This window comes from Sciurus carolinensis, chromosome 1, assembly GCF_902686445.1.
Source record: "Sciurus carolinensis chromosome 1, mSciCar1.2, whole genome shotgun sequence".
NCBI lineage: Eukaryota > Metazoa > Chordata > Mammalia > Rodentia > Sciuridae > Sciurus > Sciurus carolinensis.
The window spans coordinates 180,531,273-180,602,704 of NC_062213.1; the positions used below are offsets into that span (position 1 = coordinate 180,531,273).

The 71,432-nt window shown below is 41.5% G+C and overlaps 3 protein-coding genes across 4 annotated transcripts; all 3 read left to right on the forward strand.

Annotated features, from left to right (window-relative positions):
- The first annotated feature begins 415 nt into the window (after positions 1-415).
- Positions 416-2,062, forward strand: Gja9 (gap junction protein alpha 9). Its single transcript, XM_047518557.1, has one exon. The coding sequence runs from the start codon at positions 441-443 to the stop codon at positions 1,980-1,982; it is 1,542 nt and encodes a 513-aa protein (XP_047374513.1). The 5' UTR covers positions 416-440; the 3' UTR covers positions 1,983-2,062.
- Positions 2,063-3,203: 1,141 nt separating this feature from the next.
- Positions 3,204-12,713, forward strand: Mycbp (MYC binding protein). Of its 2 annotated transcripts, none has more exons than XM_047518657.1 (5): positions 3,204-3,335; positions 3,529-3,601; positions 7,214-7,262; positions 7,497-7,626; positions 10,893-12,713. In XM_047518657.1, the coding sequence occupies exons 1-5, from the start codon at positions 3,252-3,254 to the stop codon at positions 10,914-10,916; spliced, it is 360 nt and encodes a 119-aa protein (XP_047374613.1). In that variant the 5' UTR covers positions 3,204-3,251; the 3' UTR covers positions 10,917-12,713. The 2 variants fall into 2 exon arrangements, with proteins under 2 accessions (XP_047374613.1, XP_047374608.1); XM_047518652.1 differs by lacking the exon at positions 10,893-12,713 and adding an exon at positions 8,997-10,236.
- Positions 12,714-13,642: 929 nt separating this feature from the next.
- On the forward strand, positions 13,643-31,278 carry Rragc (Ras related GTP binding C). Its single transcript, XM_047518569.1, has 7 exons — positions 13,643-13,976; positions 15,521-15,724; positions 16,671-16,870; positions 19,915-20,029; positions 21,586-21,728; positions 25,380-25,528; positions 29,762-31,278. The coding sequence occupies exons 1-7, from the start codon at positions 13,740-13,742 to the stop codon at positions 29,911-29,913; spliced, it is 1,200 nt and encodes a 399-aa protein (XP_047374525.1). The 5' UTR covers positions 13,643-13,739; the 3' UTR covers positions 29,914-31,278.
- The last annotated feature ends 40,154 nt before the right edge of the window (positions 31,279-71,432 follow it).

Below are 71,432 nucleotides of genomic sequence, written 5' to 3' on the forward strand. Positions count from 1 at the left end.
TATGATAGGGAAACTCAGAATTCTTTTTATTTTTTATTTATTTTTTGGTGCTGGGGATTGAACCCAGAGGCTCATGCATGTTAGGCACACATTCTACCACTGAGCTACATTACTAGCCTAACAATTCTATTCATAATAGTGAATATATACATGTCTCCTCTAGGTATCTTTTTTTTTTTTTTTTTTTTTTTTTGCACTGTAATGTCTAAACATAAACTTAAGCTATTTTGAATTCCTCAAATCTAAAATATGGTCTTTGTGGTAGATTATTACTGCTACCTAGGGAAAAAAGTAAAACAATCAGCACATGGAAAGAGTGACGATTTGTTCATATTTTGGCCATAGGTTTGCTTTAAGAAACAGTGTTCCCTTCAGAATGGAAGAATTTATCTGCCTCCTATTTGATGGGGTTCAGAGCTCAGTTGGCTGAATAAATAAGCATGGGGGACTGGAATCTCCTTGGAGGTATTCTGGAGGAAGTCCACATTCACTCCACCATGATTGGAAAGATCTGGCTCACCATATTATTCATATTTCGAATGCTTGTTCTGGGCGTAGCAGCTGAAGATGTCTGGAATGATGAGCAGTCTGGCTTCATCTGCAATACACAACAACCGGGTTGCAGAAATGTATGCTATGACCAGGCCTTTCCTATCTCCCTCATTAGATACTGGGTTCTGCAGGTGATATTTGTGTCTTCACCATCTCTGGTCTACATGGGCCATGCTTTATATCGACTGAGAGTTCTAGAGAAAGAGAGGGAGAGGATGAAAGCTCAGTTAAGGAGAGAACTGGATGGGCTAGAGTTTGAAATACCTTCGAATCAGAGGAAATTGGAGCTAGAGCTCTGTCAGCTGGAACAAAGGAAACTAAACAAAGCTCCGCTCAGAGGAACCTTGCTTTGCACTTATGTGATACACATTTTCACTCGCTCTGTGGTTGAAGTTGGTTTCATGATTGGACAGTACCTTTTATATGGATTTCACTTAGAGCCTCTATTTAAATGCCATGGTCATCCATGTCCAAATATAATTGATTGTTTTGTCTCAAGACCAACAGAAAAGACAATATTTCTATTTTTTATGCAATCCATAGCCACTGTTTCACTTTTCTTAAACATTCTAGAAATTTTCCACCTAGGTTTTAAAAAGATTAAAAGAGGGCTCTTGGGACAATATAAACTGAGGAATGAACACAATGAATTCTGTGCAAACAAGTCAAAACAAAGTCTAGCCAAATATCAGAGCACATCAGCAAACTCACTGAAGCGACTCCCTTCTGCGCCTGATTATAATCTGTTAGTGGAAAAGCAAACGCAGAGAGTAACATACCCGAGTTTAAATTCATCTTCTGTATTTCAGGCAGATCCTGACAATCATGATATAAATGATGAGAAAAGCATTTTGGATGAACAGGAAACTAATGGGATGTACACACTTAGTACTACTTGTAGTCACCCTCAACACATCAGTTCAAATAATAACAAAGATGCTCATAAAATATTTGGAAAAGAAGTTAATGGTAACCACTTACAGGAAAAAAGAGAGGTTGACAGCAAAGATAGCAAAAAGAACCATTATTCTAGAGATCACTGTTCTATTCCAGGTATTGTTATGGATACAGACAACCACATGGGACAGTCACCCCACACAACTTTCTCCTTGGCAGCAGGCTCCTGCACTTGGAAACCTCGGTGGCTTAGTGCTACCTGGGGTCACTCTGCAGAAGATTCAAACCAAGGGTCACCTCCTATAGGTGATCAGGGCCAGTTCAGAGAGGGCACCATCCGAAACCTTCCTCTTCCACAGGTAGACTTCCAACCAGCTGACATTCCAAACACTTCTGATTCTTCGAGAGAGTGGTCCTTTGAGTCAAAGTTTATTAGAACATGCAACAATTCCACAGATTGTCCTCCACATCATTTATTGTCCTTGACAAACAACTTCATTGGTAGGCGGATTCCAACAGACCTTCAGATATGAACTGTTGTTGCTTTTAGGTATTCTGCATATTTTACCATTAAAGTAGTAACCCAGTGGTGATGGAACATGGAGAAAGTAGATAAGGGTAGTTCTAAAGACCAGCTGTTAAGATAGACAACTGCAAACTCATTTCATAAATGGAAAAAAGTTCTAATTCTGAACCGTGAAGGGGAAGTTCAAAATTCAAAGATGTAGGGTAGCCAAATTAGGATTTAATTTTTAACCTCCCTTAAAAATGTGTGAAACTGATTTGGGGAAAATCACATGCTCTGATTCCATCCTAAATGGTTTGGGACCAGGTTTTCTCACAGCCTTAGAAAATTGTTCTTGATCTGTGTAATTCCTCCTTTTAGTTACTAATCCTTTATTTTGGATACTTGGTTAATTTTGTTTGCCGAGAGACTTAATAACTTCATTTCCTTATAAACTGCAAACTGATGTCCGTTGAATATAACCATAATGTTGCTATCTAGTAAATAAAATCTTGAAAAAGATGCAAGACTTTTTCTCACCAGTTCATAGCATCGGATTCACATTCTGGATTGGAGTCTTTCTTGGCACTCCTATTCACTGGTCACGTAACCTGTCATTTTACTAACATAACTTAACCTACAGAGATGTTGTATTAAAATAATTAAAAAAAAAAACCTACGTTTAAAACGCACTGTACCTGGCACACAGTAAGCGCTCAAAAGGTTTTATTCACACGATAGTGCAGATCCTCCAGAGTTATTTCAAGTCAGCCACAAAACAAGGAGACTCCAAAATATAAAAGCTGGAGCCAAAACATACGATTTGAAATACTCATCTCAAACCATTGTTAATCCAAGAGTCGTCCTGCTTCAGTCGTGCGTTATTTTTCCAGATGACAGCCAAAAAGTTCAGCACACATGGGTCACCACCGCTTCAAGGACCTAGGTGGGAAGGGCGCGCCCACTACAAGTCGGGCCATCTATCCTGCAAGAGTCTTAAGTTCCAGGACCACGCAGACCCTGCACCCGGACGCCACGCCCACTCCAGACTCCACCTGGACACTAACACGGAGTTGCCAAACCCGTGCCTCTTCGCTAAGCAACCGAACCGCCCCGGAGACCGGAAGAGGAAGAAAAGGCGCTGCTCCGACAGCCAGAGGGGCGGGCGTACGCAGTCTCTCTCAGTTCAGTAGGCGCCTGGGGATGCTGAGCGTCCTGGTCGTCATGAAAACAGGCCACACCCCGGCGATCCCAGCCCGTGATTTGCAAGTGCGCAAGCGCGCGCGCCCCTCCGCGCATGAGCAGTGCTCCTCCGAGCCCGCCAGCCACGGTCTCCGGCGCCAGCTACGCCGCGGCCGCTGTCACTATGGCCCATTACAAAGTGAGGGGGGCGCGGCGTGGCTGGGGGAGTGCGGGAGGTAGCCAGCCGCTGGTCGGCTCCGGGTGGGAGATGGGGGCGCGCGCAGGTTTGGGGGCCTGAGGCAGCGAGGCGGAGGTGGGGTTGCCGGACTCCAAGCGCCTTCTTCCTGCTCTGGCCCCCGGGCTCCGGTCACTGACCCGCGGTGTCTCCTCAGGCCGCCGACTCGAAGCGCGAGCAGTTCCGGAGGTACTTGGAGAAGTCTGGGGTGCTGGACACGCTGACCAAAGGTAAGCATGGCTAGGAGAGGGTTCCTCGTGCCCTCGGCGCCCCTGACGGGCCATGCGGTGGGGAGGGAGGCGGAACTGGTGGGGCCTGTCCAGGGTCCAGCGAGGTGGGCTTGATAATCAGGGGAACCGGCTCACGCTGGCTTCCAGACGCTGCCCGGTGGGATAACCTAGTTCACGCTATCGCTCTCAGCGCCGGGAGTGAAACTCTTGCAGCTGTTGCAAAGTCTCTCCAACTTCCGTTGCTTTGCCTTGAGCAGCCGCAGTGAGCATGTTTATTAAAGACCTTGAGATCTCAATTCCTTCCGCTTTATGGAGTTTGCAGAGTCCTCAGAATCTTAAGAAACATTTTACCCCGTGCAAAGGGCAACAGGAAGCGTTAGCAGATTTGAAAGTGGGCTATAAAGTAGCCTTACTCCCGAAGTAAGCGACTCATAAGACAATTTGGCTGTGGCTTTTCAACCCCCTATTTCCTAGTCTATAGCAATTTCTACTTTCTGTAAATTTCATATTTAAAGTGGAAATGCAGTTTAAAGAACTTGAGGACACTTCATAAATGGTTATATTGTTTACACTTTTAAAAATGGAAGTTTACTGTTACACTGTTACATCTCTTTCTTCCTTGGGTTCAAGATCTAAGTAGACAAGGAAGGTGCTTGAAACCGCAGGATTCCAAGAGGTAGTAGAGTATTGCTTACTTCATTAGCTCAGCTGTAATTTGAATTGCCTGCTATATACACTACTCAGCTCATTGGGATTTTCAAAGATGTTGAATGGAATTGCTGGCAGGGATGCAGGCATGGATCCATGTGAAAATAAGACATGACTGGGTAATAATTTCTGCATTTTGCACAGAAATAAAGTTTAGGGGAAAATTCTGGGAGAACTCCTAGGTCTGGCAGAAAGCAGGCCTTTTCATTCCCATGCATGGATATGTTGGCAGTTTTGAATTGCTACCTGCTTTGGTTCAGATAGTGGTTTCCCTGTGTCTTTGCAAATTACTTTCAGCAAATACTAAGGAAATACTTGGAAAACATCGTGCAGTGTTGTATCACAGATGCTTGGAATTTCATTCCTCAAGAAACCCCTATACAGTCTCTTTTTTCATTTAATAGGTATCTGTTCTAGACGCTGGGGAGACAGCAGTGGGAAAAAAATAGTCCCTGCCCTCATGAGCTTGCATCCTAGTTGGGGAGACATAATCAAGAAATACATAGTGTCAGCTAGTGGTGGTATAATAACTTAAAACTGTTACCAAGGTTAGAAGATGTAAGGGTGATGTAAGGTGATGTAAGGTTAGAAGATGTTAGAAGGGTAGGATTTGTGTGCCATTTTACACAAGGTGGTGCGGGAAAGGTCTTTCTTATGAAGTAACTCTAGAGCAGAGATGTGAATGAAATAAGTGTGTTGTCAAGAGTTCCAGGAAATACAGGGAGCATCTCTAATCAGAATATCTAAAATTAAAAATGTTACAAGATTTAAACATATTTGAACACCGACTTGATACTGCAAATGGAAAATTCCACACCTGACTGCATGTGATATGTATATACATACTTTCAGGCTATGTATACAAGGTGTGCATGAAGTATAAATGAATTTTGTGTTTAATCTTGGGTCCTATCCCCCAAATAGCTTACTATATATATGAAAGTATTCCAAAATCTGAAAAAATCACGTGTTTGGTCCCAAGCATTTTGGATAAAGAATATTGAAACTGTACATGGAGGCCAGGGTGGCTAAAGAGAGTGAAAGACAGATGGTAAAAGGCAGAAAAGTGACAGTTGTAGAAGATAATCAACTATAGAGAAGATGCACAGCCTTAGACCATACAACGATTTTCCTTCATAGATAGACCCCTGGAGGCTTCTTTTCCCTTGTTCACATCCACAGAAATGTAACCCCTCAATCTCCTTAGATAGCCAGTCTTCTACATAACATCAGAAAACACAGTATCTATTGGCAAGATTTATGTAAAAATTTATTTTCAGCTTTAAACATACATGCTTTCCTCAAATTTATATTTTTTTATCCAGCTATTTCCAAGAGGTTTTGAAACTGCTTATAACATTAAAACACTATAAGAAAATCATTTAGAAGAAGAGGCATTTTAGATATTTTGAGCACTATATTCATCTCTTAAAAAAAAATCCTGGCTGCTAAGGCAAAAAGGGGATGATGATTTGGTATAGACGTGTCTGACTAGAAGGCTGTGTGTTCATCCACAGAAAATACAGGGAACTTAGCATTTACATTACATTTTGCACTTATCAACCTTGTAAATATCACTGACAGAAATTTAGAAACTGAAGGAAATGGGGTGGGAGAAGAAATGGGGAAGGGTAGGAGCACTGATATTCATGTCTTGTAAAATTAGGAATTCAACAGAGATCAGTGGAAATGAATGGAAGAAGAAACAGGTTTGAGCATGTAATTTAAAGAAAAAGGTAATAAATAGAGGAATTAAGAGTACTGTAAAAGACAATGAAAGGAGAGCGAGAAGCCAAGAGGACAGTAGTGTAAAAATACTAATTTCTCAAAAAATACAGTGTATTTCAGTGATGTTAAAAGTAGTGGCACATTGAATTTTTCATACTGTCATTTTAAATTAATAAGGCTCTAAAAATTAAAAGAGATATATAAATTGGTTTAGAACAGGACTTATGGAGTCTAGATAGGCACATTTTTTTTTTTGTATGTAGTTAGGTTTTATACTTTTATCAGATTTTTCAAAGGGTTCCATTCACAAAACAGTTAACCACTGGGTTACAGAGATTATTTTCTGAATATAGAATTCCAGGAGGTATTCATGCAATACAAGATGATCAAGGTAGTAATCATGTGAGCTATTAGGTATGAAACCACTGTAGTATATATTTTAATGCTGATTTGAGCATGTTGATTACTGGCAGTTTTTGGTTGGTGGTTATTAGCATGTTGTGTATGATACTTCATTCTTGAACATTCTGAAATGAAAGCTTCTTCCAGTAATTACTATAGCCTTACTCTCTCCTAAATTTTTCTTACATTTCTTTTTTCCCCATACTTCTATCTAGTGCAGGTCACTCTCTTTTTTAAATGAATTACCACATCAGCCTCTTAACTGTTGTTTTTCCTGTGATTATTCAGTCTTCCACTGAAGTAGATTCTGTCACTAAAGTCCAACTAAACTTACCTGATCCTCTGTAGTCTAGCCCCTGACCACCTTTCCAGCCACATTACCCGTAACTCCATCCAGCTGTACTTGAAATGTCAGTTCCTCAATATGTTGATTTCTTGTCCCTGGGTCTTCACATTTTATCTGAAACACTCATTGCTAGGTCTTAGGTCTATCCTTCCCTTAGAGAGCCTTCCTTGTCTGATGCCTGATTCTTTCAGTGTGCTAACAAACCCACTACTCAGCATTGCTGCTTGATACTCTTGTCTTAATTCCTTGCCTACCTTTTGCACTGAACAGTAAATTAGTTGGGAGCAGGGACCTTTGTCTTGTTCACCACTGTATGGACAGTCTTAGCAATGTGCTTAGCACTTAGTATTTACTGAGATCTGGAACACAATTTCTGCCATTCAAATTTAAGACTTTAATTGTTGCTTTTTCTGCTTTTTGATTTGCAGTGTTGGTAGCCTTATATGAAGAACCAGAGAAACCTAATAGTGCTTTGGAGTATCCTTTTCATCTTTGAAGTCAGAAAAAGGCCTTATTATTTTCTTACTTTTCCCATACATAATAACCTTTAAAATACTTTTGTTTATTGAAAAGGTTCCTTTCTGTTTTTTGATGATGATATCTGGGTAAATATTGGTGGGTGGTTGATTCTGGTCAGGGATATTGATTATTCTGGGCTAGTTCATTAATTCCGTTCAGCTCTAAGAAGTAAATTCTTAACATTGATATTAGTTTTTTAAAGCATCACTTAGGAGCTGCTACCCCAGAAAATCCGGAAATAGAGTTGCTCCGCTTAGAATTGGCAGAAATGAAAGAGAAATATGAAGCTACTGTAGAAGAAAATAAAAAACTGAAAGCAAAGGTAAATTTTTAAAGGAATTCATGTTAAACATACATTTTCCTCTAGTGATTATATGATCATAACCTCACTAAAATGTACAACTGGGGAAGGAGGAGGGTGAATATTAATCTGAATCAAATGCAAGGCAAACTTATGCCCATCTAGAAAAATCACAAGACAAACTGTAAATAGAAAAAGCAAAGTGTGGTCAAGAAGAGGTTCTTGGGAACCTGAATCAACAAAAAGAAACATTGGTTAATGCTGCTTTTAAGTAAAGGGATAGTTCTAAGATTCTTAGTTTAAGTCAATTTGGGCCACTGTTTGTGAATGGTACTTCCTAGAATTGTGCAGTGCATAATCTGCACTATCATGTGATGGCCCTGTGTTAACAAATTTACAGAAATAAATTGCACTTAATTTTATCTAGGCTTATATTTTTTTCTTTGTTTCAACTCCTGTAAGAACTTGCAAAAACTTCAAATCATCAACTCTAAGCTTTGAGGTTTTACTACATTCTGAATCACATAATACAATTTATGTTACTCTAGGTATTTCTCATAATGTGTTTTATCATCTCAACAACTCTGAGATAAGTAAAACAGGTACTTCAGCCATTTTATAGGCAAGGAGACTAAAGCACAGTGAAGTTAACTAGCTTTTCAACTATGACAGTGAATCAGAAGAAAAAACTTAAACAGGTTAAGGAAGCACAACTTAGTATAAAAGAAAATGCAGCATCTTAAATTACCTAATATTCTACAATATGCAAGTGCTAGTAAACTCTGGCATCTTTTAAGTCAGTTACTTTTTGACTAGCCATATTAAAACTCATTACATAACCTTTTCCCTTTTACTTTTTTTTTTTGATGTTGGGGATTGAACCTAGAGATAGATGCTTTACCACTAAGCCACATCCCCAACCCTTTTTATATTGGGACAGTGTCTTGCTGGGTTGCTGAGGCTGGTCTCGAACTTGAGATCCTCCTGTCTCAGCCTCCTGGGTCACTGGGATTACAGGCATGCATGACCACATTGGCTCCCTCTAGTTTTTAGGGGAAATTTCAGTAAACTTTTGGTGGAGAGGAAGTAAGTTCCTTATTATAAGGCATAGTAACTTAATGAAGGTTTAGATGATTGTATATCAAGTATTTGAACAGTTCAGTCATGAACTGAAATTATAGTTTCTCAGTCACATTAAATGTTTAAGTGAAAAGGGCTTTCATTAGGTTTGATTGCATTAAATCTTAAACCACTGGCTTAGAAAGCAGAGCATAGAAACTTAACTGATTCAGAAACTAAATTGAATATAATAAACTCGTTTTATTTTGTTACTAAGTTTTTACCCAATTTAGAATAAAATTCACCTAAACTCCTCTGTCTTTGCCCCATAGCTTGCTCAGTATGAACCACCTCAGGAGGAGAAGCGTGCTGAATAGGATTCTTCTCAGTTGAAAAGACACTGAAAAAATGGTTTTGTATGACTTGAATAGTTTGTATAGTATATAATCTTTTCTGAACAGATGCTATAAAACTCTTTTAATATGTTGAATTCACCTATCACACTTTAACTGTTATAAACACATATATACTTAGAATCACCAATAAAAACTCAATATAACTTGCTTTGGGTCTTAAAGCAGAAGAATCCAAAGTAAATTCTGAAAAAAATTATATAGCCATCTAATTCTTTACCTTGAAAGATATCTATTTATTAGTCTGATTAGGAATAATGGTACTAGTTGGATTTTAGCCAAGGAAGATTAGCATGCAGGTATTCCTTGGTTTAGTTCAGGATATGACCATAGATAGAATCATTCTTGACAATGAAGATGACAGTGTTTATATTCTCTTTAGGCAGCTGGAGAGATCTGTGTGACAAGATGCTTTTGCATGGGTTCCCATGAATCATCTTATTTATATAACGCAGAACAAATAACTCTTCTTTGCCACCACTTTGCCTTAGATAACAGTGTGTGTGCCAGTTTGAACTCTGACACCACATTTTCCTTCTATGCAATCATGTCCTATCTGATAATGTTGCCTTGCTTTGCTGTGTGCTTTATTGGGTCCTAGTTGCACATGTAGCCCATCTGTTTTTCAATTTGCTTAATAATGCAGTTACCCTGATTGTAATTTATATAACTTTAAATATAATCACACAATTACCCTGCCTTACTTAGTTGCTTAGTTGAGCACAGAAGTAATATAAAATTCCGGTTCATGTACAAACTGGAGTGAGAAGAGGAATGAGCCATATATCATGGGCGATGATGGGTATAATTATATAGTGCTTTTTTCCCTCAAAGTATTTTTCTAGTTCTGAATTCATTTTATCTTCATTATCCCTGTGAAGTAGGTAGGGCAAGTATGAGGAGAGGTTGGGCGCTGTATTTTTAGGCCAAAGATTGATATTACAAACTATTTGCTAACTATAGAACCTTTGGGCACATCACTTAACTGCTCCAAGATTCACTTTCCTCATCTGTTAAATGAGAAGAATGTCTGTGCTGCCTACCTCACAGGGTTGTTGTGAGGGTCAAATGAGAATGTATGTGAAAGATTTGTAAATGGTAAACTGCTATATTCTTGTTTGTCTTTCCCCTTCCCTTTCTTTTAGAAGACTTAAAATCAGATGTTTTGTTGATCGCTTATTTTCCTCACTGATAGACTGGCATTTTAAAGAAGTGTTCCTACTTCATGGATTCCATCCCTATTGTTAGAGAACCTGTCTTTATTGTTTGTTCAAAACATCCAAAGCAAGCTGGTTTAACTAGCAAAGACACTGGCAACTGCTGAAAACTGACCAGGCCAATTATACAGGCATTTTAATCAGTCGTGTTGACAGCAATGTGGCAGTGATCTGTCTCTTCTAGTCACAAGTTTGTTTTTGGAGGCATGCCAGATACTACTGGAAGAATATTTACTTGGATAGATTTCTCTTTTTCCATTTGGAGTGCCTCCTATGTGGACAGCAGTGGGCTAAGTGCTGGATGAGATAAAAATGAATGATTTGAAGTAGTTTATAAGACATGTACAGAAACAATTACAAGGTGGGTTAGGATGTGCTAAGAACTGTAAGAATAATAAAACATGGCCCCATGGGGATTTTGGAAGAGAGGGAGGACTTGGCTTCTTGAAGCAGTTGATATGGCAGTCCCTTTGTGGATATAGACAAGTATGATTTTTTTTTTTTCTTCTGGCAGCAAACCCTCTTTTTTTTTTTTTTTTAGTATTAACATTTATGTCAATAAATCAGTGACACTCTCTTGTACCATCCCTTTGGACAGAATGGCAACATAGAGGTTGGATAATCACACCTTAGGTGGAAATGACCTGCTTAAACTGCAGTACCAGCCAGTGATGTTTCAGAATCTGGGGTCAGCCTGGCTTCTGGAGAGCCTCTTCAACATTTCTATCAAGGATTTGGGTGAAGACTGTGTATAAGAAGATACTTAATGGATCAGAAAATGGATCTCTTCAGTCCTGCTATGCTTCAGCTGGCTTATCTATAAAATATAGATTTCACATCTTGCCTTCCTCAGAAGGTTGCTGTAAAGATCAAATTAAATATTGTGGATGTAAAACAAGTGCCTTGAAAACTGCAAAAGGGTTACATACAGATCAGGTGGTAGTAGTGCTAAATCTGTAAGTGCCACAAGGGCTGGTTGGGTAGACAATACTGGAACAAATCTTAAAATGATTATCAATCTGGAAGTACCCAAACTGCTGGACCTAAACCAAAAGCTGAAATATCAAGTCTTATATTTAGGTTAAAAATGCAGTTATATTAGTTTAGAAAATAAGATTGTTAACAAAGTACTAGTTCCAGTGATTGTCAGTGTGAACGACTTTATATTCCACGGATACTTTAAAAAAAATTTCCATTCTGGAAAGCATTAGGAATATTGTCCAGGTGCTAAATAGTTATCCTGAAGGTTGTATTGGTTAGTACTGCTCTGTAGGTGCCAGACATTGGAAGGATGTTGATAAGTTTGAATGCATTTAAAGGAAGAACAACCATAGGGAAAGGGGATTTGAAAATATGAGTCTGTTGTTCAATATGGTAGCTACTAGCTGCATGTGGTGATTAAAATTAAATAAAAATCAGTTCCTTTGTCACACAGGCAATGGTTCTAATGCTCAATCCACATGTGGCCAGTGGCTACCATATAGAACAAATTCAGAACATTTCTATCATTACAGAAAGTTCTATGGAACCGTTCCATAGAAGGAATAGTTGAGGGAACTTAAGATGTTTAGTATGGAATAGAAAAGACCCTCTTGGTGGGTAATGAAGACTGCAGTTTAATATCTGAAGGGCTATTAGGAAAACATGATTCTATTGTGTTCCATTATAGGCTTCAGGGTGTGATTACTGACTTGAATAAGAAAGTTTTAAGCAAAACTCTACCACAATGGAATAAGCTACCTTTTGAGAAAGTGAGCTCTCCTTCTTTGGAATATAGTCCATGGGTTCTGCATCCATGGATTCAACCAACAGTGGACTGAGAATATTTGGGAAAAAAATGGTTTCTGTACTGAATATGTACACATTTTTGTGTCTTGTCATTATTCCCAAACAATACAACTACTATTTGGGTAGTATTTGCATTGTTAGGTATTATAAGTATGTAGGGATGCTACAGAGTATATGGAAGGAGGATGTGAGAAGGTTATATACAACTAGGCCATTTTATGTAAGGGACTTGAGCATCCATGAATCCCTGTGGTGGGCAGTGTTGGAAGCAATCCTCCCTGGATACCGAAGACTAGTTAGGTGCATTCTGCATCGTTTACCAGTCAGACACACTATAGAGTTGATTCTTTTAGGTGAAAGGTTGGGTTAGAATGACCTCTAAGGATGTCCTACCTTTAACTTCTAGGTTCACACATAACCAAATCCTAGACCTGTATGAAGTGTACTTTGCCTTCATAATAAAAAAATCAGTCTCCTTGGAAGATCAGGACCACCACCCTAACCTTTTTATAAAACGTATATGGCTGTACTTTAAGAGGATTCTGTTGTCAAATTTCCTTCTAGAGACTGAAAAGCAAAAATTCTTGTATTTTTCTCAAACATATTTGGTAACCAACATTTGCTTTAGTGTGCTTCCGTTATTCTTTCCTTTGGTCTCTAATTTGAAGGGGTCAGAGAAGATGCAACATTTTACAGGGTCATGGAATTCCTGGAGAAATAAAGTTTGACCATGTGGGAAGGACAGGGAATTTGAGTCCTGCTGAGTTTGAAGTAGTAGCAGTATTCACTATCAGCTATTTGCTGAAGAATGATGGTCTACCTTGGTTGCATTTGCTTTCCTTTCACGGTCCAACTACCTGCTAAATCAAGCTATCACACCCACCCATGACTGTCTTGGTTGAGACTTTGCCTTCTAGCTGGCTCCTTTATACCTCTGCACGCCCCAACTGCATCCATCCATCTAGACCTGCTCAGACGCCAATTCTCCAGCATTTCATCTGTGCCTATGGCATTTCCGCACAATATCTCTTGCGAAGGCTACTTACGCAGAGATCCGATCTCTCTTAATCTTCAAGCAGTTTTGAGGGCAGGCAGGGTCCAAGTCGGTTCCAGTTTCAAGCCCGTTGTTAGATACTCAGGACGTCACAGGCATCAGTAAACGTAGGTTCGGCGAGCACAACTGGAGGAGGATAATCAGTTCTTCCCCCAAAGCCTAGAGAGCATCTCCCTATGCGGTGCTCTCGACAGCTCCGAAGAAGGTAGAGAAACTGTGAGGAACACTGTGCGTGCAGGGCAGCACCAAGGTGCGTGCCGGCTGGGCCCAGGGCAGAGGGACCGAGCCTGGCGAGAGGCGCGGCCGGGCCGTCCTCCTCGTGACTCCTCCTCCCCCCTCCGCTGCTGGGAGTCAGGTGATTCCGGGCACGTGACGGGCACCACCTACCTTGCTGCTCCCGAGTGGCGGCTGGGGCAGCCAATGAGGTGTTGGACCCCGGATCGGGGCCTATGAGAGCCGGGCTCTGGGGGGTGGGCCGGACAGCGGCGGCAGCCGGGGGCGGGGGCGGCGGCAGCGGCGGCGGCGGCGGCGGCGGCGGCCTGGGGAGGCGGCGGCCTGGCCTGGCCTGGCCTGTCAGGGCGCGGGCGGCGGCGGTCCAGCACCATGTCCCTGCAGTACGGGGCGGAGGAGACGCCCCTCGCCGGTAGTTACGGCGCGGCGGATTCGTTCCCAAAGGACTTCGGCTACGGCGTGGAGGAGGAGGAAGAGGAGGCGGCGGCGGCGGGCGGCGGGGTTGGGGCGGGGGCCGGCGGCGGCTGTGGCCCCGGGGGCGCTGACAGCTCCAAGCCCAGGATTCTGCTCATGGGGCTGCGGCGCAGCGGCAAGTCCTCCATCCAGAAGGTGAGTGGGACCGCGCCGGGTCCTCCCGCCCTACCTCCGCGCCCCTCCAGGGGCTCAGGTGGCCGCCGGCGTGGAGGCCCGGAGGAGGGCGGCGGCCGCGCTGGCCTAGCGCTCGGTCCCAGCGCACTTTCTCTCGCACTCCCTGCGAGCGAGCGCGGAGCCGGAGGCGCGGCGGGACCCCGACCTCTGCGTCCACGCCCAAGTCAGCTGAGGTCGAGTGGGTCGCCGAAGGCGAAACTGGAGAGAGGCAGGTGCCGGGTGGCACCGCCCTAGACCTCCGCCCCAGGGACACAGCCCCTGTGGCATTGACGAAGCCGCGGCGTACTCTCCAGCTCTCAGTTGGAGAACTTGTGGGATTCCCTCTCCTGCCGCGTCTCACTTCTGGTGACCCGAGTGTGCAGGGATTCCCAGCCGAGCCCCAGGGAGCAGCGTCAGAAAGAGTTGTGACTAAGGCATCGGGCAGTTAAATACTTTGTTACTAGTCTGCAGGAGTCTTGGCTGTAACATTTTTGGGAATTGGGTGCTACCACTGCACCTACTTTAGAACCTGTGACCTGGTGAGTGTAGTTACTGGTGGTATTCCCCCTGCAGGTGTGTAGTTAGAAAAACTTTTTGGATACTTTGAAAATGTTTTGCGGGTAGACATCAGTCCATTTGTTTTCACTTTGGGTCTGTCAAGAGTGAATGGAGGACTGATAATGTTTGATAAAGGGGGACATAGAGGCAGAGTTGACTTCTTCCATCCACGGTACACACAAAGTGAACTTCTAATTAGGCACACCTAGTCTTTCCCCATTTCCGCTCTGTTACAAAGGTCTATCCGAAACAAATGTCTGTGTGATATTTCGTAGATGTGATGTTTTTAGTAGCCTTCTGAATTTGCTTTATTATTGTGTTTTACTTACTTTGTATAAATTGTGAATATCGTGATTCTTAATTGCATTTCCATTTCTTTTCTTATGGGACCTGCCTATAACTTGTCACCTCCCACAACCCCCCCCCTCCCTTTTTTGGACATTTTCTGTATAATTACTCCCCGTTTTATTTCTTCCACAAGATTGCAAACTCTGTGAGGGTAGGATCTCCTCTGTTTCATTTTTATTATTACTCAACCTCTGGGGTAGGCATTGGAGTAATTTTTGAATGAACAAAACTTCTTAAATTTTAGCTATAAAACTTTCATAATCATAAAGTAGATTTTGGCAAGTTTAAATTCCTATAAAAACAAACAAAAGCAAAAAACAACCCCCGATAGACCCCTACAACAGTGTAGGCACAGTAGAGTGCTACTGCTAGTACTGAGTATGGTGCAGAGAAAATAGCAAAAAAAGTTTCAGCTTCAAAGTAGATGGAATGGAAATTGGTTTGGTGTTTTCTTTAGTCATAATTAAAAGGATAGTGAGTACCAATGCATTTATTAACATTTATTTTTACCTTATTTTTTTACCACAAAATCAATTTTTTAAAATGTTAATCCAGGATGGAGTTTTAAATTTAAATTCTTAAGTTGAACAGCCATAAAATTGTCTTCTTTCTCTTAACAGGTGGTATTTCATAAGATGTCGCCCAATGAGACCCTCTTTTTGGAGAGTACCAACAAGATTTATAAAGACGACATTTCCAATAGCTCCTTCGTGAATTTCCAGATTTGGGATTTTCCTGGGCAAATGGACTTTTTTGACCCAACCTTTGACTACGAGATGATCTTCAGGGGAACAGGAGCATTAATATATGTCATTGATGCACAGGTAGTTAGAAATAATGATGTTTACTTCTCTTCCCTGGTGGCAAAGATGTAGAAACAACAGAAAGTTGTTTATCTTTTTTATTTGTTTGTAGTTCATTTCTTTGCCAGTAGATTCCATAACCGTATGAGATGCAGTTGCAGAGGTGCTTTGGGACCAGGCATGTCATTGCAGTTTGAAAGAATCAGATGGTTAGGAGATATGGTTTACATCCCGAGTTCTAGTTAATGAGCAGTTAACATTGGCTTTCTAATAAATTTTGCTACACATTATTATTAGCTATTATAGTAGTGCTATAACTCATCAAAAAGATCCTATCAGTGCCCGTAATATAAGATGGACTATGAGAACTGAGTCAGTATGTATTAGATTGATTAGTTTCCTTAATTGTCCAAATCGAATTTAGTTCAACAAGCATTTATTGAGGGCCTACTGTGTGGCAGTCAGTCAGATGAATGGGACATGTCCCTATTCTTAAGAAGCTTACTTGTCATAATCTTAAATATTAGTTAGGAACAAGTTCTGTGTGATAGACCCTATAATGGGTGCTTTCACATCATGATCTAATCTAATATTCACAACATTGTGAGGTTGGTGTTGTAAATCCAGTTTTACAGATAAGTAAACTGAGATCACAGAGTTTGAGCAATTTGCTTAAAGTCACACACCTAATAAATGGCAGAGCTGGGATTACTTTAAAAAACTATTGGGAAGAATTGTCCATTTCCCTTTTCCTTTATATTTTCAGCATTAAGAATTACAGGCATTAATTTGGGAATTGATTTTTTTATCTTAAGAAATTGAAGTATATTTGAATGTTTGGATATTTATGAATAATTAGGGTTATATATTTTCTGTGTTGGGGAAAGAGGTGGTGTGAGGCTTTCTTAACTCATTACTTGCCTTTTGTAAGATTCTTTTTAAAAAAATATTTTGTTCTGACTTACAGGATGACTACATGGAGGCTTTAACAAGACTTCACATTACTGTTTCTAAAGCCTACAAAGTTAACCCAGACATGAATTTTGAGGTTTTTATTCACAAAGTTGATGGTCTGTCTGATGATCACAAAATAGAAACACAGAGGGACATTCATCAGAGGGCCAATGATGACCTTGCAGATGCTGGGCTAGAAAAACTCCATCTTAGGTAACAATATGTGTGTTTGATATGAGAGCCCTGAAAAAACAACATGTGTGTTTGATATGAGAGCCCTGTAGATGTATTCCCATCTCTGTCATTATAAGCATCATAGCTTTCTGTTACTGGTGTGCCCATTTCCAGTTCTGAAATTCTTTTGGCCTCTTCTTTGTTGAATTCCAAGCTATCCTGGGAACCTGATGTTATTGAGAAGTTACTCTTTACATTTTCCTGGTGATTGAATTCATGTGAAGTGTTTTCATTGGTTCTTTTGCAAATTCATCTCAAGAGACTCAGCTTAGGGATTTCCCCACTCCTGGTTTCTTCAATCTCCACCCCAACCTCCAGTTGCCTCAGGCAGGGAATGGAATCTCTTATCACATTTGTTGTCGAAGTCTAGCCTGAGTTTCCATAGTATATTTCGAAGTAGGAAGAGTCTTTTATAATTTTTTTTTTTCCCCCTCTTAGGCGCCGGGGATGGAAGAGTCTTTTATAAATGGGGTATGCTTTAAAGTCTGGACTGACTCTAATACATCTTAGTTTTTAAAACACTTTATACTTTTATGAAACTCTAAAGTTTGGGTTAGGTGAATTTATTCTGTAAGTTTGCATACTGTTGCTGTAAAATAGTTTGAAGGACTGCTGATTCATAATTAAGAAACTACTGTTAAAAAAAAAAAAAACTACTGTTATAGAACACCTACTATTTAGGATTGATGATTTTGTGTTTGCATTCTATAAGTATATAAGGAATATTTTTGTACATCTTATTTTTTGTGATAAGGTAGAAATGAACATTTAAAAATACCAAGAAAATGTTCTCTTAATGATAGAAACAGCTTAAAGGGGGAGCAGAGGAGAGGCACAAGTGTAGTAATTTCCCTATCCCAGGTCTGTTACGGTGATTTCCTCATAGACTCAAGCCAACCCTCCTGCTACCCATAATATTCCCTGGGCCCCAGAGTCCAAGATCTTTCAGTTACTCCCCTAGCAACCCATGTGGAAAAGTGTCATTGACCTCTAGTTTGCCTGGATTAAAATTTTAAAACATTTTATAGGCTATTCATGCTTAAAAAATATAAAATTCGGGCTAGAGTTGTGGCTCAGTGGTAGAGCATTTGCCTGGCATGTGCGAGGCACTGGGTTCGGTACTCAGCACCACATATAAATAAATAAAATTTAAAAGGTCCATTGACAACTAAAAAAAAAATTAAAAAAATATATAAAATTCAGCAGTGTTTGTAAGAGAAAGTAAAACTGTTTCCTGTAAAAAAAATCCCTCAACCTTAGTTTTTAGAAATCCACTATTAATAATTTTTACCTGAATTTTAAGCCATTCTTGTCCTATCTTCTCAGGTGCTCCTGGGGATCTTTCTGATTGTCTTTACTCCATGTCTTTGTCCCTTTTAATGGCATCCCACCCCATGATAACACTGTCCCTTTCCCTAGTATCCAGTAGGGCCCTAGGCCTTGTTAACCTAACTAGAATTTTGCATCAAGTTTTTATTATTAATTTGTTTGTTTATTTTTGTGGTGCTGGGGATTGAACCCAGGGTCTCTTGCATGTTAGGCAAATATTCTACCACTGCACTACATCCTCAGCCCACATCAAGCTATTATTTAGTACTAGCAGATCTATGGATGAGGCTCTGTTTGATTTCCAGTTTCTAGCTGTTTAGCTTAACTAAAATGTCCTACGTCTTGCAGGTTCTCCTGTTCCCATTCACCTCAAAGAGAGCCCTCTTATTTGCTAACCTTTTTTACTGAGAGGAAACCCTAAAATATTCCTTTCTTCCTCTAGTCTGTGAGATCATTTGACTTGACTTGCTCTGGTGCTCCAGTGCTCTCCTATCTAGAGTCTAGTCCCTTACATGGGCTTAGATTCTTACATCAGCTTCTTGGAAGTAGCTTTACATTATTTATAAAGTGGTAAACTATTATTAAACCTGTATAATTTTCCACATTTTATATTTCTGATTCTGTTTTTGTTAAATATATTTGTGTTTTCAGATTCTTTAAAAAAAAAAAAAAAAAGATTTGAATTAGCCAAAAAACTACTGACACACTTAACATGAGTCAAAGTAAAGGATAAGAGCATAAAATATGACTTTTGAGGTGTTATTTCCTGAATTCTTTTCTTCTTACTCTTTTTGTCTTTAAAATGACTCTGCAATATGTGGATGCAATTATATAATGAAGAGTATACTTCTGTGTGAAAAAGCAAGTAGAATCGCCCAGAGTGTTTACATTGTTAAAGGCCTTTCTCAATTAGATGTTTTGCTAAATTTGTGTAGTATGTTACTACTTTACATCCCTTTAGGCCTGCAGATCCCTGTTCTGTTGTCTACATGACCCCAGTTTCCATCCTCCTTACTGTGCTATTTACCTAAATTCCAAGCACCAATTGTATTTGCTGAATATTGTTCAGTTAGTGGGCTTGTAGCTATGAGGAAGATTGTCTTTCTTCTCATGGAGCTTACGTTCTGACAAATGACACAGCTCAAAAATGCCTATAAATAAATAATGTATAATTTTAAGTACTTACTAATGCTTGGAAGATAAATTAAGGCAAAGGGATAGAAAGCATCAGATACAGGATTATTGTTTTCGGTAGGCTGGTCAAGAAAGAAAGAACTTTTTGTTTTTGTATTAGAAACTTGATTGTTATTTAATAAATGTCACATATCTCTTCTAGTTTTCTCTTGGATTTGAATCTTGGGCTTTCAGTTATGTGCTTAGGAGGCCAAGCTTTAAGAATCAGGTTGCAAAGACTTAGGTGAACATTCAAGTTTCTGCATCTGAAAAGTCTTCCTGGTTGCTTCCTCAGTTGCCTTCTGTAAATGCAGTAAAGGGAGCAATAGCCACAGCCCAGGGGTGAGACTGCATTTGTCATCTGAAATGATGGGGATGGTAGACAGGTTTATTGGTATTTATTGGATAGTACACAACTTATTGAAATCAAATGCTTAGAAACTTAAAACTTTACTATGAAAGTTGTCACTAAATTTTAAGATATTTTTCCAAATTAATCATAATCATGTTGTTTTTTTCAGCTTTTATTTGACTAGTATCTATGACCACTCAATATTTGAAGCCTTTAGTAAGGTGGTGCAGAAACTCATTCCACAACTGCCGACCTTGGAAAACCTATTAAATATCTTTATATCAGTAAGTGAGCTATTTAATTTTCCTTAGTTTCTGATTCCATTTTTGTTAAATATATTTGTTTTCAGATTCTCTAAAAATTGAAACTAGAATTAGCTTAAAGACTACTGACACACTTAACATATAAAATAAGAGCAGAAATATGGGTTGAGGTGTATTTTCTGAATTCTTAGTTTCTTCCCCATTTTGTCTTTAATATTAACTATTGCCTTTTTTTTTTTTTTTTTGGTACTGGGGACTGATCCTAGGGACACTGTACCCTGAGCCATGTCCCCAGCTTTTTATTTTTTATTTTGAGACAGGGCCTTACTAAGTTGCTGAGGCTGGCCTTGAACTTGCAATCGTCCTGCCTCAGCCTCCATGTTGCTGGATTAGAGGCAAGTACACTGTGCCTGGCTCTTCATACATTCTTTATTTTTAATTAAAAATTTTATTTTCTTTATTTGTAGATGAACACAATACAATTTTATTTTACTCATTTTATGTGATGCTGAGAATTGAACCCAGTGCCTCACACTTGCAGGGCAAGTGATCTACCACTGAGCCATGATCCCAGCCCCTCTTCATACTTTCTGAAAAATATCTTTGTGATACTTGTTTCCTGAAGGAAGAGTGATAACTGGAAAAGACTGGATCTTGGGAATGTGACTCAGTTTAATTTTATTCTCTACCTCATTGGAGGAGGTCATATTAAGAAATTTTCTTGCCCACTGTAATCTTCTTTTTTTTTTTTTTTTTTTTTTTTTGGTACTGGGAATTGAATTGAACCCAGGGACACTTTACCACTGAGCCACATCCCCAACCCTTTTTTATATTTTATTTAGAGACAGGGTCTCACTGAGTTGCTTAGGACCTTGATAAGTTGCTGAGGTTGACTTTGAACTTGAAATGCTCCTGCCTCAGCCTCCCCAGTCACTGGGATTACAGGCATGCACTACTGTCTCTGCTTGCCAACTATAATTTTAGCTTCATTTTTTGTATTCTTATTTTGAGGATTCAGCTTTAAAAAAAGGATTGCTCCCCCTATCCTAATAAATTTAACATTTAGCTCTTATATTTTCCAAACCTTATTTTGAAAGGATTCAGTGTATGGTGGCCTCTTGGGCTTTTGGGTTATGTTAGATGTTCACATCAAACTGTAATTCTTTTGTGTTTTACTGATTGCCCGCATAAGGACTTTCTGGTGGCAAGATCATTTCAAATCAGAGGTGGATTATAATAATAAGAAAGTATTATTGAAAATGTAGCATAGCTTGACTTTTAGAGAATTTTTTTGTTAAATTTTTTGGTGATCTCTTAGAAAATAATTTATTTACATAAAGAAGAATAAGAAAAACATTCGATGCATATAATTGTGTCAGTAAATCAAAGCAGAGATATAATTCAACTTTTATTCTTTGATAATAGAAGTGTTTGTCAAAAAGTACTATTTGTGTTTTGATATTAGGTTAGAATTAGAAATGACCTTGTGTGTTATTTAATAATTTAAGGTCTTTGTTCAGTTGCAAATTGTGATTCTTGAAAGAAACTGAACACTTCCCCAATTTTGTTTTTCCAAGAATTCAGGTATTGAAAAAGCTTTTCTCTTTGATGTTGTCAGCAAAATCTACATTGCAACAGACAGTTCCCCAGTGGATATGCAGTCTTATGAACTTTGCTGTGACATGATTGATGTTGTAATTGATGTGTCTTGTATATATGGGTAAGTTATATACATAATTCTGCAAGACCTCAGACAGGTGAAAAACTAACAACTCTATTTGTTGAGGGAATTTCTGAGGCCTCTGGCAAGTACTGTATGAAATGGGTTTGTTTTAATGGTAATGCTTCACCTTGGAGCAAAACTTCTCTTAAAGCAGGCTGCTGGATCTTTCTCTTTCAGAGAGTATAGCAAAGAGCAGTTGGAAAACTTGATGAGTGCTGACTTACTTATCTCTGAAAGTTTCTTCTGCCATCATTTGAGGAATTTGCACTGTTTTATCACTACTGGAACTTTAGCTGGATCAAAAAACTTAATTTATTTAAATTTCTGAATGACAGAGTGCTGGTCCTAATTTAACCTCAGGCTTTCTGAAATGATAGATTCTTAATCTTAGCACAAGGAAATAAGGTAATCAGAATTTTGGATGTTAGAAGGCCTTATGCATATAAAAATTTAACCTACACATCTGAATTTTCAAAATAAATCTCTAGGATATGAGCTTTTCCCATATGTAAATTCACAAAACTACATATAGAAATTTATGAAAGATAGCAAACAGTGATTTTATTGAATAGGTATCAGGAAGAATGAAAATTTGGGGGAATTATTGGTGTTTCAAAAACCAGTAACATTCTATATATCCTCTGATAGCACTGATCCCTTAATTATATTAACATCTGAATTCCCAAGATGATTTCAACTGCTCTTTATCTTCTAATACCTGTGTCTCATCTGCTTCAGCTCTGATTACATCCTTCATTTTGGTCTGTCTAATTTGTCAGTGTTTTTCTCTAGCTACCTCTGGATAGGAGAATGCATTTGTCTTTTTTTTTTTTTCCAGTGCTGAGGTTAGAACTCAAGACCTTATGTGAACTACATACACCTCCAACCCTGTCTTATCCATTCTTGACCTATTACTGTTTCCATTTCTTATTCCTTTTTCACTTTTGTGAGTACATGTTCTCCTTTGTTTTATTTCTATAACAAAAATGAGCTATGTTTTCTGTTATATTTCTCAGTAAAGTTATATGTTCCCCACTCCTAATTTTAAAAATGGATGAGTAGGATGGTTGGTGTTTCTTTAAGACAAACAAATCAAAATTTCATAAACCAATTATTTTGCAATTTAAAAATCAAATTTAGTTTTAAAATTTATTTTTATAAGGTACATAATGAAGTACAGACATTATAATGTAACTGTAAATTAGAAGAAAAAAGTTCATTATCTCAGCTGTTCTCAACATGATCCGTGTATGCAAGTTGATGTGCTTTATTGTAGTTAATTTGTTTCTTACTTGACTTTTGATTTAGTTTTTGAAGGGAGACTACATATAATTCTGGCAATGCTAGCTTAAAAATCGAAGTAACTTTTAGCCCCTGTAGGTCTCATTTTGCAAGTATCAGCATGCCATAGCACATTTAATAGACCATATTTCTTTTAGTTTTTATATTTAATCACTTTTTACTAATAGCAGTTTTCATATTTTAGAACCTTCTTTATAGATGATGTCAGTACAGATTAATATGAGGGAAGATTTAAAGCCTGCTGTATTTCATGCATCCTCTGAATAGGGGAAGTTGTGAATGCATGCATGGAACACTGCTGGTCACAAAGGGAAAGTGTCTGTTGTTGACAGACATGCATTTTATTTCTTGATATCTTCTGCAAACTTCTCACTTCATGGTTGAGTACTAATCAGGTTCCTTTTCCCTCCCCTTTCATTTGTAGCCCTTTGGGTATGCTGCTTTTGTTTTGTTCCTCATGGCTATGACCTTTCAGCTTTCGCTTTGGTAAATTCTGACTAAGCTTCAGGTAATTATATTTACCTAAAGGTCTTAAAAACTATCAAAATAGAAAAACATAGAAAGTAAATACTGTGCTTTAAACACTCTTTTAAAGCAAACTTCGTCTAAGGTCATTAGCATGTTTTTATTCTTAATTTTATTAATTACCAAAGTCAAATCTGAATAATCCCCAGACTTTGAGTAGAATATGCCTCTTTTTTTTTGCCATGCTAGGAATTGAACTCGGGGCCTCCATATCATAGGCAAATGCTCCATTACTGAGCTACATCCCAAATCCAGAATGTGCCTTTCTTTTCATAGTAGTATTAAATTCAAGATTGTATACTGGCTCAACATGAGAAAATTTGTAGCTTCTTTCAGCTGCTGGCTGTGGGTACATATGGTTTAAGGAGTCATTGTCAGGGTTGTCTGTGTCAGAGCCTGTTGTCAGAGTTTGCTCCTGTTCTCATTTTCCATGCAGCACAGAGAAGGATCTACTCAGTGTCTTAACTATAAGCTGAGAACACATAGATTTTATAACTTCCTCTTTTCCATCAGAAGGAAGTAGATTTCTTTTATGTTCTTACAAAGGACACTTAACTTCCTCATTGGTCTGCCTTCCCAAAGCAACTTTCTTTATACTAGCTAGGAAAGATACTGGAAATCACATGGAATTGAGTTAAAAACTCTTTAAGTTTGAATCCTGCCATTGCCAAGAGGTCACTTTACTTTTAATGAACTTCAGTTTCTACATCTTTAAAATGGGCACAGTCTTCTTACTTATATTTGTTTAGCTTATTTTGACTTGTTCCAGAACAGACTTGATGTGATTAAATATAGATATAGTAATTCTTGTTCTCTGGGTGTTATGAAGATCAAATTAACAGATAAGAAGGTAAGTTGTAAGGTTCAGAAGAGATTAAAAAAAGAAGGCCTCATTCATGAAAAACGTGAAGATACATGTAGCCCCAGCTCCCGGAAAGCTGAGGCAGGAGGATTACTTAGAATCACAGGTTTGAAATGAACATGGGCAACATAGTGAGATCTCGTCTCCAAAACAGGAAAAAAAAAAAAATCAGTGTTCTCTCAGTGACAACTATTAACATTTTCTTTTTAGTACCTTTCCTTCAGTTTTTTTTTTTTTTTTTTTTGAGGAAAAATAGTTCTTTTTAAAAAGGCAATTTTGAAAACTCTTAATTCCTAGCAATTGCTAGACAACCTTTAGATTTCAACTAAGCAAGTACATCAAAATACTGACAGAACCCATCTCTAAAAATTGTCACTTTCAATATAATTCCTCCTGGTCTTTAGCTGGAACTGTTCTTATTTTCTTGTTTTTGTGAGAAGCAAAAAAAAAAAAAAAAAAAAAAAAAAAGGGCTTTCTGAGAAAAGATGTGATTGTCCTGGCATGTAGAATGTTTCTTGAAGAAGTTTGCTGAGGTGGTGGCAGGTCCCACAGGGGCCCTATGGCCTGAGGGAAGTCAGGAGAGGAGACCTCTTAGGTGTACCTGCAGTGTACAATCTGAGCAGGTAAGTAGCCCCTGGAGCACAGAGGTGGAGGTGTTGTCATTCCCTGGTTAAGAAGATCTACCTGTATCTTCACTTTTTCCTCAAATAAATACCTGATTATTTGTAATAGTGTGGATATATATCGAGCTTTTTGTTGCTGTTGTTGATAGGAATCCCTGAGGCTCCATGTTTGAGAACTCTATACCTAAATGACAGCTCTGTTCCAATATATTTAAACCACTCTTATTCTTTATCAAAACATTCAGGAACCCGGATGGGTAGACTTGTCATTGTACAAATTAATTGTGATAAAATAAGCTGGAAAACTGTAATGAGTAGTACTTTCTTTTAAAATAGGTTAAAAGAAGATGGAAGTGGAAGTGCTTATGACAAAGAATCTATGGCAATTATCAAGCTGAATAATACAACGGTCCTTTATTTAAAGGAGGTGACTAAATTTTTGGCACTGGTCTGCATTCTTAGGGAAGAGAGCTTTGAACGAAAAGGTAATGACATTTTAAAAAGCTGTTTTTATGTTATATGTCATAATTTTTTAGGTTCTTGAAAATAAGAGAAAATGTATTGAGTATTAGAAAACTGGTTATCTTAAACAATATGTGTGTGTGTGTGTGTGTGTGTGTGTGTGTAATCAGCTCAAACTACTCTTGTTGCTTCCCTGCTATACATAACCCATACTCGCTTTCCTTCCTCTGATCTTACAAGTCAGGTGTTTTATTCCAGCCTCTCTTACTTTGGATACTTTATCTGTTCAGCTTCCCTCAATTTACTTCCATCAGAACAGTCTACGAAACTATTCCTTGGAGATTAAACAGGTTACCTTCTTGCTGCTTTCAGTGGCATTTTCTCATTCTGTAGCCTCTTCAACCTTCTGAATGATGTGACCCTATCAGTTGCTCTTTTGGAACTTTCTTCTCCCTAATAAGCTTAATGCTTTAGGTCATTTTGTGTGAGTGTGTGTGTGTATGTATTCTCTGACTGCCTCTTCTGTTTCCTCTGCCTGCTTTTCTCAATTCTGTGTTCTTCAAAATTTTCTGCTTGCTGCTTCACTCATCTCCGGATGAGCTCATCTAGTCCATGGCATTGGTTGATCTTCTGTATGTTGCTGATTCAGTTTCACATCTCCAACTCTTCTTAGGCTCATGTTCCAATCCTGTGTTTGGAACTATTAGTAAGATATCATCACTTGAATATTTGATGGGTTTCTTGGCCATTGATGATTATTTTACCCTGTGTTTCATGATTCTTTTGGCTGCCCTCCTTCTGTCATCAGGTCATTTTTCATAAATCTAACCCTAGATATCTTGTAGTCAGGTCATCATGTGGTGTTTTGCTGAAGGGGCCCTTGCAGCTTGGTTCACAGAGAGAATTTCATGTTCTCCTTTTTTCCATTTTTCTATGTTGTTTGCACTGAATTTTCACCAATTTGTATGGTCCTCATCCCTCCAGGCCTGTGGTGCTATAGTGACCTTCTACTGGATAATAAGTATTTGACATGTATTATGAGGGTCTCATGCATGTCATGTTTTATCTAAAGGTAGACTAGTTTTTACTTTTTTTTTTTTGATACTAGGAATCAAACCCAGGACCTCATGCACTAAGTTTGCTAAGTAGGTGTTCTATCATAGAGCTGTACCACCAGCCAGAAAATGCTTTGTCATGTTAAGTACTCAAGGATCTACAGTAGCTCTGTATCATTTTCTGCAACAAAATCCCACTCTTTTGCCTGAGCTCTTAAAGAAATATTTCGGATATACATGAAATTTTTGATAAAGCAAAAATGAGTATTCACTTTTGAGCTTAAGACAAATGTGACACACAGTTGAAGTCTTGTGTATTTCTTTCAATTGAGGTTCCTTTATGCTATGTGCATGTGCATTTTATTTTTCCTATTCATGATTTAGTCTTTTACTTCATATTGATCCCAAAACAATATATTGTGTATCTTTATATAAATGATTTCTAAATATAAGTTGCTTTCTGAAACTTGCCTGTTTCTCCACATTCAAGTTTGTTTTTGAAATTTATCCAGATACTGACAACACATAGCACTAGTTCATTTTCACTGCCATCTAGCACTCTACAGGTTGAATAGACAACACATTTTCTTGTTGGACACTTGGATTATTTTAAAAATTATGAGTAGTTTTGTGACAAATGCTTATGAACAGGTTTCCCTTTTTTACATGTGGAGAATTTCTCTACAGTATGTATTTAGGAGGGTATTTGGGGAGCAAATCCATTTTCAACTTTCTAGACATTACCAAATTGCTCTCCAGATGACTTAGACATTTTCATCGCTGGCAGTACCATGTGGGAGTTCTCATCACTTCTTATCCTTGATAACGTTTGATATTGTCAGGCTGTTTTAATTATTTTCAATCTGGTAGATATGAAATGGTATCTCGTTTGGTTCTCACCATTACTTAATTACTGAAAGGGCAAGTGTCTTTTCATGGCTGTTCAGGTTTCTTTGGTAACTTTCTAGTTCATATACCTTAATTTTTAAAGTTTTATTATTTTTTGTTTTGTGGTGCCGAGTATTGAACCCAGGGCCTTGTATATGCTAGCTGGGCAAGCACTCTACCACTAACTGTATTCCCTGCCCCTCCTGCCCCTTCTTTGTTATTTTTTATACTGATTCTTAGTCTTTATTTTTACCCATTCTACTCTTAATTTTTTTTTTCTTAACTTGTGGAAATTTTCAGGTGTGCACAAAAGTACAGAAGCACAACACATCTTTCTACACTCAGCTCCCCTTTTCAGCATTCATGCAGATGTATTCAGTCCAGTTTCCTCTGTATGTTCCCCTCTCCCATTTGATTATTATTTTCACTCTTGTTGTAGAAACTATCAAACATACAGAAGTAAAGAAAATAGTATAATAAGACTTTTACAAAAACTTATCACCCACATTCATCAGTTATCAAAATCAGCTCATCTTATTTCATATGTATATCTCTTTTACCACTGGATTATTTTGAAGCAAATCCCTGATATTAAATAATTTTGTCTACATAGATTTCAGAAGGTAGTGCACTTTAAAAAACAACAGTGTTAGCATTAATAAACACAAAAAATTAAGAGTGATTTGGCTCTAATCCACTCATTCAGACCTGATTCTCAGCACTTTCTGCCAAGAGTTCCCTGATGCCCCTCTCTCCAGTCAGCCCGGTTTCTATCCTATCTTCCACTTGTATTGTGTTCTCATTGCCAACTCCCTGTAATTTTCTTCTAATTTTTCTCCCCTTTCCTGTGTAATTAAATCTCTCCAGTTTGCCCAAAGTTCTGCCTCAGCCCTAAAACTTTCATTGACTACATTGCCCTGCACTTTAGCTCTGCCTTCCTTGGGTTCTTTCACATTTGTAGTCAGTTGACATCAAATTGATTTGTCCTGTTTCTTGTGTGTTGGCTTTATGCCTCAACTAGCATTCCTTGAAGACATGGGCCATATCTTCTGCTGCTTTTGACGCTGTTCAGTGAGTGTTTAATGATTTTCATCAAGTCAAATATAAACTATTAAAAGGTTTTATACAGTGTATTTTAATATTTTACTTTTCATGAATATGAGTTGAAACTTTGATGCTGAAGATGTTAATTTGACCATGGTGATGGTCAAATTGCATGTTTGTTGTGTTCACAAGAGAATTTTGTGACAGTGAATACATATGATGACCAGTTGGTTCTTAAAATTGAGAGGTTGCTCTCTGGCTTGGAGGGTTAAGAATTTCAAGCAGTGTTTATGGGTCAGGGTTAGGTGTAGCTGCAAATCCAGATAACAGATGGAACCCAGATACACAAGATGGAAGTTTGTGTCCCTTTCACATTTAAAGAAGTTTGAAGGTAGACTGTCTTATACAGTTAAGACAGTTCCTGATGACCCCCTACGTGCTTCTTTACCTGCTCTGCCGTTCTTAGGTCTTTCTTCTCTTCTCAAGGTTGCTTTATAGTCTAGCCATCTTATCCGTATTCCATACATTAAGAAGGAACAGCAAGGATAGAGGAATAATACATTGTCCTTGTTTTAAGGAGAGTTCACAAGAGTCCCACACACTTCATTTATCTCAGTGACCAGAATTGGTTATGTAGCCATATCTGATTGCAAAGAAGACTGGGAAATGTGATGTTTTAGCTCAACAACAGAGGGCTTAGAAGAAGAGTTCTTCTAAGGGAAGAAGGGAAAAATGGTTAGTCGTCAGACACAAAATAGAAGCCTTTGTTCAACTAAACTCCTATGTGAAAGCCCAGTTCCTGAAACAGGTTATAGAGGAAGCTGCCCTGCCTGCAGAGGGGGGTGCAGGCTGCCTGGAGCTCTGCCTGATGGACCTTGGGCCCTTCCCAGACTCCAGAAATCCATTGAGCAATTTTCCTGCATACCATTTTTTCACATTTGAAGTTTCCTTAAGCCCTTCATTGGCTGCACGAAAGACTTGTGAAAAGGAAAAGCTAGGTAATTCAAAACGTATTTTACTTTTAGATTTCATTATAAAAATTTTTTTCCAGCAAGTTTGCCTTCCTTAATTGCTAGATTACTTGCTCTCATGTCTACTCCTAGGCCCTAGAAGTAACCATTGTTATCATTTTGGACCTGTACTTTATTTATCATGTGTCCCCAGTTGGTGTGTGTGTTTTTTAATATACATCATTTTTTTTTCTGTCATACATGTTTCATAGTGGATAATTTCACACTTGACATTCAAGAAGTCTTTTTTCTCTTGCAGGTTTAATAGACTACAACTTCCACTGTTTCCGAAAAGCTATTCATGAGGTTTTTGAGGTGGGTGTGACTTCTCATAGGAGCTGTAGTCACCAGACCAGTGCTCCTAGCCTGAAAGCATTGGCACACAATGGCACGCCGCGAAATGCCATCTAGTCTGAATTCCAGCACTGGGGCTCGATGCCAGCTTACTCTTCAGTCCAGGGTCAGATGCCACGCGCTGCAGGACATGGGAGCTGCTGCTTTGTGGGAATCTGGTGCCTGTCCCACTAGAGACGAGGGGTAGAGTTTCTCATTTGGATGAAAACCCCTTCAACCAGCGGTATACAACTGAAGCTACTATTTCTTTTTTAAAACATGGCAAAAAAGAATTCTAGACACCACAGAACTCAAGTGTGTCTTTCTCCTCTTTTGGGTCCTACTTTAAATAGTTGGGATATTTTGGACCTGGAGATCACACCATTTATCCATCATACCAGGGAATGTTGCCATCAGTTCCAGCTGAGAATAATAGAAAAACTGAATTTTTATATGCTTCCTTTAGGCTTTTGTTTGAGTAGTCTCTAAAACCCTGCTTTGCTTAAGTTCTAACACTGCCTCTCCGATCTCAGTTTTGGACATTGCACCTCTAAGACCTTTGAAATGCACTCGCTTGCTAACTCAAGGACGCATCGTCTGACTGCAGCAAGACATTCCTAGGATTGTTACTGAAGAAATGAGAGAAAATTTTGTGCTGCATCAGGTGGAGAGCAAGGCTCGACAGTGGCTGCACCCATTTCCTGGGAAGTATTGAGGAAAAAAACTTTGAAGCAGAAGAAAATTTTTACACCTGTGTTTTGAGTACCAGATGGATAAGTTTTTTCTCCTGTGTTTGATAAATGATCATGCTCAATGTAACAAAGGGAGTTTAAATACTTTTTTCCCCACAGTTCCCTTCTAGGGGAGAAACTCATTATGTCACTGAAATATTTAATCCACTTTTTCTTTAATCTTGATATCAGCCTCCCCATACCTTTTATTCTAAGCTATCTAGATTCTTTAAGAATTGATGTTTGTTGATCACGAATGACTCTAAGGCACTGGGTGAACTCCACTGGGAGTCAGAGAGAGCATGCCGTGCCACATGTGTTGTTTAACATACCTTGTCTCCAGTATTCTGACACCAAGTGTCAACTGTGGTACTTTCTTCACCTAGGATATTAATTTGTAATTGTTTCTTTTTGTCAGTGGTTGATACCTTTCTATTGATTTAAATTTACACATTATTTTTACTTCACATGCCCAGTAGTCATATGTCCCAAAGCCACTGGACCACTTGAGTACTTAAGTGCCACTGTTTAATGAAATATATATATTCAGGTCTGTAAACCTAACAGTGTGACTTGGAGTGCTTCCTGCAGGTAATTCTGACTGTTGAGTATTTACATGGACCATGGTGATATCCAGAAGAAAAATGCTTTTATATTTATAGATTTCATTGAACTATATATAAAATGGGTATCAATAAATGTATTTACTCCAAAATCAGTTTTCATACTTGCCTAAGGTATGAGAGGTTGGGTTAATGGAACCTTGGGTTGTCCGCTCTGTCCTCTTCTCACCCATTATTCATTTTCATTTCTTTGGCTGCCTTATATGGTTAATGTTTCTTCTGTTTTCAGGACTTAGAGTTCTGTCTTGATGTGGGAATTCCATGACCTTGTGTGCAGACATCTTCCCTAACCCACTTCTGCTTTAGGGGAGTTGGTGTAGGCCCAGGTGAAATGTGTTCTGGTTGGGTATTTGACATCAGCAAACGTTACTTGTGGGGAATGTCCAGGGCCCAGCATGAATGATGCATTGTATTCAAACTAAGGAATCACGAGATGAGTGAAGTAGAATACTGTTAGGAAGATGGTACCAATTCCAGCCCCCCCCCCCCCCCCCCCAGTTCCAGAGATACTCATTGTTGACCCTTAAGCATCTTTTAGGTCATTGTTTATCTACATAAACCTAGAGCTTAACATGGGTAAACAGATGAGAGAAAAGTATACATTAGTTTATTAACAGGAGGGAGATAGAGGTTAAAAGAACTTTTACTTTCATATTTGGATTAATTAAGTTTTAAAGCTGAAATGGAAATCAAAAAGTTTGCAAAAACCTTTTACAATACTATCTAAGCCTACATCATTTTTTAGATGATGGAAACTGAGACCCAGAGGGATAAAGAGCCTTGTTGAGGGTTATTAATAGGATGGTTATATAATTTAAACCCCAAACCAAGACACTGTTGAGAGTGGAGAGATACTGTTCATAATTAGGCCTGAACAACAGATGTAAACTGGCACTGTCCCAGATAAACCAAGGGTGGCCAAACTAGTCACCGATGTAGTTAGTGGCAAAGCAGGGCTTGTACTCCAGGGTTGGCAGTCCCACGCTGCCTGTCTTTACTTCCTGCCTAAGATCCTCGTTGATTAAATAGAAGTACTACTTCAAGACGAATATGGTACATCTGTGTGTGGTGGTGTAAGCCTGTACTTCCAGCTACTCAGGAGCTTGCTAAGACCAGTGTGGGCATTACAGATCCTCTGCAAAAAAATTGTTGCATTAGGTGCCCAGTAAATGTTACTTTTTCTTATGACAACTAAAAATTTTAAATTCAGGGAGTGATTGTGAATGGTGAAATAGATTTAATTGAATGTAGAAAAGAGAATAATATAAACTTGTTAAAAGGGGTTTAGATGAAGTGTTTTGCATCCCAGTGGATGTTTGTACCAGCCCCTAAGAGCTAGGAAGGATGACAAAACCCAAAAACTTTGTAAAGACTTTTGCAGCAAGATATTTTAGCTATTTCACTACCTGTCCATTCACACACATTCATATACATACACGTACCTGTGTGCACGTAGATGCATATAACAGATAATGATGTCCCTATAGAATGTTGTAGTTATTTTTGTTAATTCACCTTCTGTGCTTGAGTTCTGTGCTTGTAGAGAGAAATGACTTGCAAATTTTGCTGGGGAGAGCACTGTATTTTGTGGACTTCCATAAGGCTGTCTTTTTTTTTTTTTTTTTTTTTTTTTGCAAATGCTGAATATTCTTCAGTGATTTAAAAGGAGATTATTAGTGCCCATTACTGTTTTCTGAGTTAGTAAAGGAACTTTTGAATATTGTTTCTCTCCTGCCAGGGGCCTGGAAGGAACATAGGGTCTAAAGGGAATGTGGGCAGCAGATAGGCATATCTGTAATCTATTTCTGTTTATAGTGGTTTCCCTGGGCTGCTTCACCTGTTAGGACACTCTAGACATAACATCCAAGAAGGGCATGAGGAGTTTTTAGGTGTTTATATGTATTACCTCACGTAATCTTCATAGCACTTTGTAGGATAGCTACTACATTGTTATTCCACAGAAAAGGCAGTGAGTAGCTCCTTTAGCTTTTCAGTTTGGCTGTGTCCATTTTCTTAGCATTTGGCCTCTAGGTGGCGGTGTTGTATTACATAAACATACTGCTGACTTTCTGACTTATTTGCTCTGTTCTGAAAGTTGATTTTGACCAACCCAACTGCACACCTAACTTAGAGATTCAAAGAATTTCTGAACTTATTTCCCCTGAGATAATATTCAGAACTGGTATGAGTCATTTTATTGGGAGTGGAGCAATTTGTAACATTTTGAAAGAAAGGATTGGATAGGGATGAAGATCATAATATTTGCTTTATAAATTATGAGTTAGAGGCTTTAGGAAGATAGCTCTATACATATTCCTATAGCAGGCAGAACTTCTTGCTCCTTAAGCCATCTATTGTGGATGTGTGTGCCCTTAAAGATACCCATGGAAGGAAATGCCACATATTTGAATTAAAATATATCCTTTCACCATTTTCTTCCCTTGCCCTAATTGAGGTTTGTTGAAATTATTTCACATATGGGTTTGAGAGAGCGGATTTTACAAAAGAAAAGACTGCATCACATTGCCCTTCCATGGGCACTTGTTTTTCTTTTAGGATCTCATCTCTATAACCCCTAGCTACGACTTTGTGCTGCAGAGACAAATTGTAATGTAAAATTAGCTGGATTCATCACTGCATCTTCAGATCTGTTTAAAATGTAGCAGACAATTGCAAAGAATAGTGACAAGGAACTGCTTGGCATGAAACCAGTCTCTCCTCAACTTCAGTGTGCCATTTTTACCAAGTGTGCTGCCCTCAAGGTGTTGCAACTTCCACCTGAAGATTCTTACACTTTAAAGTGCACCTTCTAAGTTGAGTGATCAAATATCAAAGGCATGTGGGAGATGATTAATTTGGTTTATTACATCACAACCTGAAGACGCTTAGACTATACAAGTGGAATATTAATCTTCTGCAGTGTTCTGCCTTTTTTTTTTAAAGAGGTGCTGTTACACAGCTTAATTGTGCATATCTCTTCCTTTCTTTTGATGTCCTCTCTCCTGTCTTTATTCAAATTGGCAGTCATTACAGAAAATTGTAGTGCCGCTTTTTTGTGTTCCAGTTAATGAGTCAGCTAAGAAGGGAATGTTAATTTTTAAAAATTATTTTTTGTCTTTAACTCATACACAAAAACAAAAGTGTATATATTAATGGGGTACCATGTAATATTCTACACATGTATACACCAGGTACTGTTTAAATCAGGTTAACATGTTTGTCTCCTCAAACATTTACCATTTCTTGGTGGTGAAACTTTCAAATTCCTCTAGCTTTTTGAAATGTACAATGCATAATTGTTATCTGTAGTCACTATGCTGTGCACTAGGGCACCAGAACTGCTTGCTCCTAAGTACCCATCGATCAACCTTTCCCCATGCCTGGGAATGTTGATTTATTTGAGCAGACCAGACTTATATTATTCAAAAAAACAAACAAACAAACAAACAAAAAACAGTGCTGGAATTCTCTGTATTGACTTTGTTCCAGCAAAGGCACAGGCTTTACAACTTTGGAAGATGGACTGAGAGGTATCCTACAGCCCTATAGCCCTACCAACCATTTTTTTTTTTTTTTTTTTGGCAGTGCTGGGGATCAGAACCCAGGACCCTGTGCTTGTAAGGCAAGCACTTTACCAACTGCACTATCTCCCCAGCCCCCCACCAACCATTTTTATGATACTTGTCTTTGACTTTGGAAGTGGAGCTGTTGATCATTTCCATGCGTGGAGATTGCTTTTGTGCTGCATTGAGGTCTTCTCTGGTTAGATGTGTGAGACTGGGACTCTTGGAATCTTTCTTCACTACATGGCTCCTGTGGCAGTCTGTTGGTGGAAACAGGATAGTTGAGACAGACCATTTGGCAAAAAGGAACTCATGTAAGAGGTATGACAGGACCGCAGTAGAATGACCTCGGACAGCCCAGTTATGGAGATGGATGGAAGGGAAGGAAGCTGAGCTGGAGATGGGGCTTAGAACATGGAAGGAAGGCAGGTGGGTGAGCAGAACATAGGGAGGGCCATGGTGACTCCGAGAAAGGAGGGTAGCTGGAGTGACCCTCGCATCAAGAAGGAAATCAGAGAGGAAGGAGTGCTCACCACCAAAGTGCGGCACAGAGACCTGAAGGATGAGAGCAAATGGGAGGCCTTAACTTTATCTAGGAATATTGGTGTCCTTGCAAGACCTTCACTAGAAATCTGGACTACCATACCTCTGCAAGTAATTGACTCTCCTTTTCTAAGGTAGCATTAAATCCTTAAATTATTTATTCTTGATTTCTTTCAGATCTAAGATAATGGTTGGAAAAGTGTTTGTTTAACTAGTGTTACTTTTCATTTTACTCCATCCAGTCTAGGCCCTTTCCACATTTTATCTCAATTTTAATGGAGCTTCAGTGATTATCTTTTAGAATCTTCTTTTAAAAACTATGGACTAGTATATACTGATGATAGTATTATTTACCATCATTATGAGCAGTTAGCATTAGTATCTTAATATTCAAGTGTTTACAACTTGCCAGTCCTTGTGCTGAGAGCTATACTTGTACCTTCTCACCTCATTCATCCAATGTCATGAGGCTATGGTTGTAGCCCATTTTACAGATAAGAAAACTGAAGCAGTGAGAGGAAGGAACTCCCAAGAACACATTTACTACTTTTATTGGTAGTGCTTGGACTTGAAGTCTCATCTGTCTGAAGTTAAAACAAAATTCAGCCTTCTTGGTGATAAAACTCCTTATAGGCCAAATCTATAAAAGGAAGAAAGAAAAATGGCTACAGGAGAACCCCAAGCTCTTTGAGAGGAACTGCACCACTTACTGTGGCAGAGGCAGGATACCTGTTCACCAAACAATCTTCCTTTTCTTCTTGGGCACAGGGATGACAATTCTATCCTCCCTTGAAGTTAGGGATGGCTGTAATAGTTCTAGCAATAGAAGGTAAGTAGAAGTGATGTACACGCCTGCGTTTAGTCCCCCATGCTCTTTCTCTTCATGCTAGATCATTTCAGATGAATACAGTTACATTGGGTGGTGACTTAGAAAGAACCTGGATTCCTGGATCACATTGTGGAAGCCTCATCTGCTGACCAGAAACACTTGCATTGGACTGACACATAAGCAGTGTAGAGATGGCTCTGGTTAAGCCTTTGAGATTATGGGCTTTATTTGTTATGCAGCTGATCTTATCCTAACTTGTGCACCAAAATGCCATTTGGGTCATTGTTCTTGGTTAAGAGCTCAGACAGTGAGTGAAAAAGGAAATATCTTTGCAAAAAATGAACTAGAAAGATCCAGTTTTTGTGACCAGTTGGAAATGAATAGTAACAATGACGATAACAACAACAACATGTTTCTTAAGACAAGGAGATTGTACTGATTACAGAATTTGAAGTATGGGATTTGCTGGCTGCTCTTCAGAGCAAACTTCTAATGCAAGGAATTCACTGAATGAACTACAGGGGTTCCAAGAGCTCCTGAACTTGTGTGCAAAATGGAGATAGAGAACCAGACCTTTCACTGCATTCAAGAAGGTGGAGAACTGGTTGTGAAACTGAGCATAAGCCACTTAGTAGGCTTATTTGGAACAAAAATGCAAAATGGAACTTGACTGCATGTTCTGGATTTCACGTTTTTTCTCCTGGAGTTTCCAGTTCTGCCCCTTTTCCATGTAAAAACTATAAAAGGAGTTCTTTTCTTGAAGCTGATGCATTAACATATGGCACAGGTGTCAAAGAGCAAGTGAAACAGTCTGGGCAACAGAATCATGTATTGAAGTGGACCTGTCTTGTGGTCAAGTAGAAGGCAGTAGTTTTAGGAATAAAGTAAGCCTGGATCATTAGTTTACCCATTTGGCCTTTTGGCCTCCTCTTCTCTGTGTCCAGGTATCTCCATCAGCTCTCCAGAGGTGTCTCTCCTTCTCTAGCAAGCCTTCCTGACCTTGCTTTCCCCTTCTTGATCTCACTTCTCAGTAAATCTCCTGGCCCACATTGTAGCCCATCTCTTTTCCTCTTTTGCTTTTGCTATATGTTTAATGAAGTCCTGTCAGGGCCATCACTAGGCCAAAGGCCAGGGCACTGGATCCCTTCTATACCCGGCTGGGCTTTTCACTGCACACTCCATATGGATTGAGCTGGGGAATAATGGGAACAATGTAAACAACAGGACTGGGAGATGTAACTGCTGACCCACCGGAGGCTGTTAGGAGCAGTGATTTCTGGGCTTGCTCTAAACAGCACAAGATTCGACCATCATGTACTGATTGTCTGCTCTGGGCTGGGGTCCAAACCAGTGGCTTATTCACTCAGTCACAGATTATTAAGTGCTTATGGGTTGCAAAGCTGTAGTCTAGGTTCTAGGGTTCTATCAGTGAACAAGATAGCAGAGTCCTTGCCATTATAGTATCGACCGAATTTCATCTTGACAAAAGTTGGGATGCAGATAGGCAGAAAAGGGCTCTGTAGAAGTGAAGTGCTTTCTTCCCGGATGGTGAGTGAGTCTTCTGGCTCCAGGTCACACGGGCTTATCACCATACCAAGAGGGCGAGAGGAGACATGAGAGGCAATTTAAGGATTCTGTTTAGAGTGTGTATATTTACATAGGAATGGAAAACTTGCCAGGTGTGGTAGCACATGTTTGCAATCCCAGCGGCTTGATTCCCAGGCAGAAGAATCACAAGTTCAAAGTCAGCCTCAGCAATTTAGTGAGACCCTGTCTCACAACAAAAAAATAAAAAGGGCTGGGAATGTGGCTCAGTGGTTAAACGCCCCTGGGTTTAATCCCTGGTACCATTAAAACAAAAAACAAAACAAAAAACCAAAAAGAATGGAAAGCTTGAGGTCAAAATTTATTTACTATAAATGAAACAAGAAATAGTAAAAACATGTAATAGACAAAAGTTAATATTTTAATACAATTTTACAAATGAGTAAGAAATGCATTCCAAAAATAAAATGAGGAAAAGACATTAGTGTATTATGCATATAAGCACAAAATAGAAGAGGCCCAAAATCATGAAAAATCCTAGCACCTCACTAGTAATAGGAGAAATGCAAATTAAAATAATGAGCTTCCTTTTCTCTTTATCAAATGGGCATCTTTTCAAAGGATGAGACTCCATGTTGATGAGAGCACAGGAACAGGATCTCTTACATGCTTTGGCGACCAATTTTAGGATGTTCTTAAATAGATCGATTCTTGTACTTCTTTAAAATAACATAGATTTGAAAAGTCTCATTACTTTTTTTTTTTACCATATTAACAGTGTCTTCCAATTTTTCTAGAGTAAATGAATATGTATTCTTTTTATAATTAACAATATCCATATATGCATTTTTAAGAATCTATAAAAGTTGAAAAGAAACTAAGGAGGGGATGTTTACTGATTTGACACAGAGAGGAACACGATCCCAGACTCAGGACAGGAGACGGAGTTACGGTCTGCAGTTTTCAGGTGTCACATTGCCCTTTCATTGTGCATCCATCCCCCATCCTGTCTGTGGTCCTGTCCGTGGCTGTTTCTTTTTTAAAATTTTTAGTTGTAGAGGGACGCAATGCCTTTTTAAATTTATTTTTACATGGTGCTGAGGGTCGAACCCAGTGCTTCACATGTGCTAGGCAAGTGCTCTATCCCTGAGCCACACCCCAGACCCTGTGGCTGTTTCTTTTTAGCTCCTGCCAGATCATCAGGGTCTCCAGTCCTTGGAGCACGGCAGTTTCTGTTTTATTCTATGTGTTTGCAGCGGTCATCCTCAGCTCTAGCTGCACTCTACCCTCTCTTGGGGGTGAGCTTAGGAAATAGTGATAGTGGCTATCCCAAACCAGTTCAGTATGGCTGCCCCTGTGACTTACTGCCAGTGAAGGTTCAGAACCACTGATCTCTGGGCTAGATCAAACTGTATCTAGTTATTTTCTATGCCTAGGCCTCAGTCATGTGACATGATGAACTAAATGGGTTTGGTTTCCCAGCTCCTCAAACACAAAGATTTTTGACTTTGCTGTTGCCCAAAATGTCAAACAGAGACACACTCAAGGTGTCAGATGTGGATCTGTTAGTGCATTGTTCTGTTTTCTTCTCAATTCCTGGGTTGTGACAGCTCAGTGTATCTGCAGTTAGTATGTAGTTTATTGTGAGAATTTCAAAGCAAGATAAATTTTGATTCACTTGGTTAAACAAAGAAATATGTTGCATTGCACTATTTGACAGAGCAATAATTAGCCACCACAAAGTAGTGCACGTATCCATCCCTGGCACTCCATAGGTACCCAATAAATACAGGCTGAATGAACGATAACGATGAACCAGGGCAGAACAACATCTCTCACTGTATACTTGTTTCTCATAATATTATCTTGTAAAGATAATATAAGGCAGGAAGCACTAGCTCTTTCACTACCTTCTATTCTACCTATCACTACTCAATTTTTATTTGGGTCTTAAGTTGGATATCACTGCTTTTGGCGATGCTGTACGCAAAACAACTTAAAAGCACTAAATCACCTTCAGAGTCAACCAGTTAATAGACTGGGACAATGTTTAAGAGTAACCTCCCCAGAACCTGGGCCCAGGTAAATGGGCTGTCATTTTCTCCCATTGGTTACACCTCAGCATTCGCTCTCTGGTGAAACTCCTTCTTCCTTACTCCTCTGAGTACACAGCCTAAAACCCAGGTTAGGGGCCTCCCCAAACTTCTGTTTCCATCTGCTCTGTAGTCAGGCGTGGTAGTGTGAAAGCAAATGACACTGCAGCAGCCATAATTTAAGACGTCCTTTTAAAAAATTCCAATTTCATCATTTCACAGAAGAATAGATCAATATTTCTACAGTTAAGAGTTTAGTTAAAAACCCTGCTGTGCAATGAAATAATGCATCTGCTATTGGCGTAGAGCGACTGGGATGTTAATTCCCTGGTTTTGTGTCAGTTAAGGGCAAATTAGCCTTCCAGCACTAGTCATGACTCATTATGTCATTATGTAGAAGGCACTTACTGTACCTCCACTACTATGCAATTTAGATCCAATAAAAATTGTGACAGCGTTTTTATCCACTTCATTAAGCTACTAATTTCTTGTAAAAAAATGTACATTAATCTTTTTATAGCTTCATGCAGAGTGGCATATTTTTAGACTCTAACATTGATTAGGTCCTGGTTAAGAATAATTTTCACAGTACTTTTAAGAAATGTAAATAAAGTTACAATAATTTAATTTTTCAACATAGTTATGACAGTATTGATCTTAAAATGAACATGTTGGCTGAATTAAATGTGTAGCCCAAATGAAATACAGACTGAATATTTAAGCATGCAACAAATTACAAAGCAAGGCTTAACAATACCCTGCAAACAGTGAAGAGAGGGAGCGTGAACTTCCATGGAAAATATTAATTGCTCATATTTTAAAAGATGTAAATGGGGATTTTTTTTGACATCTGACTTTTCTTTCCCAAATGTTTAAAAAATACAGCTTTATAAAAAAAGTCTTTTCCTTTTGATTCTTCGTTCCTTGTGAAGTATTAATGACACTTCTGCATGAATGTGTTAGGGAAAAGCAGAAAAGGAAAAAGTTCCCTCTGACTGTTAGCAGGCTGGAGTCAGAGAAGACGGGGCTCAGGGTTTTCAGAGGGCACTGCAGGTGGTGAAGGGCAGGCTGCTGACATCTGCGCACTGGGTGGCAGGAGCGGCTCCTCTCACTCCAGGTACCCCCCGCCCCTGGGCTATGAGTCACATTCTCACTGGCCGGAAAAGTGAGCTCTGAAAGCTATTGGCATTTGGTGCACTCAGACCTCCCTGGGTGAACCGACCTTGCTGGGCCTGTCTCCCTGCTCTGGATTCTGAGCTGTGCTGACTTTGCTCCCTTCTGGCAGAGATGTCTTCTGCTTTCCCAGGCGAGGGAACCCCAGTTCTCTCCTGGCCGCCAAACCTACCTGTTTTAATCCCTTAGCATGTGTCCCCCACACCAAGGGGCAAGCAGGTTGCCAGAGGCAGGGTGGATGGTTAGACTTAATCACAGGAGACACAGGGTGGGAACAGTTCTGCATTGGAGTCAAGCACTAAATTTCCCCTTGGAAATACTGTGTCCTCTCTCCAGGTCTGTCCCTGTCTCCTGTAAGAAGGTATGCTTCGTGATTACAGAGGGTCACTGTAGAACTAAAGTCCTCCAGTATGGAGACCACCTTCTCACCGCAGAAATTCCTCCCTGGGACATCCCTGGCAGGTTAAGCATGGTTGATTTCAGCATTGGGAAACTCGCTTTTGATTTTTTTTTAAAAAACTGATTGAATCCTGTCTTTCCAGAAAGCATTTAAAGCAGGAGTAGGCAGGAGCGGGTGGGGGAAGGAAAGATAGTGGACTGAGACAGACATCACTGCCCTATGTACATGTATGATCACATGAATGGTGTGAATCTATATTGTGTACCACTGTAGAAATGGAAGGTTGTATCCCATTTGTGTACAGTGAATCAAAATGCAGTCTGTAAAAATAAAAATAAAAAAGAAAGCAGGAGTAAACCTTAGTACCTTATAATACCTTCTCTGCCACTGAGACAGTGCAAGTCTGAGCAATTCTCAGTGCTGTTACCAGCCAGGCTCATCTCAATACTAAGAGTAATTGTGACCCCATGACCTTGTCCAGGTCCTCAGGTCTGGAAATGTGGTTGTTCCCAAACAGGCTTGTATAAGGTCAAAGTCCTGTCCTTAGCTCACAGTCCAAGTAGCATCTCTCTGGCCCTTGCTTGCTCCCTGAAGAGTCCACAAGGTTGAACTGCCCAGAACCTGGACTCAAACACAGCCTTCTTCCCTGACACTTCCCCAAAGTCACTCCTCTTTGCAATTGCGCTGCTGCTTCCCAGCTGTTTACAGCTGTGCCAAGTTCCTAGGAGTGAAACTTGTTGTGCTTGCTATTTTCATTTGTACAACTTTATCCATTAGGAAGAACTGTCAGTCTCAGCTTTCATCTCATGAGAGCATCACCACCACCATTAGGCAGGTAGATGACCCAGAGAGGCAAAGTAACTAATCCAGGGTCACACAGGAGGAAGTGGTCGAGCCAGGACTCAAAGATCCTGTGCTCAGGATGTTAGAGCTTACCAAATGCATAGTGGTGGGACAAAACTATGGCTAAGAGTTCAGGCCCTAGAATTAGGTTAGATTTAGACTCAAATTCCGACTCTCCCACTTACTGGTATCCTTATCTTGAGTAGATTACCTAATTTTTCTGAATCTCTGCTTCATCTTGTATAAAATGAGGATTAATACTTTTTTTAACCTCATGTGGTTCTGATGAGGACTGAATGAGAAAATCTGAATCACTCAGCCTCATGCCTGGAACGAGGTAGCTATTATTATTTTTTATTATTATCATTATCATTAATACTAATTCATTCAAATTTCACCGTAACCCCATGTGGCAAGTACTCACTTATTCATTTATAGGTATTTATCATCATACTAGCTGAGATCGACGGAAGGAAAGACGGGCTCAGCATGGTTTGGGAGGGTCTCCCTGCAGCCTGCTGCTGGACTGCTTTCTGCCGGCGCCCAGCAGCCCTGACAAGCTCCAGACTCTAAGGTCCCTACTTCCTTCCTACAGAGGCTCAGGGATGCGGGGCCTCACGGTGGGGCTGGTGACCTCTGGTTCTCAGGGGACCACAGGCGTGACACCGATGCAGTGGCTAGTGAAGCAGGATCCAGTCTAGAGGAGGAGCTGAGTTGTGCCCTAAGCACCCAGCCTCTCTCTCCAGGAAGAACTAGCATTCTGGGGTCACATAATTACTCCCCACAGAAAGCTCTTCCGACTTAAGTATAGGGTTTGGCAGACGCTGTCTGCAAGAGAACCCTGAGGACTGGCAGGAGGCTAGGTTCTGTTTCTCTTCAAAACAATGATTCCTCTGAGGTTTATATAAATACTCAATCAGTTTCCTATTATGACAATGTGAAGGAGCAGTTGGTTGCATCTTCATAATTAAGACTTGAAGAGAAGTCAATGACAGTGAATAAATTAGGCTTCGATGCCTTTCACCCTCCCGGCCTTCTTCTCCCTCTGTACCTTGGTGCTCTCTCCGGGTGCACCTGCTGGCTTGGTGGGGGATTCTCAGGCAGGCCTGGCGTCCTCATGCCCTACACATCAGGGCAGGGGAGGAGGTGGCCGTGGGCTGGAAAGTCCCAGAGTAGGCGAGGTTTCGGTCTGCAGGCTTCTTTGCCAGATGGTATTCGATACGAATATTGATGTTAATGACGTTTGGATAATGACGCAGTCTGTGGCAGGGGCTTTATTACGGTTATGAATAGTACGGTCCTGGAGGGAACCATTTTGTTTAGTTACCTTTGTGTGTGTGTGTGTGTTGCAAATGTTTAACAAAGTATCTGGAGACCATGTTCTAGGGAGTCGGGGTTCTCCCTGGATTTCCTGGCAGGTCCTGACATCAGCCCACGCCCATGGGACTGAGGCACCTTGGAGGAGACTGTCTGGGACTGCTGACTTTTCTTTTGTGCAGAGATTGGTCACTCTGACCTTTCCTGCTTGTCCCTAACAAGACATCCCCACTCTTGGAGGGTCTACTTGGTCGAAACCTCTCTCCATCACCCAATACATCAAAACCCTACCTTTTACACTTCCTGGGGGAGTTTGAGCTTCTTCCTATTAAAAACGAATAATAAAATCCTCTGCTTTCATCCTAATGGGGTTGTAGGAGGTGTTTAGCTTTTTATAGCTACCTAGATGATCGAAAAAGGCAGATGAAGCCATCACAAAATTAAGGAAGAGGTCATTGTCAGAAGACCACACACTGAAGTCTTTTTAAAAGCATTTCTGGTCTTAATTCAAAGTGCCTCTCTGGAGAGTTTCAGCAAGCAGAGCCTGTGGGTTTCCTCTGCTAAAACCAAAGCTTTGGCAAGGTGGGGACCATGTGGCAGGCTTCTCTGCGAGTCCCGTGGAAGAACCGGTCCCTCTGAGCAAATACGACACTTTCAAGATAGATTATCTGGCAGATAGTTAGGTCTGTTCCCCCACATCAGGCAAAGCCCTCTGCCCTTGTGAGAAATGAACGAACAAATGCACGGGACCTCAGGTGTTTTCAGAGCCTTGTAAAATGGCTTCAGAGACAGAGCTGGCGGTTGCTACGGACCAAATGCTCTTGGGAGCTTAGATTTCAGGCAAAATGGGAAATCAGGAGGCTGGCTCAAACTTCTGGAAACTGCTTACAAATGGATTGTTGTGTGTGCTCCTGGCTTGGACAGCGCAGCTCTGAATCTGAATACAAAACAGAGCAGATGCTCTTTTGCCTCTTTCAGACTAATGATTTTGTCCTTTTTCCCTCTCCTCCTCATTTTATTTCTTCATCTATAACATCTGCAAGAGGGCAGCCAGACTAATAAAACTGCGCTAAGCTCGACTAATGCCAGCCATTGATCCGAGGGTGGGACCTGATTAATCAATGGGATTTTAGCAGTGTTCACAGCCCCAAGGGACAAGGGGCCCAAAGACAGCTCCCGCCTCTGCAGAGGGGAGGAATATGAGAACCAATGGAGTAGATCTCTGTCTGCAGATTCTGGAAGGAGGTGAGGGGCAGGGTGCCTACCCCCCAGGAACGGTCTTTGTGTCAGTTTCAGAGGCCACCTTGGGTGTTCAATGGCCTTTGGGGATGCTTGCTTGCTCTGGCGTGTAACATCACTGCAGGATTTGTTGAGGTCCAGGGAAAACCTCATCTGCACACAAGGTACCTTGCACATAACTAGAGGTCTGGGAAATCATCTCCCTTCTTCCTCTCACTGTGCAGCAGGAAAAACTGAGGCCCAGAGAGGGAAGGGACCAGCCCAAGGTTATACAATGAATCAGTAAGGCTGTAGAACTTGACCTCCTTGCCTCTTCTGTCTTTATAAGGCTGAGTCTAGGCCAGAGGCTGTTGCAGTCATCAAAAGGCTGACACAGAGAGAATTCAGACACCCAGACCAAAAGATTCAGTTTCAGAAGATTAAAATATATTTAAAAAAATAGGCTGGGTATTTTTTCTTCCTTTTTCTCTAGCTAGCTTTTACTCTGAGCTGAAACATATATAGAGAAGTCCACAAAACACAGATACAATTTGACAAATAATTTATAAGCAGATATCTTTGTATCCACCACCCAGGTTAAAAAAAGTTGAGCTATAGCTGGCCCCACAAAAACCCATTATGTGAGATAAGCCTTACTACCTCAACCCCCTCCCTTCTAAAGGAAATCACTATCTCGACCTCAGTGATGACCATTTCTTTTCTTTTTTTCCTGGCGATGCTGAGAATTGAACCCAGGTCTCACACCTGCTAGGCAAATGCTTTACCACTGAGCTACACCCCCAGCCCTGGTGATGAACACTTCTCTGATTGTCTTCATAATTTTACACCCAAATAGCTTATTCCTGCCTGCTTTTAAACTTACGTAAATAGAATCACATTGGATGCTCATGCTTTTTTGTGTTTTGTTTCTCTGAGCCAGCATTGTGAGATCCGTCCATGTTGTAGCAGGTAACTGAATCTGATTAATTTTCATTCCTAACATTCAATGTATTAAGAACTATACTAGAATCTTGCCCTGCCAAATAAAGTATGATACTTGATATGTTTCAATCTAGAGCGGGCATTTGGAATAAGGATGTCCCAAAAGGGTTAGTGTTTGAACTCTGATCCTGGCTCCCCTGACCAAATGCCATTTTTTTTTTTTTTTTTAAACTTCAGGGACCTGTCTTTTTCATGAATTCCCTCAAAAATTCTGGGACACAGGATTGTGCCTGGGGTCTGCATCTTCATTCTGATGGGCAGTGAGAAAGAATCCCAGAATTCCTTGCTTTACAAAGGAGACCTGACCTAGACTATGAGCCCCTTGGGGGCAGGATTTGCTTTACCTGCCTGATATCCCCAAGTCCCAGTATTAGTCAGTTTATAGGAAGAGATCAATAAGTTTGTCTAAGGAACAAAAGACTAAAGGTCACTTAGTACAGGCTCCTGCAGGACCCCTGAATTTCCTCAACGGTACAGTCTACAGATCTACCAGTGGCTGAGGAACTGTTTCCCTAGTGGTCTGATGGAGGGTCACCAAATGCAAAAAAGCCAGCTTGTTGGTGGCACGTTATATTCAAAGGGAACTTAGAAGGACATATATTAACTAGAAACTCAATATTTCTCTAGAAATTGTGTTAAAGAAGTGTGGGCAAGAGAAGCTTTCAATAAAAACCAACCAAGACTGCCATGTGCTTCTGCCAGGAGGTGCTGTGCAGCTGGGTGGAGCAGCTCGGGGCATTCTGGCCTTGAGGTGGAAGGCTGGGTCTACTGAAACCTTTCCAGGGAGCTCTGAGCCAGGAACTGGGGTCTCTTGAGCACCTCCGGCTGGGTGGGGAGAGGAAGCCAAGTGAGGCCATCTCTGCTGCACTGGACTACGGTCTGCAGGGCCAGGTGTTTTCTTGGTGGCACTTACCTGACTCAGCAGGTTCAGGCATCAGGCAGTTACACTGGTAGCTGAAGATGCAAATACATGCTTCTTGAGTAATTTTGAGTTTCATTAATTTATTTTCAGGCTCACCCTTTAAAGAAATACCTTAACCTGTGTAGGGTGGCCAAGGCTTATGGAGCAAGTTGGACTCAATCTCCCAGGAGGTTCGGTGGAGATCCCCAGAATTGTCATAGAATAGATCTTCCAAGTTAAAGTCCAAGTTAAAGACTTTTCTCCTCCAAGGCACTCCTTGTATTTAGTGGTTAAGTCAACCTTGGACAAGGTATTGTGAACCCTAAGACTGTTCTGACTACCAATGCTCCTCTAAGGACTCAGTGAATGAATGAATGAGGGGCGAGGATTGGAGGGTCTCATACTGTGGCACACAGTGTGAAAGAACACTGGTCCTCCCCTGACCCGGTCCAGAGCTCAGTAGAGGCCAGGTTCCACCGAGAGCCACTGCGATCCGCCACATCCGCAGTAAGTTGGGAGGACCCCTGTAGAGTCCTGGAAGGCGCAGCGGGGAGGCCTGCCTTCCTGGAAAGTCATGCTTGGAATTGTCTTCAAAAGCTGCGACGCAGCCCCCGGAGTTTGAGCACGAATAAATCATTAGCATTTTATTTACAATTCTGGGTTTACAATTCCTAGAAAAGGATCCTGCTGTTCAGCGGATTCCTGCTTTGCGGGCTTCCCCCGGCGCCTCCTTCCACCTCCCGTCTTTGGGGGCCGGGTTGGCTCATTACTCCTTTGGACAAGAGTAGGGTGTGGAGCGGATAGAGCAGGTGGCTCTGGAGAAGGAGGGTGCTATGTACCCCGGGTCTCGAGTTTCCCGACGACCCTGTGTGGAGGAGTCGTTATCTTCTCAGTTTTGCGGGGAGAGGAAGTTTGATTTAAAGAAGGCTGGGGACTTGTCCAAGGTCACACAGCACGTGCTGAAGTTTGTGCCCTCGTCCCGGCTTCCGAACGCAGCAGAGCTACAGAAAACCCCGGAGTCCTCTCTTCCCTGTCGGGCTCTGGTCCCCGACGGCGCCCGCCCGCGGTGCCCGCTAGATGGCAGCCTTGGTCTCCGCGGCGCAGGGCGGCCCGCGGGCAGGAGGGGGCTCTGCAGGACGCTGCGGATGCAGCGGCCGCGCTCAGAGGGCCTGACTGAAGGCCCCGCGGGCTGCTTACTGGGAGGCGCTCCCGTTGGTCCCCAAGCTCGGGCTTGCAGGGTCCAAATGACCAAAGGAAGAAGAGCGTTGCGGAAAACAGCTCCCCGTCCCCTTCAGGTTCCCCGCAGATCCCCCGCAGGAGTGGATCGGAGGCCCTCTTCCTGGATTTCCCAGCGCGGGGTCCGAGGGTGCAGCGGTTCTGGCCTTGGAGATCTCTGCTCAGTGATCTCCACCTTCAGCCTTAGCCCGATGGTGCGACACGGACCAGGCCACGAGTGGGTATCCCTGGCGGAAGGCCACCTGACTATATTTTGGTCTGATCTCTTTAGAACTGACCCAAGGTCAAGACTTCCTCCCACTCAGGACCCACGATGGCAGGTGGAGTCACTCCTGCCTAGGTTACCTTTGGGTGAGCAGTGACTGGCTGGTATCTGAGGCCCTCATGCTTTGGGACCTGGTCCCGACCACTGTATAAGAGCCTTCAGAAAGTCTAGAGAAAGTGGTGGTGGAGTGAAACCTGTCTTTCCTGCAACAGAAGAGAGGTGGGGTCAGTGGCTTCATGGATTCACCTTATTGCCTCTTTCTTTTGTGCACAAAGTCTTGGAGTCTGTTCCTTCAAGGACCTTTCTTCCTGTACTGGGATCTACCTCCTGGGCAGGTGAGGTCTACAAAGTCCCTTATCCAGTTCAGGTCCTCCCGAGGAGGTGGTGCCTTTCTTTTCTAGGAGGAAAAGGGCTTACCCTGAATCTGGCCTGGCCTACTGGCCTTCTTTAATTATACCCTAGGCAGGAGCAGAAGGGAACTGTGCTTGTTCTGAAACAGGGGCTTTGTCCTGGCCTTTGGAGGTGAGGATGCTTAGGGCTAGGTAGTGCAGGCCTTTGCCAAGGTCACTTGTGGCATCCAGGTCTCCCACTCCAGGGATCTTGCTGCTGCAAGGCCTACTCAGAAGACCTTCCTACCTTAGATCCCAAAGTCCTCACAAAGTTCTACACTTTGCATTACTTTTGAGAAGCTCTTGAAAGTTTGTTCAGAGTGCATGGACCATTATTAGGCCCTTGGAGTGGGGTTGGGCATCTAAGGGGCATGATTTTCCCTTGGGGGGTTCTCTTGGCCATGTCTACACCATTTTGGGTCCCATAGAGCAGGTCCTATGAAGGCAGTGGGGAAAGGTGTTGTGAATGTCTCCTGATCCTCTGTCACCCCCAGGGGAAGTGGCACGACACACAACAAAAGCAGGTGTGCAGAATTGCTTTTTAGCAAATGCCACTCTGTTAAGATCACAGTTTCCATGACAGAGTCACGCTCTTATTGGAGCTTACCAACTTTGGCTTAGGCTGCAATGACTCAGAGCCGGAAACCCGGATGTGGGATTGCAGGCCTTATCCATGACTTGAGCAGAGAGGATACATAGGGTGGCAGAGTTCGATTTCAGAGGCATCCGACCTGGCACCCAGCAGCTCTGCCATCGCATTACTTGATAATTACTCCACAGGGCCGTTGCACGGCCCGGGTCTGTTGCCCTCCAGCCAACAGAGGGGGAAGTGAGTTTCTCCTGGGGCGCCGGTTCTGGGCGGAGAGAGCTTTCCTAGCGGCTCAGAGAAGTGCCCCCTTGACAGCGCGCGAAGGCCTAGAGCAGAGGTCCTTATTGGCCGCGGGAGAGGCGGTTTGAGGAAATGGGAAAACTTGTGTCTGCGGCGTCATCCTGCAGAGGGGTAGCCAACCAGTGTGCAACGCGTCCCCTTCCTCGCGCTGCCGCCACCGCCTGGGCTCCTCCGAGCCAGCTGGGAGGGGATTGGGGGAGGAGGTGACCGAGTTCACGTCCCCACCGCTGCTCTCCCGGAGTGATGGATGGCTGTCTGCTGAGGCGGGGGAGCGCCTGCACAGCTCCCTCTGCAGGGAGCGGCGCTCAGCCTCCCACACCCGGCGCGGCGCAGCGGCTTCTGCAAACTCCCATTGCACCAAGTGCCTTGGGAACGTGGGCTCCGGGTCAGTTAATAGCCCGGTTATTTTAGGCTGAGACCATCCTTTTCTGTTTCATCCTGATCTGTGGCAATCTTGCATAAACACGTATCGCCTCCTCTGGTCTCGGCTGGACCAAAGCGGGGCCCTTTTACAACAAACAATGCGTCTTCCTCCCTCCGATGCCTGAGGCTCCAGATGCATAGGACTCACTTGAGTTTCCTTAGGGTGGCACTTGGGTGAGGGGTCCATTTACCCCTGGGAAGAGACAGGGATGCGTAGTGGGCCATCTTTTCTTTTAAAAGCAGTACAGTTTAAAATTCCATTAATTGAGGGCTCCAGTTAATTAGTTAATTACAGAAATTAGGTTCTATGTGTCTTTTCCTCTGTACTCCAGAATGTTCCTAGTAAGTCTTCTGTAGTTGGGAATTCTGAAATCAAAATCTAGGGATGAGGACTGACGGCTGGGAAGGGGGTCTGAGGACAAGTACCCTTCATTGGAAAGGGGCTCTATCCTGCACTTTGCCCATTGTCAGGGGTCTAGCTTGGGTCTAGCTAGTGATGAAAGCAGTGTGTTTTCGGGTGTGTGGATGCTACTATTTCTGGGACCAACCTACTTTAAATGACCTCGCTAACAATAATGATGATGAAAATAATAATGTACAGCAATTCATATTTCTTGGGCACCAACTATATACCAGGTATTGTGCACTTTATTATCTCATTTAATCTTCAGAGCAGTCCTGTTGTTATTCCCATTTTGTAGGGGAGGAAACTGAGGGTCAGACAGGTTAATTAACTTGCTTAAAGTAACACAGCTGGGAAGGGACAGAAGCAGAACCCAGCCCAAGTAACTTCTGACTTCAAAGCACTGGACTTAAGCACTCTGCTCTGTTGCTACAGAAACCTGCAGCTGTCTTGTTGCAAGGTACATTCCTGTGTTTGGAAAACACCCTTTAAAACTATGACACAGTTTTGCAATGAGTAGATATTTGGTTTTGCTGCTTTTCTCCTTTTCTTTCAAAAACAGAGAGAAAACCAACACCCCCGCCCCCGCCAAATCTCTCACTTTCCAATGGGTCAGCCAGATGAGAGGAAGAAGAAACTGTTAAGTTTCATTGCTGACTTCTGTAAAAGAGAAGTTGTCTTAGAATGATTTGTCTTCAAAAAAATTACCCATTAATTTAGCAAAGATCTGATGCATCTAAATGTGAAGCAACCTTGAGCTTTCTCCTTGTGTTACTGAGCCCTGCTATTGGGGTGCCCGAGAGTCCAACTGGAGCTTCACTAATCTACCTGCCCTTGGTACTCCCAAACGCTCGCCTTTCTTTTAGTTGCACAAGGATGGAAAGAAGAATTCCAGATGAGAAGGCTCAGCCCTGGCTGCTCAGCTGAGGCGGCCAAGAGTTGGCCCAGAGCCATGGAGTATGAGAAACTTTCAAATTTCAAAACTGCCCTGGGCCAATTTAATAAACTTCTGCCACCTCCATCCTTCCACATTTTTGAATTCTCAAATATTCACTCCCATCTAAGATGCACACAAGAATGGAAGGATTTTGGAATGTTAATAATGCAGAATTTTACAGCATAGCAAGGTGAATTCTCAAGGGGTAATGGTTAACATCTGCTTTCTCTTTTCCCAAGATAACAATGGGAAACCAGTGCTCTGCACATGCATACACTCAAGCCAGGATTGTAAAAGCTCCTTCTCTCTCACTGTCTCTCTTTTACACACACACACACACACACACACACACACTCACTCACTCACTCACACCCAGCAAAAGGGTAAATTGTCCCTAGATCCAACACTAGGCACAATAACCAGAAAACTTGAATGTAGCATGAGTGACAGACAGAAAAAAAAAAAAAAAGTCAATTTCTCAGGGGACACTTTCTAGGCTGTGAACAAGACCCTTTCTTCCAGGAGGTCTGAAAGATGGCAAGAAGCACTCTGCTTCTTCCCAGTGGGGCAATTCAGGGCAATCAGCATCAGAGCTTTGGTCCTGACATGTCCCCTGGGAAGTGGCAGGATGCTTTGTACCAGGAGACAAATAAGAGCTAAGCCTCTAGTTCTAGATACAGGCCCTAGAGCACCCAGAGGCTCTTTGGCTTGTCCTCTTTGAGGGTTTCTGTGCTTCCATTATCATATCTGCCCTCCCTGGTAAAGTATGTGGCTGCAAGCAGAGTAACCTAGGTCCCAGTCCCCAAATCTGGCAAAAATAATTCAGGTCTTGTGGGCTGTGAGTTGTGGGTTGCTGAGCAGAGTCTGGTTCAATACATAGTAAATATTTCAAAAACCACACATAAAGAGCTAGAGCTCACACCCATTTTCTAAAGCCCATTTCATACCTTTGGAGTTGCTCATTTTAAGGAATATAATGTTTGGTGACTTGAGACCAATTGATACTGAATATGATTTCTGATCTGGCCCTACCCTCTAGATCCACTTGAATAGTCTTATGGAAATGATCCAGATTCAAATCTCGGAGCAGCACAGACATCTTTTTAAAGGGACTCTCTTGGTTAATTTTATTGGTAAAAACTGACCCAGAAGTTATTTTTAAAAATGAAGGGTGCCAACCTTGTGTTTGCAACTGCCTAGGGAATTTTATCACGGGATTTTTGTGCTGAAGCAAATGTTCCTATATGTTCATAGCAACCTCTTGCGGATCAGAGAAATGTGAAGAGATGGCCAAGCTGCATTGTAGAGATGGCATCCTAGCTGAATATCGGGAGCCCTGAACCAGTTCTCGGGCTTCTCTCTTTTGCTTGCATAATGCAATTTAAATCCCTTGTTAATTTCCAGGTCGAGTTTCATTCATGAGGATAATCTTTAATTGATGTTAAATATAGGGATCAAGTTAAGTGCATTATTTCTTTTTTACAAAGTGCTAATTGTTCATGTTCTCATAAATTATTTTCTCTTCTCATGTAGCAGGTTTTATGAAAGAACTTTTCAGCCAGTGCTTTTAACCTCATTGTATGAATATTATCCTGTAATCAGTGGGTCGTTCAGATTCTTCCTGTGCTGATGATCTCCATGTCACCCTTCAGAGCAGTAAGGAAAAGAAAAATGAGCTCGTCTGGAGTGTGTATATATGGGTAGACTCGCAGACATTAAAAAAAAAAATCCAACATTTTAAATTTGAAGCAAATTTTTTTCAGCTGCTTCTGTTCCAACTAAGAGCCTCGAGGGAGTTCAGCCTGAAATGACTGTTTTTAAATTTTATTTTAATTGTTTTAATATATAACATATGTAACATGTTAATGTAGAACATAAAGTGTAGCATTTTAACCATTTTTAAGTGTATCTACCAGTGGCATTAAATACATTTACATTGCTATGTAACCATCACCAATATCCATTTCCAAAATTCTTTTCATCTGATAAAACTGAAACTCTGTACCCATTAAACAACCACCAAATTCCTCTCCCTATAGACCCAGGAAATGACCATCATTTTGTTTATGAGGTTGACCATTCTAAGTACCTCATGTAAATGGAACCATACAATAATAATTATTATTTTTAAAGAGGGGATCTCTCCAAGTTGCCTAGGCTGGTCTTCAATTTCTGGGCTCAAGCCATCTTCCTGCCTCAGCCTCCTGAATAGCTGGGACTATGGGCATGTGCCACCATGTCTGGCCGGTATTTTGTCGTTTTTCGTGACTGGCTTATTTCACTTATCATAATTTCCTCAAATTTCGTCCATGTTCTAGTATGTGACAGGATTTTCTTCCTTTATAGACTGAATAATATTCCATTTTTTGGTGTGCATATCATTTTGTTTATCCATTCGTCTGTGGATGGACACTTGAGTTACTTCCACATTTTGGCTCTTGTGAATAGATGTGCTGCCTGAAATTACTTTGTTTTCAGTGCTGTGTGATTGAACTCAGGTTCTCGTGCATGCTAGGCAAGTGAGCTACACCCCAGCTAGACCACTGAGCTACACCCCCAGTCCTGAAACTAGCTTTTGATTGTTTCTTTTATTCTAAAAATGTTGAGCCATGTTCAGGATGAACTAAGCTCCTATGAGGAGATGAGAAAGATATTTTGTCTACCCTCAGGGATCTGCATAAGAAAGGATAATAGTATTACCCACTATTTATTGAGCTCTTGAATGCATCATTTTATTTAATGTTTACTAAGACCCTGTGTGGAAGATATTGTGTTATTCAGACTTACATAAGAGTTAGGTGAAGTTCAGAACTGCTAATCACTTGCCCAGGATTATCGCAGTCAGTGGAACTGGGATTTGAATCTAGGACTGTTTGACTTGAAACCTGGGCCTCTAACAAGGACACAAAACCCCTAAAAACAAGGATGGAGCTGTTGCTCCTTGGGAAAGCCACAGCTGTTGTGCCAGGGATGTTCAGAGATGAGATGGTTGTTCTTGGGATCAGAGCAGGCTTTTTGGAGGAAGTGATATTTGGGCAGGATCTGGGAGGGCAAGTTGAATTTGGGTGGGCAGAAATGGCAGGGAAGATCTCACAGGAAGAGGTATCATGAACAAAGGCCCAGGGAGGAGAAGCATGAGAGGGGTCTGGGGTCAGGCAAGCAGTTTGGGCAGAGTGTGGGGGAGACATGGCTGCAGAGGTAGTCCAGAGGTCCGTCACAGAGGCTGGATGGGAGCCGCAGTCTGCTTTTACAGATAAGGAAGCCGCGCAGCAGCAGGGCTGAGCGATTCACGGAGGTCAGAGAAAAAGAAAACTCGGGTCCCCAACATAGACTCCAGCGCAGTCCTTGCTGCTCAGCAGGTCAGAGAGGCAGAGGATCTGGTTCTGCTGGTGATGGAGAAGCACTAAGAAGTTTGACAGAGAGAAGACGCAGTTTATACTGCCTGAGCATCTGACCTTGCACTCGGAGAGCAGAGCCCCAGGCCAGTCTCAGAAGGGAAGGGGTGTCAGTGGCAATATGACATACAAATGAGGGCTGTGGAGACTCAGAAACCCTATTGATATTGGTTGTGGACTTCTGTTGAGTGGACAGGGTTTGGGCTTCTTCCATAATGGATTCATTTCCAGACTTTTTACAACTGGCAGTGGTGTGTACTAGGGTGCTTATGAACACATGCTCTGGAGTCAGACAGATGTAGGTTGGAACCCACCTCACTATGCCACAGTTTTCTTTTTGTAAAAAGAAGAAAGCAGTAGGGCTTCTGTGCAGATTAAGTGAAATTTCGCATCAAAGAGAGGAAGGGGCCTTGCATTCACCAGTCCAATGTTTGCAGCAACTATGGATGTTCCCAAGATGGTGAAGGAGGACATTTAGTTCTAAGCAGCAGCCCAGTCAGGACCGTCTCATAGCACTGGTTCCTGGGCAGCTGATCCCGCCCTGAGTCTAGAACAACAGAGAAATCAAAGAGGGTCCAAAGGCTGATGTCAAGCATCAAGTCTCTAATTTTGGAATTTTTTTCTTTCTGTAGTACCGAGGATTGAACCAGGGATTCCCTCATGCTATGCAAGTGCTCTACTGCTGAGCTACATCCCCAGCCCTTCTTTTTTTATTTTGAGACAGGGTCTGGCTACATTGTCCAAGATGGCACTGAATTTGCAATTTTCAGCCTTCTGAGTAACTAGGATTACAGGATTAAGTGGCACCCAGCTTAATTTTTGGATTTTTATGGTTCTGGTTCAATCAGAAAAGTTTGTTAGTTGGAACTGAGGAAGTCAGACCTTTCTCTTCTTTCATCCATTCTGTTCTTTGATCCATTCCGTAATTACTTATGAATGGCCTACCATGGCTGGGCTTTTCTCAAAGGATGTTGTCTGGATGTGGAGGTAATAGAAGCTCTGCCTAAGCTGGACTTGGTAGAGTTAACTCCTATCCAAGGCACCGCCCTTCAAAATCTATTAAAGCATTTTGGTGCATGCTTGTGGCGGGATCTATTTTTGACAATATGAATGCATTTTGCTTTTTTCTGTCCCCAATCCCTCTGCTTCAAGCCCACAGCTTGAGATTTGGATTCCTGTGCCTCTGGAGTTCTTGCAGGGAGCAAAGCAGAAATTGATTGGAGAGATAGTCTCTTCTTTTGTAAGGCCAAGTTCCTTGAATAAATGATGCTGGGAAATTCCTTCTCCAAGGAGAGACGATGAAGCCCACATGAGCCTGGAATAGGACAGCATAGTGGGTTCCTCCAAGGGAGTTGCAAGGACCCATATCCTGGGGAGATGATGTGACTTGAGAGTGTTGACTGAGTGCATGGAGCTGTCTGACTGGAAGGGTCTGTGGCGCTGGGACCTGCAGGTGTCTCTCCTCAGGAACAAGTGGGGCAGAAGACTGAAGGTGACTGGAAGTCCTCTCTTAGATTTGGTGCTGCACAAGGTCCTAGCATCCTGGAGCCATGCTGGGGCAGAGAAAGGTCCTAATGACTAATTAAATTTCCCATGGTTTAGAGACCTGGGTCCTCAGAGCTAGACTTAAGCTTAGAGAAAGTTAAAGTATTCGTTGGACAAGTGAATTTGCTGTGGCTACACGGCATTGCCAGAAAGGACTAATGGATCAGGACCCATGCCAAAAGCAAAGCCGGAACACCCTGTGAGGAACTAGCTTTCCCCAGACTTGCTGTGTGCGGGCCCAGCTGTGTTGTTCTATATCTTTCTATGTCTTTCTATGCAGTCACTTGTTCAACAGTGTACAGGCAGCTTACTAGGCGTGGGGTCTTTGAGCATGTGGCCCTCCCTTGCCCCTTTATGAGACTCACAGTTCGTAACCCAGAAAGAGAAATTTGAGAATAGAGGGGTCTCCACAGGCTCTGTGAGCCCAGCAGAGGGAGGAGCTGAACTTACCCTGGGGGGTGGGGCGGAGGTAGGAGATTGGAGGAATTATTTTCAGAGGCTGTGACAGCTGAGTGGCTGCTTGAAGGACAGGTAAATAGTGGCCTGGTAGATGAAGGATTTCCGGGGGCTCCAGGCAGAAGACAAAGCATATGTAGAGGTTGGAAAGAGTGACATGTGGAGGGATCCCAGGAGATCAAGTTAAAGGGAGCATGGTAGGTGGAGGGGAACCAGGATCCAGGATGCTGCAAAGTACGGGAGGACATGAGTGGGTAAGAAAGTGTATGTCAGTGAGAGGGACGATGTGGCTGCCTAGTCACCTTAGGGGAAAGCCTCAATTCGTTACCACGGCCCACAAGACTTTCTGATTCTGTCCCTGCAGTCTGCCCCCTGACCATCCCATGCCTCTGCACCCCTTACAGTCTATTTCCAGGACTTCTAGACTCCTCCAGAACCCCCATAATCCTATTATTGGATCTTTGATTCACCCATGCTGTTCTCTCCACCTGGAACCCAGGACCTTGTACATACTAGGCAAGTGCTCTACCACTGAGCTACAACTCCAGCTAGCTTACTGTTTTGGTTCATGGTGGCATGTACTCCAGTACTTCATTCCCTTTTATGACTATGTAATGTTCCAATGTGTAGGTCTCTCATATTTTACTTATTCATCCATCACTTAGCTTACATTTTGGCTCTCATGAATAATGCCCCCATGGAATTCATGTACAACTTTTTGTGTAGATGTTTTCAATTCCCTTGGGCGTATGCCAAGGAGTAGATTGCTGGTCATATAATAATTGTTTCACTTTTTGAGGAGCCACCAAACTATTTTCTAATGACCATCATTTTGCATTCCTACCAGCAATGTCTGAGGGCTCCAATTTCTCCACATCCTGACTGTTTGGTTATAACCATCCTAGTGGGTATGAAGTGGCTTTGATCACTTATATGTGAGTGAGATCATGTGGTACTTGTCTTTCTGTGCCTGATTTATCTCATTTATCTCCAGTTCCAACCATGTTGTTGCAAATGATTTCATTCTTTTTTTATAACTGAATAGTATTTCATTGGACTGCATTTTCTGTATTCATTTATCACTTTATGGCCACATAGGTTGCCTCCATTTCTTGGTATAGTGCTGCAATAAGCATGCAGATGTGTTTTCAACATGCTGATTTTGTTTCTTTTGGATACATATTCAAGAATGGGAATGCTGGATCATGCAATCATTCTATTTTAATTCTTTGAGAAACCTCCGTCCTGTTTTCCATAGGGACTTATTACTTTACATTCCCATGAGCAGCATGCAAGTCCTCCTTTCTCTCCACATCTTGACCAACACTTGTTATTTTTCATCTTTCTAGTAGTAGCCATACATACCGGAGTCGGTGATATCTCATAGTGGTTTTGATTTGCATTTCCCTGATGACTTGATGTTGACCATTTTTTCAAATATCTGTTGGCCATTTGTATGTCTTTTTGAAAACTATTTGGATTATTTGGATCTATTATTTGGTCTTGAGCACTCATTTATTTATTTTTGATGTTGAGTTTTTTAGAGTTCCTTATATATTTTGGATATTAACCCCTTGTCAGATATGTGTGCTTTGCAAATATTTCCTCCCATTTTGCAGGTTGTCTTTTCACACAGAAGCTTTTTAGTTTTGTCTGTGTTTGATTTTGTTTTCTGCGCTTTTGGAGACTTCTCCCAAAATATTCAGTAATCTATCTTTCTACTATTGAGTTGTAAAAGTTCTTTATATATTCTGGGTATAATCCCTTACAAGATATATAATTCATAATTTTTTAAACCACTTTTGGGGTTGTCTTTTCACTTTCTTTTTGGCAGCACAAAGGTTTTTAATTTTGATGTAGTTCAATTTATTTTTATCTTTACTTTTTATTTTTGGTGCTTTTGGTTGCATACCTAATAAACCACTACTTAACCCAAGATCACAAACATTGACTCCTGTATTTCTTCTAAGAGTTAATACTTTTAGCCCTTATGTTTGGGTCTATGATCCATTTTGAATTGTTTTTTCTCATGGTGTTGGGGATCAAACCCAGGGCCTTATGCATACTAATTAAGTGATCTACCACTGAATTACACCCTCAGTTCTTGAATTAATTTTTGTCTATTATCATGTGACCATTCGTTGTCCCATTGTCCTCTGTTGAAAAGATTAGTTTTTTTCCCATTGAGTTATTTTGCCCCTTGTCAAAAATCAATTGGCCATAAAAGGTGGGGTTTATTTCTGGACTCTCAGTTACTATTCCACTGATCTACCTGACTATCGTATGCCATTGGCACAGAGCCTGGAGCACTATAGCTTTTGACTAGTTTTTGGTCCTCTCCCTGCCAAGCTTTCCAGGTGCAAGAATGTCTAGGTGTCAGGATTTGTGGAGTTTGTAAGGGTGGCAAGAGGCAGCCACTCCCTTTGACCCGGGCAGCAAGAGCACGCTCTTCGTGGGAACCTCAGGAGCTCCCTCTTAAAAGCGCCTCTCCGCAAGCACAGGTCTCGGATCCTTTCCTGGGCCAGAAAACTTGACCTGTGCCAAGTGCTCGCCCTAGTCTACCTTGGAGATAAATGCTGCTCCTCATGGCTGCCTCCTCCCCTAGTGGAGTCGCTTCCTAGCTGTCAAGACCTCTGCCAAGTCACTTCACCCCCATTACACCATTTCCTTTGACAGTACTAATACCCACCTCTCAGGGTTATTGAAGAATAAATTAGATAATGTGTCAAGTGCTAAGGTAAGTGCTTTCCAAGGATCCGATCTTATGAGATGTGTAGTCTTAGCCTCGTTTATAGAGGCTGGGAATCTGGGACCCCCGTGGATGAGGTTGTAGACCCCGTCCCCGCACCGCTGTCTGGGTCAGAGTTTCAGGGACAAAGCCAGCCTGCCTGGGAGAAGGCCTCGCTCGGGAAGGACTCTGGGGCGAAGCCTGCGCTCTTCCCTTCCCTTCCCAGCCTCTTCTCCGCTGGCATGATGCCCCCGAAGAGGCTGTCAGGGCGGAAGGCGGAGGTCTCCGGGGGCAGCCAGGCCCGCGACCCGCAGCGGTTTCTAAAACCAGGACAGCTGCGTTCTGCCTCGGTGGCCCCGCTGATCCGTACGCGGCCGGGGATGTGCCAAGCATTCGGGCTGGAAAATGAGCACAAAAGAACAAACAAGAAGGCCTCGAAAATGCTAATGCGGCTGGCGCGGCGCAGCCGAGGGCCGCGGTCACGGCGCTGTGCCTCATTATTACCGCCGGGGGCCGGCGGCCGCGAGCAGCGGGGCGCGGGGCCGCACGCGGCGCGGCTGATGGCGGCGCTGATGGCGCGGTGGCGCGGCCCGCGGGCTCAGCGGGCGCCCGGGCTGCGGGGCTGCGCGCTCCGGCCCGCGCCCCGCGGCCGCCCCGAGCGCGGGCGGGGGGAGTGGGCGCCGGGCCGGCCGGCACGCCGCGCTGATTCCTAATTCCCATTACATTTGCAATTAAAAAGTATTTACTTCTTTTAAGAGTTAAAAAAAAGTGACCAGTGCTGGTCTGAAAAGTTCGAACAATACCGCGACGCGCGGGTAAAACGCCCAAGTCCCTCCAGCCCCTCCTTCCTGACGACTCTCCAGAGGTATCTCCTGTTTACAGATTGGTCTAGTCTGCCAGACTTTTTAATACTCATAGCAATTTGATTTTTTTTTTAAATTCAAAATCGAAACGTAATACAGCTTTATTTTTCCACCCCCAAAATGCAATCAATCCTGGTATGCATTCTGGTCTGTCGCTTGTTTTTTTTTTCCATGTAAGAATGTGCCTGGAGATCTTTCCATATTAGTAGGCAGAGCCCTATCTAATTCTTTCCAAAAGCCACGCAATAGTCCAGAGTTCCAGGGTAAAATAATTAATTTAACCTTTCTCCAGCTGCTAATTAAATGCTTGCTACACGCCAGACCTTTAAGCACTTTACCTGTATTGTGTCATTTTAATCATCATAACCGTCCTAGAAGGCAAAAGTAATAATTCCCTTTTTAAGGAATGAAGAAACAGGCACAGAGAGGGGAAAGAATTTATTTCGGGCCACACAGCTTGTAAGCAGCAAAGTCAAGACCCGGTGGACTTGACATTGAAGTCTTTCTCTTTTCCCAAAGCTCTGTGCCCAGCCAAATATATCATTCAGGTCACTGACTATTAGCAGGCAGGTACTTTTCCTTCCTTGCGAGCTTCTTATCCCACAGACAAGCTCAATATCTGTGTTTCTGTGGGATTCCACTGATTTCTCCCTGGAGATTCCAGCCCAGTGGTTTTGATCTAGGGATTAAAGAATTGAAATTGTATTGTATTTATGTGGTGCAAAACAAGACATCCGAGAGGGTAGGAAATGAAAAGTGATTCTTTCACTCCAGATTTCTAGTTACTCCGGTTAGCAGAGGAAACTCCAGTTAGCAGTTTCTTATGTATCCTCCAAGGCATTTTCAGTGCAGATACTTTCCCAATTATAAATGGTAGCATGTGTACCCTGCTTTTTCCAATCAACAGTATATCAGGAGGTCATCCTCAATTGGCCTGGATCTGTCTTTTTCTTCTTATTTTTAAAATTCATTTTTGTGTTTTGAATAGGTGAGGTACTCATTCAAAAATCAAAAGTTGAAACAGGAATACACTGAGAAGCCTTGTCCCATCCCTGCCTCTCCTGTGAGATGGCCTTCCTGCATCTGCTTTCATCTGTGTATCTTTCCAGGGTCTCTCTATACTCCATTCACTACCCTGGCTATGGATTTAACTATCCTGTTGATGAATGTTTTAGTGTTTCAGGTCTTCTTTCTTTTCTTTTCCATTTGTTCATTTATTTTGATGATTACATAACACAGCTGCAGCCAACATTCTTGTACTTTTGCAGATGTATGTGAATGGATCTGTAAGAAAGATTCTTAGAAGCAAAATTGCTGGGTCGAAGGACACGTTAAGTTGAAAACCTGAAACTTATTGCCAATTTGTCCAAGAAGTTGCATCAAATTTTTACTCCTACTGCCAATATCTCCCTATGTTCACCTGTACTAGCTATTAATACATTTAAAAATCAGATGGATGAAAATCAGCTGGATGAAAATAATAATTCATTGTGTTAATTTTGACAGAGGATGAGCAGTTTTTCACATGTTTAGAAGTCATTGGATTTTTTTTTTGTCACTGTGATTTTATTGGGTTGTTGGAATTTTTCTTCTTGTTTCTGAGAGTTCTGTAATATTCTGGATGTTATTCTTTCTGCAGTTTGCCATTGTCTTTTCATTTTGTTTGGCAAAGTGTTCTTATTTTTATTTTTGTAGAGTAGTTAATCTTAAAATAATTCTTGAAATATGCATTCATATATAACTTATGTCATTATTATGAAGAAAAGAAAGCATTTTTCAAAATTTCAAAATATTTTTCATGTTTTCTTTTGTATTTTTATCAGTTTGTTTTTAATGTTTAAATCTTTCATCTGTCCAGAAGGTTTCAGTGTGAGAAGTGAGATAGGAATTTAGCTCCCCACCACTATGACTAGCCAGTTTTCCCAATATTATTTATTACATGATCAAAAGTTTTCTCATTTTGAAATATCATCTCACTTTTTTTTTTTTAATTTTGGTTGTAGATGGACATGATTCCTTTATTTTATTTATATATTTTTATGTGATGCTGAGGATCAAACCCAGTGCCTCACATATGCTAGGCAAGTGCTCCACCACTGAGCCCCAGCCCCAGCCCTGCCATCTTACTTTTATGTCAAATTTCATATACACATTTGTGTTTCTTTCCATACCATTTATTTGTTCCTCTTTTTCAAAAATCATTTATTTATTTGTTTATTTTGCAGTCCTGGGGATGGAACCCTGGGGCACTCTACCAACTACATCCCCAGTCCTTTTGATTTTTTATTTTGAGAAGGAGTCTCAATAAATTGCCAAGGCTGGCCTCAAACTTGGGACCCTCCTCTCTCAACCTCCTGAGTTGGTGTGCCACTGTGCCCAGCTTATTCTTTCCATTCATTGGACTGTGGATTCTTTTCATACCAAATTGTTTTAATTGTCTACTTTTTGTAATTTTTTTTTTTTTTTTTTTTTTTTTGCGGTACTGGGGATCGAACTCAGGGCCTTGTGTTTGCAAGGCAAGCACTCTACCAGCTGAGCTGTCTCCCCAGCCTGTAATGAGTTTTTTTTTTTTTTTTTTTTTTTTTTTTTGCTAATGTGTTTTTTAATGTATATATTTAGTTGTCAATGAACCTTCATTTTATTTATTTATATGTGGTGCTGAGAATCGAACCCAGTACCTCACACATGCCAGGCAAGTACTCTACCACTGAGCCACAACCCCAGCCCACTAATGTGTTTTTAAATGTAGTAGAGCTAATCCTCATGCTCAACTCCCCCCTCCCCCCCCCGAATTCTTCTGGCTATACTTACATATTTATTTTTGCATATGAACTGAAGATTTAGTACTTGTTTTGTTCCAAGATATCTAACTTGTACTTTAATGGGGATCACACTAAATTATAGCATAGGGCTGGGGGTGCAGCTCAGTGGTAGAGCACTTGCCTGGCACTCATGAGACCCTAGGTTCAGTTCCCAGCACCTGCCCCACCCCCAAACACTATTATGGTGTAATTTAGGGAAAATCGATATCTTCATTGAGTCTTCTTAATCAGGATCACAATATGGCTTTAATTTTCTCTGGGCAGAGGCAGTAAATGCTCATCATTTCATTTGTTCCCCTACATTTGGCAGCTTCTTGCAGTCAGGCAGGCTATAGAACTGGTTCTAGTCAGTGAAATGTGAGCAGAAGTGACATGTGACATTTTGGGACAGAGGCACAGGGTCAAAGCAAGTCTACTGCTGAGTGTGGAAGACTGAGCAGTTGTATAGCTACACAGCTGACTTCAGGTGTGTAGTTGAAAAAAAAATGAATAAAACAAGTTTTTATTGTGTGAAGTCACCAAGATTTTGGTGCCAACTGTTTCTGCAGCACCATTTAGCTTATGTGGCCTGTTATACACTCAGTAACATTTTAAAAGTTCTCAGTAAGATTGAAATGTTTACTCAATAGTCCTGCACACTTCTTACTAGGTTTATTTCTTTTTTGTTGCTATTATAAATGGGGATTTTAAAATTTCATGTATATTTTCTAATGGCTTATAATTTTTCTATAGGAAAGTTATTTATAATCCATTTTTGCATTTTAAACCGTAATCAGTCAGCTTCCTGAAACTCTTGATTTTCTGATAGACTTTCAGTGTTGGTTTTAACTTTTCCTTTTTTTCTTTTCCTTCTTATCTGTTTGCTAGTAAGGAGTTTGAAAATGAACTGCTCTGGTGCCAGCTCTATTTTCAAAACAATTAAACCATCCTTTAAAAAAAAAAAAAGGAAGTTTTCACACCTATACCAAAAACTGACATCTTAGATTCTGCTGAAATTTTAGGTGATTTGACAACTCTGGGTCCCTGTTCCTGTGGGAGAGAATACACTGGAGCCCATAAGCTCTGGGCTCTAGAGTTTAACCAGTTCTTATTTTTTAAAAGCCCAACTCTCTTTACTTTTTAACCTTCCCGCATGTTCCTGAAGGCATTGGAGTTTGGGATCTTGCTGGTACTTTCTAGGTAACATTATATAATATTGGCAGTAGTAGGTAGCCTTGCCTTGTTTCTGACTTTAATGGAAACGCTTCTGGTATTTTACTAAGTATGAGGCTGGCTTTTCCCTTTAATATTTTATTATGAAAAATTTCAAACATACAGAAAAGCTGAGTGAATTATACAATGAACACCCACATACCTAGCACCTCGCTGCTACCATTAACATTTCGCTGTACTTGTTTTTATTGTGAGTCTGACATCTATCCTTTCCTTCATCCACCCCTCAATTCATCTTAATTTTTGATGCATTTCAAAGTAAATGGAAGACATCAGTACATTGCCTGCAACTTATCATTAACCAGAGTTCAATATTTGCTTACGGTTATTTTTTTTTCCAAGGTAAAATTGATACAGAAGTCAAAGTACAAATCTTAAGTAGACCCTTCTTTGAGTTTTGGCAAATTAATACACTTGTGTAACCCAACCCCATACAGGAAGTAGGATAGTGCTGTCTTAACAGTTCTGTTGCGTTCCTTCCCAGTTAGTCCCTGTCCCCTACCCCCATCTCAGCCAACCACAGTTTTTTTCCCCCCCAAGTACAAATTAGTTCCTCCTATTCTAGAACATCATAGAAAAGGAATCATTCTCTGTGTGACCTCTGTCATGAAGAATTTTGTCTTTGAAATTCATTCACATTGATGCAGGTATCAGTGCTTCCTTTGGTTGCTGAGTACTGTTTCTTTGTATGGACCATGTATTTGTGTATCCTCCAAATTCATAGTTGAAGCCCTAGTCTCCAGGGTGATGGCATTTGGAGCTGGGGCCTTCAGGAGGTAATCAGGGTCAAAGGAGGTCATGGGAATGAAGCCCTGGTTTGATGGGTTAGTGTCCTTATTAAAAATAGGCACCAGAGAGCTTGTTCTTTCTCTCCTTACCCATGTGAGGACATAGTGAGAAGGCAGCTGTCAGAAGCCCAAGGAAAGAGCCCTTGCCAGAACCTGACCATGTTGGTGGCTTGATCTTGGGCTTCTAACAGCCTCCAGAATTGTGAGAACATAAATCTTGGTTGTTTACACCACTTGGTCTATGGTACTTTGTTATGGCAACCTGAGCAGACCAAAACATTCAGTATATGAATAAACTACAATTTGTTTAGCCATTATGCTGTTGGTAGATACCAGTATTTTTTGTTTTTTTGCTAATTGAATAAAGGTGTTATGAACACTTATGTACAAGTCTGTTTAGGGACATTCTTACATTTCTCTTGGGAAAATACCTAAAAATACTGAGTTGTAGGGTAGGTGTATATCAGCTTTTATAAGAAAGTACCAGAACTTTTCCCCAAATGTTTTATATGTCCGTTAACGATGCATGAGAGTTCTGGTTACTCTACATCCTTACCAAGACTCAGTGTTCGTCTGGCTTTTATTTTGATGTTTAATGTGTATAAGCCATGTTAAGGAAGTATCTATCCTTATTTTATTGAGAGTTTTTCTTTCTGTTCTTAAAATCTATTGTGTCAGTCAGTTTTCTGTTACTATAACAAAATAATTGAGATAATCAACTTAAAAAGAGGAAAGGTTTATTTTAGCTCACAGTTTGGAGATATCAGTCCATGGTAGTTGGCCTGGTTGCTTTTGGGCTTACAGTGGGACAGCACAACATGGTGGGGAGCATGTGGTGAGTAAGCAGCTCACCTGATATCACTTGGAACGCAAAAAAGAGCAAGAGGAGGGGTCAGGGTCCCAATATCCCCTTCAATGGCATGCTACCATATGTCCAGAAGACCTCTAACAAGGCCCCATGTCTTAAATGTTCCACAATTCTCTATGGCACTGGGGACTAGGGACCAAGTCTTCACACATGGGCCTTTGGAAGACACTTACCCAAACCATAGCATCTGGAGTGAATGTAAAAATTTGTAAATTCTTTCACATCTATATAATGATCATCTGGTCCCTACTTGTTATTATAGTAATTGACAGTAACCACACATGTAAAATTGAACCATCCTTGCATTTCTGGGATGAACTCTATTTAGTTAAAGTATTTTAGTGTTTTAACCTGTAGTAAGAACCTGCTTGCTAATAATGTGTTTAGATTATTATTCACCTTTTTTTAAGGTTTGGTATCAATGTTATACTGGTTTTGAAAATAAATTTGGAGCCAGGTATGGTGGCATATGATTGTAATAATATCAACGTGGGAGGCTGAGGCAGGAAGATTGCAAATTTGAGGTCAGCCTCAGTCACTTAGAGAGACCTTAAGCAACTTAGCAAGACCATGTCTCAAGAAAATGAATTTGGAAGCTTTGAAATTGAATTTTGAAAGCTTGTGATTTCTGTATGATTTTGTTCAGTCTGTTGGTTGGTTGATTTTGGCCTTATTTAAATGACAGCCATGCTGCTGATGCCATTTAAACTCTATGTGTCTACAGCCACACTATACTGAAGCAGTTCAGTTAGTGATGAAGGGCACAGGCCCTGAAAACCACGGGTCAAATTCCGGCTCCTCCATTTGCTAGCAGCCCAAGGCAACTGAGGCTCAGAGAAGCAAATGAGTTGTTTGGAGCATAGAGATAACTGAGGCTCTCAAATCTGCTACAAAAAAGGGACAATAATAGAATCTTCCATTAGGAGTGTTTAGGGTACAAAGATGGCTTAGAGTTTGGCATGCCATGAGCCCAGGGAGACAGTGCAGCAAAGCTGGGTCCCACCCCTCAGTCGAGTCGATCAGTCCAGCTCTTGCATCTCTGTCAATCCATGAAATTGGTGTCTCTTCCTGATGGTAGTCGTTTTATCTAGGTGCAGTGTAAGGAGGTGAGAAATGCCAACCTAAGTCTCCCTGGAAGTTCAGCTGGGTTGGAGATAGGAACACAGGCTCCTGTGTGGATCCGTCCTGACCCCCTTGGACCCACAGAGACAGGTTGCCAAGAGGGATGCCTTCTGTATCACCCATTACCTTCACTGGCTCTCATTTTTATTAAAGAATTGATGAATATTTGGAGCAGACGAGGTTCCTGGTTGTTGCTACAGTTTCTGTCTTTTTTTTTTTTTTAAATGAGATAAAGTGAATCTATTAAAAAAAATTTTTTTTAACAAGTTGGTTCTAAGGCTTCCCTTTTAACATTCTACCTTGGTGTGGTAGAAGGCTCTCTGGCTGGCTCCAGTAGAGAAGTAAGAAGGGGTAGAGTATTGGTGGGAGGCAGAGTGTTCTTCAGAAGGGAGTGACCCTCTGTCCCTGCAGTGTTGGAGCAGAGGCAGGATGGACACTAGAACTGAAGTCTGCAGCAAGGATTCAGGCATTGGATGATGGGGTCAGAAGAGGGAATTTGGGCTATGAATAATTATTGGGAATATACATATATATATTTTTTTCTGGTCCTGGGGATTGAGCCCACGGCCTCAAGCATGCTAGATGCTAAGTGAGCACTTATCACTGAGCTACATCCCCAGCAATTTGGGAAGGTAGACAGACCCGAGTAGGAACTCATTCTGTGATTCCCTAACAATGTAATCTCCAAGAGATTACTGCATTGCAGAGTCTTAGTCTCCCTGGCTATAAAATGGCATAGTAAGACCTGCCTCACAGGAAGTTGAGAAGAGCAGCTGGGATAATGCAATTCAGTGCCATTTCTTTCCACTGCGAGATTCTGGGAAGTGAGGATGGTTTTCTCCATTGTTCAGTAAGAGGAGCTCGCCTGGTTTCAGCCTCTGCCTTCTGCATAGCCCACCCATCCTCCCAAAGCGTAGACCTTGCTTGCCTTAAAGGTTTTCATATTAGAGGGTTTATTTGAAATGGGGACTGTGTCTGCAGAACCAGGGACAGACTGTCAGAAAAAGAGTAGAAATCTCTGTGTCCTTGGGTGGTTTCTGTTATATTTGGTCTCACTGGCTACTTTTACCATATTTGGCAAATTAGAAATGTTGCCATCACTGGAATGTTCACTTTGACAAAATGATCCTCCTTGAGCCAGAAATGTGGCTGTCTTGTGATCTCCTGTGGACCTGAGAAGAGTCAGGTTGGAGTGTGAATTCCATTGTGTTGGGCGGAATAAGAAGAATATAGTTGTATGCCAGTGCAAACCATTTTTGGATGTTCAGCTAACAATTTATGATGCAGAATTTCCAAGAGAGGAAAGATTTGGAGTTTGAAGTACAGGCCTGTCTTGAGGTCTGATGGTTAAACATTATATTCTAGAACTACAAGATGTAATAACAAAAAAAAAAAAAAAAAAAAAAAAAATTGGGAAAATTTCCCTATAATGGCAGATGGAGATTAAAATGCATTTGGGGAAATTTCCAACATACATGAACATAATGGATGAAAGCAAGTCCTAAACGTGCTAACCTGGGGGAAGCAGGCTCGGCCCTCATTTCTCCAACTGAGGGCGTGTTCAAGAGACCCATGGCTGCCTCTGGGGCCTTGGATAATGAGATTACGGGGAGAAGGGGTAAGAGTTAGACAGATGTAGGAGGAGGTTAGTGAGTTAAAGAGGTTCTGGAACAGGAAAGTAGATTTGATTTGGAGTTTCAGATTATAAAACAGGCCAGTGCCAGCCAAGATTTAATCAGTGCCATATGGACATAGGAAAATACCCATTCTGCAGTGGTGGTAAACTAAGACTTGGTAGCAGAGATCTCTAGAGGTTACCCAAGGAGTTGGGTATACTTCAGACAATAATTCACTTTCCCTTCCTCCCAGTCTTGCTTGCAGGTCCTCTCCATTTGGGGACCAGCCACACCCTGTTGTTTAGGCTGCCCTGGCATGCACACCTCTAGGATTAGAGACTCACCTGCTGAAGGTGCTAATTAGCAATGTGGAGGGGGAAAATCTTCAACTCCCAGACAAAGGCTGTATCCCATGAATTGCATGGGGGTGGTCATCTACATGGTGCCTGCAGCTGGTCCCCAGGAGGCAAAGTGTATGGATGACTCAGGGTGAGCTTCCCTTCCCACCCCCCACGCAGAAACAACTCAAAAAGACAAGGTCACCTGGGAGAGGAAACACCCCTGGGGTAGTGAAATACCCATTGCTCTACTTATTAGCTATGGGATTCTCAGTAAGCTAGGAGAGAGGGACAGGGGGGTGGCACACTATATGCTGTCTGATATGGCCTCTCTCTAGTCCCCTCCTCCCCTCCCATGCCACTGCCAAATCTTCATACGTTCTATTGGAACTCGCCACATGCTCAGTGGGAATGAATTGCCAGTGAATGCTGGTCAAGAGGCTGAGTTTTGCACCTGGGGTGATGTGAGGCAGGACAAAGACATCGTGGGGGAAGCAGAGGAGCAGAACTGAGGTCGCAGGTGTGTGAGTCCTGGGAAAAGCTCGAAAAGCTCCCATTGACACCTCCCGGCTGCAGTTATATCTGGGTCACATCATCAATGTCCCGGGTTTACAGAGGGGGAGTCAGAGTTCCGTTCTTTCCCCCTGGAGCTTTAGATTCCCACCACAACACTCTAGCCTGCTCTCCTGAACTCCTTTATGCCTGGAGAGAGAACTGGCCTACTGTTGAGACCAAGTGGTGACCCGAGCGGAGAGAAGCTGCAAGGGCAGGGAATGAGGCAGCCAGGAAGCGGCTCTTTGCTTGCTCAAGGCCACTCCACCCAAGATCTCTGTGGGTTTTGGAGGCTTCTTTCTGGACCTCTTTGCTCCTGACTGGCCAGAGGCCCGCGCACCCCCTGCAGTGGTCCTTGCCTGGCTCCTGTTCTTTGTCTTGAGCCCCAGGCTCTGGACAGACAGCTCCCCATCCGAGAGGCCTCACGGGTGTCAAGTGCGTGCGTTTTAGCACCACCAACAAAAGCACTGGAGAAAGGGGGACTCTTTTCTCTAGAGCTCTTATTATTAGGGGCCAGTGGTACCCCGGGGGAAAAAAAACACTGACTTCCAAATTCTGCTCTGGAAACCAAACCTAATTTAGGGAAGTACAATGTGCTGAAGAAAGATTGCCTCTTAATTTTAGATTCATGCGGAATGCAGGCAGGAAGGCAGAATCCCTTAACATAACGCAGGCTTTTTGGTGGTGGAACAGAATAATAAATCCTGGAGGAATTCCCCAAGCAAGGTAAAGTCGGATAATATACATTTCTTAATATTGCAGAAGTTTCCTTAATCTTATTGTTTAAACTTTTCAATAAACCGTAATGTTTATTAGTAGTTTTTCATTTCCAACTGTCAGATAATTCCTTTTGCTAAGTTGGGATAAACAGGGTCCCCCCAGTGCCTCTGGTTTCAGTTTCATGTGATATATATCTGACCAGACACTTGATGTAATAGAGAAGTATTGTGTTTTCCTCTGTGTTGAACTTAGAGGTTCAAACGTGTTAATGCAATTGAATTGATTGTAATATTTTATAAAAGTTTCTCTGGTGGAAATATTGTTAGCAATTCCAGTTGTCAGGGGTTTGAGAGCACATATGGAGGCTTGCTGGAAGCTTCTGGCCGAGTACCGGGGTGCAGGCAGAGAGGTGTGGTGCTGGGGAGTTCATTGGCCCACTTTCTAGGAGAGATTCCTCAGGAGGAAGCCCAGCCAGGTTTTCTGGCAGGAGGATCTGCAGAAGAGGCAAAGGACATTTGCATTTTGTAAAGGGCATGCAGTGGTCCACTGTGAGGACCTCTCGGCAGGTTCCATGCAGGCATTCCTTTGTGGAGCACCCCAAATTTTGAGTTCCCTTACTCGGGGGAGGTAGGGGAAGCTACACAAGCTGGAGGTTGTATTGAATTCCAAGCCCCTTTTGCGGGAAAGGAGTGGGAGGACTCTCTCACCGAGAGAGAACTTTTTCTTTATCAAGTGTCCCAGCATTACTGTTCTTCCTCTCAGCTTCCTTGCATGGTGGAGCGGAGAGGTGGGAAAGGGGAGGGTTTCTTATTTTGAATGATCATCGCAAGTGATAAAGACATTCATTTATACACTCTTTGATTTGTTTTTAATTGATTCCCCCCCACCCGGAAGTGGTGAATAACACTGTTACAAAATTTCTTCCACTCAGTAGCAGAGGAGGGAAATCACCACCACAATAAGGAAAAGGGTAAAATCCCACTCGGCTAATGAGGTATGTAACCGAGCCATTAGTTCTGCTTGAAGCCCCTGTCAGCCCCAGCTTAAGCTTATGGCCCTTCCTGGTGTTCTCGGCTTCCTTGGTAGCACACTCTGTATCTGCTTTTGCCACCTGCAGCGTGGCTCCTGCATTCTGGGTTTTTAGAATTAAAAGAAAAAAATTGGCTTGGGATGTTTTCTGCTTTCTGTGCAGGTGCCGGGATGATGGAGAGGACGCTCCAGGCAGAAGCCTGTTGGTTTTCTGATGCTG

Bases quoted from the DNA above. Each gene is read 5' to 3' on its own strand.
- Gja9 (XM_047518557.1), top strand. From the start codon at position 441: ATGGGGGACTGGAATCTCCTTGGAGGTATTCTGGAGGAAGTCCACATT.
- Mycbp (XM_047518652.1), top strand. From the start codon at position 3,252: ATGAGCAGTGCTCCTCCGAGCCCGCCAGCCACGGTCTCCGGCGCCAGC. The intron at 3,336-3,528 runs GTGAGGGGGGCG...GTGTCTCCTCAG, and splicing joins TCACTATGGCCCATTACAAA to GCCGCCGACTCGAAGCGCGA. The intron at 7,263-7,496 runs GTATCCTTTTCA...CATTGATATTAG, and splicing joins AAACCTAATAGTGCTTTGGA to TTTTTTAAAGCATCACTTAG.
- Rragc (XM_047518569.1), top strand. From the start codon at position 13,740: ATGTCCCTGCAGTACGGGGCGGAGGAGACGCCCCTCGCCGGTAGTTAC. The intron at 15,725-16,670 runs GTAGTTAGAAAT...TCTGACTTACAG, and splicing joins TATATGTCATTGATGCACAG to GATGACTACATGGAGGCTTT. The intron at 25,529-29,761 runs GTAATGACATTT...TTTCTCTTGCAG, and splicing joins AGAGAGCTTTGAACGAAAAG to GTTTAATAGACTACAACTTC.